Here is a 72,089-nt window from a genome sequence, read left to right as displayed (position 1 = left end):
TATAGTCTAGTCATCACTGCTCTAATTATAAAATATTTTTAGGAAAGCTGGGTTGTTTTCGGGAATCACGTTCATTTCTTTTATGAAATGTGGTTCCCTCTATCAGAAATCAATATTCAACGTATATCATCAATGGTATTATGATGGTTTACACACTTATACTCCATAAACTATTATATTAACACAATTGATCGCAGATATACTCTTTGTATTGTGATGGTGTAGCGACTTATACCCTTTAAACTGTTTTATTTGGATTTATATCCACGAATTTCAAATGACTTCATCATTTTGCCATCAAATTAGGGGAAAATAAATTTTTTTACCAGTTAAACCGGGGCAACAGGTAATTTATCTTCACGTATATCCCAATCGACACCTCAATCAATTAGCAGAAACAATATATTCTAGATATAAGTGTTAGTTAAATAATGTAGGTAGTTAATGGCTAAATCCTAAGAATGCAGAAGGTGTACCTACTATTGAACAAGAAAGTTTGCGTTTTGCTAACCATTGGTCAAAGAGCAATGGGATGGACAATAAGGAGGGAGATAAAGAGGGGTATATGTGAAAAAAGAGAATAAGCAGGAAACATAGGGCCATACTCACACTTTCTCCTCTCTCTCTCTCTATCTTCTTAACCATTGCCCCTAAGGCTACAGTTATCAATATTAATATATATATATATATATTAAGAAGCAACAGCCAAGAGGAAATAGGATTTTGTTTCAGGATTCAATAGTGAAAGGGCCTTTTTCAATTGTTTCTCGAGAAATTTTTGAAATCAATCATTTTGAGAGTTTAATCAGCAAAAACGACATTCTCACTTAAAAATGAGCAAAATCGACCGTTTTTAGCCATCGCGGGCAGAAAACGGTCGATTTTACTGAAGGGTTTTTTTAATTGCACGGGGTTACTATTCCCGTGTAATTAGGGCATGCTAATCCATCATTAGCCATGCCAAGGAAATGAAAAATGGACAGGATTACTAGTCCCGTATAATTTGGTCTCTTAATTAAGGCTTTAAATTACACGGGAGTCGGGACTAGTAGTCCCGTGTATCGCAGAAATTGCATTTTAGCAAAACCGACCGTTCTCTCACGACGTGCGGTCGATTTTGCTAATTTTTTCCTAATTAGATCGATTTTGCTGATTAAATTCTCAAAATGGTTGATTTCAAAAATTTATCCTAATTATATGCATCAAGTGGGCTCCTACATCATGTAGTCCATGATTGTATTTGGAGCCCACCCCACACTCATCCATCATTACAGCCCACCAAGAGCACCATAGTGAGGCAATAAGTGATTTAAGTTCACAAAAAGGGGCGGAAGAATTCTTTAGTGCCCACATGCTGGCTGTTAACACTTCAAAGATATATTAGATTGCCCCCTACGATAATATATTTCAATAATCTTTCTTTTTCCGCCCCCATAAGTCTTAAAAGGGCAACATATGTTAACTTTTTTATGTAGTGTCAATCCAAATCACGCAACATATATGCCCCCTTCTGGTAATCCAACAAAAAGTTCTCAACCGTGTTCAACAGGAACAATATATAACTTCAAGTCTCAGAAGCGCGTAATTAATACAAGATAAGTTCGTGTCGACGTGGAGGTGATTTGCTCAAACATGATTATTTTCAATTTGTAATTTTTTTTCCCAGCAAAGAGAGAAATTGATAGATATAAAGAAGATGTAATGTCTGCTTCATAGGTTATCTACCCTCAAAATAATACTAATAATTATATACACTATGATATATTGAAACTGAGAAAGGATACATAAGCTTAGAATAGCCCTCCATTAATTGAAATTACACTATAATTAACAAGGTTACTGATTAATCTTTAATTCTTCCATCCTTATGCCCTCCAAATTAGACGTACGCAATAACATGCTCAAAGACAGCATGCTGCCATGATGACTAATTAGTAACTAATTAATCACACTTCTATACGATCATGATCATGATCATGATGATAATGACATCTTTTTTTTTTCTTATTCACCATCATCACCACCATCATCATCAACCCCCGAAGGAAAAACCTCCAATATCTTCACCAGCAGCATCGCGCGCATCGTTGACGTCGTCTAGGTTCCAAAGGTTCCCCCAAGCCATCTCAGGTCCGTCCTCGGGCGATCCCTCTTCGCTCGTCGAGCCGACATTAAGATGCTCTCCGATATTCTGAAACATGTTATACGGCGCTGGAAACATGTACGCCGCCATCTCTTGAATTTCTTGCGCCATTGCCGCCGTGTGCTGGAGCTGAAGCTGTTGCTGTGGCTGTTGCGGCTGGAGATCTTGGTGCTGCAAATGTTGGTTTTGTTGCTCCTGCTGATGTCTGATGAAACGCGAGCGCGCGCGCGTTTTATCGCTGTTCCTGCAGGTGGGCTTGCCCTTCTTGAAGTGTGTCCTCCAGTAGTTCTTGATTTCGTTATCTGTTCTTCCCGGGAGGCTTCTCGCAATTGTCGACCATCTGTAGACGACATGTTAATTAATTAAAATTCACTTAATTAATTAAACCTTTTCAATGGATAGTTAATGTACGTTGAGGAAATTAATCAAGTAGATAATCGTGCGTACCATAATTTTTCAATGGATATAGTTTCTTGGTTATCTTCATCATAGTCAGTAATAAAGGTGTACGTTGTTAACATTTTTCACAAAAAAACAAAACTAATTAATTTGTTGAACTAAATTAAAGATACATACAAGCACTTGGATGGTGCGCACTTGTACATATTTTATTATGTTTTGAATTGAGTCATAACAATCGTATGTTGATATGTGGATAATAATAATGGTCACTCCAGCTAATGGTTCACCGAAAATATAATATGCTATATATGAAAAAACAATAATAATATTATTTCATGTTAATCAATGAAAGAGATGGCCATTGGCCATGACATAAAACTTGGATATATATAAATATATAAATGGGAAAAAGGATCTCAACAAGCTAGAGCTAGCCTCACCTATTGCCCCATCTAGCATGCAGCTCTAAAATGATGGTTTCCTCATGAGGAGTAATCTTGCCCCTCTTGAGGTCAGGCCTCAAGTAGTTCACCCACCTCAGCCTGCAACTCTTCCCACTCCTCTTCAATCCTGCACACCCCGGCCCCAAAGAACAAATAACAACATCAAAACCATTAACGACTCTAATTACACTGTTAATAAATCAAAGTAGTAATTAATTACCGGTGAGCCTTGAGACAGAGTTCCATCTCCCTTCGCCGTGGAGGTTGACATGCTCGACGAGGAGCTTATCCTCCTGAGGAGTCCACGGCCCTTTCCTCCACCCGTCATCAAACCTTGAGCTCCATCCAAATTGCACGGCCGACTCCATTACTGTCGACGCTGATCGATTGATTTCCCCCAAAAACAAAAAAAATGTTGCAGTAAGAGAGGCAACTATTTAGAATTTAGGAGGAGCTTGAGTTCGATGGTTTTGTCTATTAGCTCCTCTCTCTAGCTAGTTACTAGTGAGCTGTTTTTTTTTTGTCACCCTGTGTATGAGACAATTGAGGTGAAGTGTGGCTTCTTATTTATACCGTTGATCTATATATATATGATCTCGCATACTATACATGTCTCTATCATAAGCACCTCACTCCCACTAAACCTCTAGCATCATTAGCTCATAATATTTTCTGTTTTGCCATCACCTTTCTATTTTATATATATGGTGTACTCAATTTGTTTACATAAACGACAAAGGTCATAACCCCATATGTATAGTACGTGACATGTGTATAGTATTGTGTAATTATACATACGTACGTACACATACGTCTACGTTCGTGCATAGCACGCGTCACGTGTACGCGTTAATTAATTAGCCTTTGGTCCACTCCACGTGTCCGTGCATATATACACACAAGAATACATTTACATGACTACTCTTACAACCTAGGCACAAGATGTATACATATAAGAATCAAATCATCACACAATGTGTTTAATTTTGCCTTGTGTTAGCTAGATGACATACAAGTCCGAGATTTTTTTTCCAATCTTTTGATCTCATTATTAAATTGATGATCACCTTTCATCCTTTGGCCCATTTAAAATTATGTACGGACGCATTAACTTGCATCCACGTACCTCCCAAGCTTAGACCTTTAAGGACACCCACTAAACATATTATTTACACGACAAAGCGTTAAATGGAGATAAAAAAAAAATTAAAAGCCCTAATGAGGAATGCCTCTCAAATCGCTAACAAAGTAGTAGTGGGTGGTGGTTTGTTCCCTACGAAAGGGCCCACATGACGAATGGTTTATAACCACATCTTAGCCCTTGTTTGGCCTTCACAACGCATGCCTTTGTGGTCTAATTCTTTTTTTTTTCTTTCTTTTTTTATTTTTTGGTCCCTGGGTTTAAATTTCTTTGTTTGTTGGCTTTGATGCGGCCTGTGGGCTTGCCATTTGGGGCAAGAATCGTGCGAGATTTAACATATTATATTAGTTACGCATGGGGCGACGACCTTGACGTGTCATAAGGGCGACACCTGTTCGTTTCTGATGTTTACGATTAAGACGGGGTTAATTAGAACAGCTAATCCCCCATTGCAAAAAAAATATCTTAATTAAGGGCTCGGTCGGTTACGAGTTAGGAGAGGATTACTGTTTGAGAAATCCCACCTTTTGTTTCCACTGAAAAAAAAAATCTCCTCTATTTTTTTTTTTATTTTTTTTTTGAGTAAGGAGCCAATTGCTTGATGATAAGTCTCTTGTTAATATGAGTTAGCACTATTACTTGGAAGTTACAAAGGACGTCGAGTGTCCGGATGTCCTTAATAAAATTTATGCGGAATCCTTCCAACCTAATTAGGCGATCTTGACCTGGAAACTTTGCATCATGACACGTGAACTCGCGTAAAAGCAGATTCTTTTATTATTATTATTATTATAAAAGTATATAAATTTGTGTGTTTATGTAATAAATTTACGTATTCAACGATTACATAAATACTTATAGACGTGTTGCTGCAGGTTGACCCAATGAGTACCCTTGTTCCATTTTCCCCCGAACTCCTTGATCATGAAGTGCTATCCTAGCTTAATCAATCAACCGAGATCTAACTTAATTTAGTGTGACATAAGAGGCCGCTTACCATATAAGGATAGGCTATGCCATATTCTGTACGTTAAGACTAAGTCCGAATATTCTTAAAGATAGGAGAGGATGTTACTAAATTTAAGGCTGATTCTTGAATTAGACATCTTGTAAATAAAAATACTTGTGTTGCCGATACAAAAAATACTCCATTTATGTTGTTTCACAGTTGAATGAAATTTTGTTTCAAGAAGAACAAATGTGGAAACAAAGGTCTAAAGCACATTGGCTAAAGGAGGGTGATAATAATACTACATATTTTCATAAGATTGCAAATGGCAGGAAAAGGAACAATTTGATAGCATCTGTTTTTGTTAATGATGTTGAGGTTACTTCTGAAGAGGGTATTGCCCAAACTTTTTCTAATCATTACAGTCAGATTTTTGGGCAAAAGGAGTCTCATAGATGTCAACTTGATTGGAATAAACTCTTCCCTTTGGGGGAATGGGGGTCAAGTGAAATAGAACAACCTTTTTCTGAAGAAGAGGTTCATAAAGCTATTTTTGATATGAAAGAAGATAAATCTCCTGGTCCTGATGGTTTTTCGGCTGTTTTCTTTCAGGAATTTTGGGAAACGGTTAAATTAGATATTATGAGACTTTTTGAAGAATTTTATGAAGGTAGATTGGAGATTAATAGACTTAATTATGCTCATATAGTTCTTATTCCTAAAAAAAATGAGGCTTCAACAGTTAATGATTACAGACCTATTAGTTTACTTAATGTGATTTACAAAATTATCACAAAAGTTTTGACTAATAGATTAACTCCTAAGCTTGAATGTCTTATTGACCCTGTCCAGTCAGGTTTTATAAAAAACAGATTTTTGATTGATGGGGTTGCAGCTGCTCAGGAGATTATTGATGACTGCTTTCAGAATAATAGAAAGGGAGGAATTCTTTTGAAATTGGATTTTGCCAAAGCTTATGATATGCTAGATTGGGATTTCATTATGGAAGTTTTGAAGGCTAAAAAATTTGGAAGTAAGTGGATTAATTGGGTGAATTTGTGCTTAAAAGGAGGTCTTTCTGCCATTAACATAAATGGAAAAACTGGTAGTTGGATTATGTCTAAAAGAGGAGTTCGTCAAGGTGATCCTCTTTCTCCACTTTTGTTTGTTTTGGCAGCTGATACATTTTCTAAAATGTTGAATTTAGCAGCTGAAAATTCTCTTATTGAAGGGTTGGGTCCTTCTAATATGGATCAGAAAGTTTGTTGCCTTCAATATGCTGATGATACTCTTGTTTTTTGTAAAAACAAAAGAGAACAGTTAACAATTTTGAAAATGATTTTATACTGTTTTGAATCAGCTTCTGGACTAAAAATAAATTTTAACAAGAGTTTGCTTATTGCTCTTGAAGATAATGAGATTTTACAACATAATTTGGCTTACATGTTAAATTGTAAGAGTGGAAGCTTTCCTATTACTTATCTGGGAATTCCTTTGAGACATGGAAAATTAAAAAAAGAAGATTGGTCTCCTTTAATTGAGAAGTTTGAGAGAAGATTAGCCTTATGGAAAGGAAAGTCTTTATCAAGAGGAGGGAGATTGGTTCTAGTTAATGCTGTTCTTTCTTCCATGCCTATTTTCTGGATGTCTTTTTTTTCTCTTCCTGGGTGGCTTGTTGATAAAGTTGATAAGATGAGGAGACGGTTTTTGTGGACTGGATCTTTGGAACATAAGAATTCTTCTAATTTGGTTAAATGGGAGGAAGTGTGCAAACCCAAAAAGCTGGGTGGATTGGGAATTATAAATTTAAGAGTTATGAATAAAGCTTTGTTGGGGAAATGGATTTGGAAGTGGTTTGATAATAAAATGGAGTTTTGGAAACAGATAAGTTTTTACAAATATTTTGAGAACAGAAACTGGACAGAATATTTTTATTCTGGCAAGAGACTTTTATCTCATTTCTGGAAATTTTTTTTTAATAATGTTGAAAGTTTCTTGTGTAGTACTTGTGTTAAAGTGGGGAATGGAAATCAAACTCTTTTTTGGTTTGATAAATGGTCAAGTACAAATACTCTGGCTTCTTTGTTTCCTGCGCTTTTTCATATTGCAGAGTTTCCTTATGCTTCTATTAGCAGTTTGAGGAAAAAAATTAATAATGAATGGGTTTGGGATATCAAGTTTCAAAGACAGCTGACTGGAAATTTGGTTTTTCAATATTTTGATATGTTGGAGAGTATTATGTCTGTTAACTTTGTTCACAGGGAGGATAAAAGAATGTGGAACTGGGAAGCAAAAGGCAAGTTCACTGTTAAATCATATTATCATTTTCTTACTGATGGAGGAGTAAGGTATGCATATATCAATCTTTGGAAACTCCCTGTTCCTTTAAAAGTGAAATTTTTGGTTTGGTTGGCTTTAAGAAGTGGTTTAAACACAAAAAAAAAATTTGGAGAAGAAAGGTATTCATACAGATATGATGTGCAGTTTTTGTTCTAAGGAAGAGGAAAATCATTTTCATATTTTTGTTAAATGTGAGTTTGTATACTCAATTTGGAGATCTATTCAACACAAAATGAATATTAGAAAAGATTTTACTGTATACTCCTTAAAAGAAATCTGGAAGAGTTGGAAGGATGAGGAACAAGTTAGTGGGAATATAGAAAGAGAAGTGATTATTTGTTCTCTTATTTGGTGTATTTGGCAGGAAAGAAATGATAGAATTTTTACAAATAAGAGGAGAAGATCATTAGAACTTTTGAATAAAATTTTGACTTTTGCAAAATTTTGGATAGGGTCACAGATTTCTGATCGTGCAACTAGATTACAAGAGAGGAGGAGAAAGAAGGCTGCTGCAAATGTTGAGAGGGCTTCGGTTCCTGTGGTGGGGGTGATAGACTTGCTGGAATGATAGTTAAGCTGGAAGTTTTTTGTGATATATTTTGTGGTTTAAAATTGAAAAACTTGTATATCAGTTGGTATTGGGTTATAGTTTCTGATATTTTGTTGCTAGATATCAGTAGGAGAGAAAGACTTGGTGAAGTTTCTTACTTTGTAAAACTGTGATGATTTAGGGTACTCATTCTTGGTTGGGGATGAGTGCCTTTTTTTGTACCAACCTTTTTAATTTAGCTGGCTGGATTACTACTTTGGTAATCCATCCTTTCTCTCAAAAAAAAACTTTTGGTTTCAATTTATGAATTGCTCTTGCGCTAAAATAATAATAATGCTAATTCGCTATGCTACAAATATTTGGCGAAAAATATATAAAACTTCACGGGACTTCAAGTCCCGTGAAGTTTAAGCCCCCGTTAATCAAGTCGATTAGGGGGCCCAAAACTTCACAGGACTTGAAGTCCCGTGAAGTCTTGTACTTCACCAACTTCACAGGACTTCAAGTCCTGTGAAGTCTTGTACTTCGCCAACTTCACGGGACTTCAAGTCTCGTGAAGTTTTAGGCTACTTTTCCAGAGAGCATCGCTCTCTGGAAATTCTGCCTGCAACTCCACGGGACTTGAAAGTCCAGTGGAGTTGGTGCAAGGGCTATTTAAGGCCCACCCACGCACGCGATTTCCCATTGCGTTGAAGTCTCGTATACAGTGCTCTCTCTCCCCTTCACTACCAAACCCTAGACCCTTACTCCTATCGCCCCCCGTCGTCCCTAGCTACCGTCACCGTCTTAGCCAACCATCACCACCGGTGATCGATCCCGCCGTCGTCACCGTCGGAGTTCACCGTAAATTAGGACATCGATAAATTTTAGGTAAAATCTTTAAAAAAATTCTCCTAATTTTTTAATATATTCTCACTATTCATGCTAATAACTTATTTAAATTTAGATTTTGAAATATTTATGAATTTTGTGAAAAAATTAAAGAAATTTGTGTATGAAGTTAGATGGGAAATTATTAAAAATTGTAAAAGTTAGTGTATTATAAAGGTTTGACGTTTGGTTAAAATTATGGATGTCTAAAATTGATATTAGAGGATTTAATCGTAAATAATATTTTTTGTGTTTTTCGTGTAATATTGATATTGGATTTTTTTTACTATTTAGAGGTAACGATGAACGATCAAATCGTAATTCTTTGTTCATATGATAGAAAGATTAACTATCTCGAGAATAATATGTCTGTATATGAATGAGGTGTGACGAAGCCGTTATTTATATCAAAATCATGTACTTTCGATGAATTAGTTAATGACTTACACAAACTTACATTAACTAATTCACGTGAGTATCACGTCAATATTATTTGAAATTATCCTGTTACGGGGAACAGAACAGGTGGCATCTAAATCTCAAGTGACTACGATATGGGTCTTATTGGAATATTGCATGACAGGAAGCGTTCGGTGAAATTATTTATTGAAAAGCATCATAGAAATTTGGGTAAATCGGTGAATCACGACAGAGTATACTCTCGCATGTTGGAGGACCTTGAAGTTGACTCCGTCGGTTTCTTATCTCCGTAACAAGATGTAGGATGGACACAGTCACAATACTTGAGCGGTCCTTCGCTTGTCAGCACTTCAAATGCCTTCGATGATAGCGCTCCCCATCAAGATATAATGCTTTCCACATGAGTAACGATAGAAGATGATAATACAAGTGTCAAATCCGAGTGATGATGAAGAGGATGACTTACAAATAAATAGCATGACGTGTTTGATAGATCGTGATGAAGGGGGCAATCAATATATTGACGGATGTTACTCTAACAATGAGTATGTCGTCTTAGAGGATCCACCACCCGATGAACTTCATGGAGAAGAATGTATTGATAACTCCATGATGGAAAGTATTACTATCAGTACTAATATAGTTGATGATACACAAGGCGATGACTTCTCATTCAAAAAGGATGATCTATTTGAAAGCAATGAGAAATTAATTCATGCGCTTCGTTTGTGGGCCATCTAAAAAAATGTCAAGTTTAGACAGACAAAAAGTAATGCAACGAGCTATAATGTAGTTTGGTTTTACCGTAAAGATGGCAAAGAAGAATATAGTGGTGGGCACCGTGACAGCAATGTAAAATGTCCTTGGAAGCTTAATTCACGATTGAGTGTAAGAGTAGACGGGCAATTTAAAATTACACTCTACAACGGACTCTACATATGTAGCAATCCTCGATTAGAGATGAATCATAAGCATAATCAATCGATATGTGAATTAAGCGACCAATTTGGATGTATCATACAACAAGTGTTGGAATGCTCGGAGGAAGGTGGAGATAAAAATATTTTGAGATTGTGACAAATCTTATGAGATCTTACCACATTATCTTGAAGCACTCAAAAAAAATATGGGACAATGTATGAAGTATCATCAGACCTTATTGATGGCAGAGATAGAAGATTCACAGGTATATTTTGGGCATTTAGGCCTTGAATTGAGGGATTCAGATATTGTCGTTCTCTTCTTAGCATTAACGGTACTCACTTGTATGATAAATATAAAGGCATTTTGCTTGTTGCAATCGAAGTAGACGCAGATACAGTTTATTTCCTTTGGCGTTTGCAGTGGTTGATGTTGAAAACATGGAAAATTAGGCATGGTTTTTTGCATGCATTAGATATCATATCCCTAGTGTGCGAACGCGGTCGATTACATTCATATCTGATAGGATGAATAGAATTCCAATAGCACTCTAATGATATTTTCCGTCGCTACATCAACATCGTTATTGCTTGCGATATATTAGGGACATCTTCAAGAGGAAGCATGGATACATGTAGCTTCAAGATCTTTTTTGGCAAGCTGGCTGTACAACAAAAAAAAAGTTTATGAGCAACTATAGGAGAGGATTAAGTTTATTTTACAAGCTGCACATGATTAGATCGAGACTAGTTTGGATCCGAACAATATTGATAAGTGGGCTTTATATGAAGATGGCGAAAAATGGTTTTGTATGATGACCACTAATGCTTCTGATAGTTTCAATGGTGTGCTTAGAGGAGCACATGGTATGCCAATACAGTCACTAGTTGCAAAAACATTTTACAGACTTAATAAATTCTATCTCAGACGATGCACACTTGGTGCAAATATCCCGTCAGAGCTGACACCGAAGGTTGAAGGTATATTAGCGGATCGGATTGTGCAAGCTCGATCATTTCATATCGTAAGATACAGTTTTAATGAATGGGAGGTCATTAAGGGAATATCACATAGAGAAAGACGCTCTTACAAAGTTTAATATGCTAGTGGATCACACTTGTACATGCACTTACAATATACCGTAATTACAATGGCTTCCATGTTCCCATGTCATCATGGCTTGCTCGGATCTATAGGGTGGTGTAAGGATTTCACATTATACATTCACTACATGTTGGTATTCAACTTATAACTATCAACAAATGTACAAAGAGTGTTTTCGTCCACCATATGATAGTCAACATTGGACACAAGGCGGGCCACGGATATTACCTCCTTTGTATAAAAGACCAGTTGGGTGACTTCATTCCATACAAATTAGAAATAATATGGATCACGCTCGAAAAGGAATTAGGAGGAAAAATAAGTGTAGTACATGCGATCAACTGGGCCACAACAAAAACAGTTGTCCAACTAGGATTAGGCATTGATTATCCGGACAATTGTATGGAATATATCACTTATGGTTTTGTAATATATAACCTTTTAATTTTAATCATTGTTCCCATGTGACAATCATTTTTGTAATATATAACCTTTTAATTTTAATCATTGTTCCCATGTGACAATCGTTTTTATAATATATAACATTTTTCTTTGAATCTTGAATCTTGAATATGTAAAATACATATGATTAAATCATTCAACTAAAAAATCTAACATATTTATTTTAATCTCAGAGATATCCATTATGGATCCAGGACCGATGCAGCTCGACGTTTTATACCTTCAGACAGATCATCGTTCACACAAGATTAGCTTGGGACAAATATAAAATGGTGTATATATATTCCTTATTTTCGCGCTAGTTTTATTTTTCTTAATATATTTTATCAATTTTGACTAATGTGTAGCCCGTACCAGAAATCAGCATAGTGGACTATTCACAGAATCACTCAGGTTAGGAGATGGAGAATGAAAGAGTACTACAGTTGATAGCTCAAGCTGGGTTTTGGGAGTGTTCAACGATGAGGTATATTAGGCTTGACTGGGCCCTTATCAGTATACTGATTGCAAGGTGAAGACCGGAGACCAACACATTTCATATGCATATAGGGGAATGTACCATTACACATCAGGACGTAGCCATCATACTTGGGCTCTACATCGATGGCTCGGTTGTTACGAGCACTGATGACCATAATTGGGCTGAAGTATGTGAAAGGCTTCTTGGGCAGGTTCCAGACTTGGGGAGTGGTGCGATGAAACTATTGTGGCATCGATCGACATTTATGGGAGATATACCAGCTGATGCCACGGAAGAGACTATTCAGTAGCACGCTCGTGCTTATATATTACACATGATAGGGTGTATGTTATTTCCTGAAGTGAGCAAGAATCTTGTACATGCACGATGGTTGCTACTGCTAGAGAATTTTGATGTATGTGGTGTTGGATATCATGTTCCCATGATATAATTTTGATGATAACAATTTATTCATAACATGAATCACTATGTGTATTATTGTGCACTAACATTTCGGTACAGATTTTAATATGAACAAGTGCAAGATGAGTTCAAGGCATAATGAAGTAAAGAAGATGAAGAGCTTATGTATCAATGTAATTTTTACATTTTCTTTACTTAGAAATATTGTACAAGCCTTGATCACTCACATACACACACATAGAGATTAGAACACATTAACACAGGCTTAATGTGTTGGTTAACAATAGAAATCTCTTATGTTAATCATTAGAGTTTTTAGTTAATCATTGAGTCAAAATATATTTCATACATAATTTTTTCATCCCTTAGTAGTCGACTAATTAGTTTTGTAGTCGACTACTAAAGTCTAAGATCAAAACATAAGTTTCTGTAAAATTACAGAGTAGTCAACTACTCATGATTATAGTCGACTACTCAGGTTTGAATTTTGATTTACAAAACTTAAGTTTTACATAGTAGTCGACTACAACTAACTATAGTCGACTACCGAGCTTTAAAATTTACTTTACAGAACATCTATTATACAGAGTAGTTGACTACTCAGGATTATAGTCGACTACTCAGCTTCAATTTTTGATTTACAGACTTTCTGTTTTACAGAGTAGTCGACTATTGAACATTATAGTCGACTACTAAGACAGTTTTTTCTGAACATTTCAAGTTTGAATTTGAAATAGTTTTTAGCCATTTATATCCGTTTAATGAGTTTAAAAATGTGTCTATTCAAGGGATATAAATAGGTTAGAAGTTCAGAATTTTGTATCACGAAAATATACATATAAGATTGAATTTGTATGAAACTCAAGTGATAGAAAATCTGATTTTTACTTGAGTATTGAGAAAAACAAAATTCTACAACAACTATTATTCATCTTTATTTTACAAGATTTTGAAAAGAATTCAGAGAACAAAAGATTCTATAAGCCACTGTTGCACATCACAAACTTATCAAGGCTTATAGGAGATTTGTACATTGATTCAAGGAAAGAATTCTCTCAAGTGTGAGAGGTGTAATCTCTTGGTGAAGAGATTGGTTGCAATTTGCATGGTGTTGCAAATTGGTCAGGTTTGAGTTTTGATTTTGTAAGTTTATTTAAAATCATAGTGGAAACTCTCAAGCGGGATTTGCTTGGGGACTGGATGTACACCTGGAAGGTGGAACTAATATAAATCATTGTGTTTGTATTTTTAATTTTCTATGTTTGTCATTTCTTCTTTGTAATTTATTATCTACTTTGCATAAAATTTTATAAAACACTATTCACCCCCCCCTCCCCTCCTAGTATTTTTAGTGTGATTAGATCAGATCCTACATTTCAAAAAGAATCTCAAAAGACAAAAGGTTTGGGTTTTCATGTTAATAATAATAATTCTAAGAAAACTATTTTTGTAAACCAAATTTGTAATTTACATGAACATAATGTTAAAAATAATGTTTTATATGAAAAGAAATTAAAATATTTATCTATTTGGATTCCTAAGGAATTATCTCCTTTAAAGAAAAAGTGTTATATTTCTAACTTTATTAAAGATGTTTGTTTATCAAATAATTTTATAGGCAAATCAAACTCTTCATGGGATTGGTTTTTTAAAGACTAATTTTATGGACCCAGCATAGCATTGGTACCAAATTTGTAAATGTTTATCATTTCGGGTACCTAAGAAAAATATGTGGATTTTAGATAACGGTTGCTCTAAACATATGATCGGTAATATACAATTATTGTCATCTTGTCAAAATAAGGATGGTGATACCGTCACTTTTGGAGATAACAACAAAAAGAAGATCATCGGTATTGGAATTGTCGGTAATCCAAATAAACCTATTATTGATAATGTTTTGTTAGTTGATAGTCTTAAACATAATTTGCTTAGTATAAATTAACTTTGTGATAAAGGTTTTAAAATTATTTTTGAAAAAGAATCTTGCTTAATTTATGATATTGATATGATTACTATATTATTTAAAGGTCATAGAAAAAATAATATTTATGTTTTATCTATGAATAATATTTCTAATGAACACTGTCTTCTTGCATCTTCTAATAATTCTATTTTATGGCATAAACATTTTGGTCATGTCAATTTTAAACATATTTCTAAAATTTCTAAGAATGATTATGTTAAAGGTTTACCTAAGCTTTCTTATAAAAATAACTTTTGTGATGCATGTCAACAAGGTAAAAAACATAAATCATCTTTCTAATCTAAAGATGTAGTTTCTACAAGTAAACTACTAGAATTAATTCATATTGACCTTTTTTGTCCTTCTAGAGTAGCTTCATTAAATGGAAGTAGGTATGCATTTGTTCTTGTTGATGATTTTTTAAGATTTACATGGGTAATATTTCTTAAACATAAAAATAATGCTTTTAATGAATTTTCTATCTTTTGTAAAAGAATCCAAAAACAAAAGTCTCTTTCTATTATTACTATTCGTAGTGATCATGGAGGAGAATTTGAAAATGAACTTTTTGTAATTTTTTGTGATAAAAATGGTATTTCTCATACTTTTTCTTTCCCTCGTGCGGCTCCACAAAATGGAGTTGTAGAAAAGAAGAATAGAACTTTACAAGAATGTGCTAGAATAATGTTATGTGATAGTAATTTACCAAAATATTTTTGGGCAGAAGCTGTATCTACAGCATGTTATGTTCAAAATAGAATTTTATTAAGACCTATTCTAAAGAAAACTCCTTATGAATTATTTTATGATAAAATTCCTAAAGTTTCTTATTTTAAAATTTTTGGTTGTAAATATTTTATTTTAAATACAAAAGATAATTTGGATCAATTTGATTCAAAATCTGATGAAGGAATTTTTGTTGGATATTCAAATCATAGTAAAGCATATAGAATATATAACAAAAGAACCTTAGTCGTTGAAGAATCTATGCATGTTTCTTTTGATGAAAATTTTACAAAACCACCCGTTATTTTAAATAATGATGATGATATCATTGATACTATTCATGATACTCCAATGTTAGATATTTTAAAAGATGATAATTTACAAAATGATTTACCTAAAGATTTTGTAGAAGTTAAAAATCATCCACATGATTTAGTTATTGGAATAAAGTTACTACTAGATCTCATTTTAATTTAATTTCTCGTTTAGTTTTTATATATATAATTGAACCTAAAAATATAAAAGAAGCATTAATTGATGATTTTTGGATAATTGCAATGCAAGATGAATTAAACCAATTTACAAGAAATGATGTTTGGGATCTGGTTCCAAGACCAAAAGATAAGTCCATTATTAGAACTAAATGGATTTTTAGAAATAAATTGGATGAATCTCGACAAGTTATTAGAAATAAAGCTAGATTAGTTGCACAATGTTATAATCAAGAAGAAGGCATTGATTATGATGAAACATATGCACCTGTAGCATGTTTAGAATCTATAAGAATTTTACTTGCATTTGCATGTTTTATGAATTTTAAATTATATCAAATGGATGTTAAAAATACTTTTTTAAATGGGTTTATTAAAGAAGAAGTTTTTGTAGAACAACCTCGAGGTTTTGAAAATGAAAGTTTTCCAAACCATGTTTTTAAACTTAAAAAGGCTTTGTATGGTTTAAAACAAGCACCACGTGCTTGGTATGATAAATTAAAAAGTTTTCTTATAACTTCTGGTTTTATAATAGGAAAAGTTGATTCTACACTTTTTATATAGAAAATAAATAAAGATTTATTATTAATTCAAATATATGTAGATGATATAATTTTTAGTTCTACTGATGATAATCTTTGTTAGGAGTTTGCAAAGAATATGCAGGATGAAATTGAAATGAGTCACATGAGTGAACTCAATTTCTTTCTTGGACTTAAAATCAAACAATTAAAGGAAGGAAACATCAACCAAGGCAAGTATGCTAAAGAATTACTCAAACGCTTTGGAATGAAAAATACAACAAGCAAACCAACTCCAATAAGTACAACCACATCACTTGACAAAGATGAAAATGGTAAGAATGTTGACCAAAAGTTATATCGAGGTATGATTGGATCACTTTTTTACATTACAGCAAGTAGACCTGATATTATATTTAGTGTATGTTTATGTGCTAGATTTCAGTCTAATCCTAAAGAATCACATCTTAAAGCTGTAAAAAGAATTTTTAGATATTTAAAAAATACTATAGATTATGGTTTATTTTATCCTAAGAATAGCATATTTGATTTAATATCATATAGTGATGCAGATTTTGCAGGATGTAAATCTGATAGAAAAAGTACAAGTGGTGCATGTCATTTTCTTAGACATTCACTTGTATCTTGGTTTAGTAAAAAATAAAATTCGGTATCATTATCAACCACTGAAGAATAATATATTACTGCTAGTCTTGCATGTGCACAAGTTCTTTGGATGAAACAAACGTTATCTGATTATGGTATCGTTTGTCCCACATCATCAATCATGTGTGATAATACAAGTGCAATTAATTTATCTAAAAATCCTATTCAACCCACATCATCAATCATGTGTGATAATACAAGTGCAATTAATTTATCTAAAAATCCTATTCAACATTCACGTACAAAACATATTGACAAGTGCAATTAATTTATCTAAAAATCCTATTCAACATTCACGTACAAAACATATTGATATAAGACACTATTTTCTACGTGATAATATACTAAAAGATGTTATTTCTTTAGATTTTATTTTAACAAATAAACAGATTGCTAATATATTAATAAAACCTTTAAAAGAAGAAACATATGTTAAACTAAGAAGAGAATTATGTATATGTTCTTTGGAAGATTTAAATTAAGTTATAAAATCAATATATATATATATATATATATATATATACCATTTCAGTCTGAGTAGTCTGTAGGCGTCAAAAAATGCTGAAAGATATCCAAATACAGCTGAAGAGAAGATCATCCAAAAAAATCAACAAAAGGACACAAGTATAGACTGTCTCGCCCGCGAGACAGACTTTGCTGTCTCGCCGTGCGAGACAGACTTTGCTGTCTCGCCGTGCGAGACAGACTTCGCTGTCTCACCATGCGGGACAGAGTTGACTGTCTCGCACGCAAGACAGTTTTCAAACATTCAGAAACCGTTTCATAAACCGCCGACACGTGGCCACCAACTGTTCAAGAACATGGGGAATGTCGTGGGCGAGAATCACGTTGATAACCACCAGAATAACGGAGTTTAAAATGTGGGAAGGCAGTTACAGCGAGAAACTGTAAAGAATATTCGCTTTCCGAGATAGTATTTACTGTCTTGCTGGGCGAGACAGCAAATTTACTGTCTCGCTGGGCGAGATAGCAAACACTGTCTCGGCCAGCGAGACAGCAAATACTGTCTCGCCCCCCGAGACAGCAAATGCTATCTCGCGAGCACTGTTCATCAACGGGCTATAAATACCCCCAAGGTGATTTCTTTAGGGGGGGCTTCCAGCAGAGATCCAAGGCTGATCAGAGAGCATCCATAGGCTGATTCCAGAGCAGAGAGGGCAGAGTAGATAAACGAAGTCAGAATCATAAACCCCTCACGATTCGATCAGAATCTGTGATTTGGTGGTCCACGGGCTAACGCACCCCCGGCACAGGCAAAGATCCCACGCAAGCAGTGATCCAAACAACGATCCTGCGTTTGTTTCCCAAGAGTTGTAATTTTTATTTTGTTGTGTAAAAGAAGTCTTATAAAAAGGCTATCTCTTTTTGAATTTATTGTAATCGACTGAAGATATAATGAATTCCATGACAAAACTAACTTTTGACGCAAACAAGCTGGCGACCACAGTGGGAGCCAACGGTCTCGCTGCCGAGACCGTCGTGTCGCAGCCGATCAAGATTCCAGTTCAATCAATGGTCGAATACGAATTCGACCAAACCAAGTTTGAGGAATATCTCTCATCATCCTCTTCAAGATCTTTATTGTCTCGCAAGTACAAGAGGATCTCACAATTGAGGAAGACTTACATGCCAAAGAAGGCACAAAATGATAAGAGGATCTCACAATTGAGGAAGACTTACATGCCAAAGAAGGCACAAAATGAAGACTCTCGCTTGATTATTGCTGAGGATTTCACTCGCAACACCTCTGCTCACAATGGCTCTTATCAAGTTAAAGAGTCATCGAATCAAAGCCCGCCGGCATTGACGAAAAGAGCTCGTCAGAGACAACGCCAACGCTGCGCTCGCCAAATGGCTAAGGTCTTAGAACAAACCGACGGGGTTCGTTATCACGCGGACCTAGAGTCGAGGAGACATCGAGTGGTTCAGTTGTCTCAACAACCAATCACTCGTATCTCTGCTAAAATAACGACGGATGAATGGACTTTTGTCAAGAGGGCTCGCTCGACCCTCAAAGAACGTATACAAAAGCATCGTGCAAACGCTGCTTCTTATTGGTGCTCTCTCACAACAAAGACGAGAAAGGAGGAAGGAAACGATGACCAAAGAAACACCGAAACTTTGCCAAGTTTGGATTCCAAAATCTGGACTTATGCAAAGTCAGCATTCGGAGCCCGTTAAGACCCTATACCCGCAAATGGGTGGTTTTAGACGTGCGACTCCCAACATAACCTTGGATCGCTCAAAGACAAAAATAAATTGTCCTGGGAATGCCAACAAGGTTTTACACCCCCAGAAGAAGACGCATTCACCAAATGATATCGTCATACCTGGGAGGTCATGCCAACAGACGATACGATTTTTTGGCAATCATACCGATGAATCGTATTATCAAGTTGGGGTTGTGAATAATTTTCGAAAGAGAGTTATTCGAGAGATAAACTCTCGTTGTTCCTGTACGCGACTCGTTAAAGCAGCATTATCAGAATGTGACTGTTTTAAACGAGAAGCCATCCCACGAAGAGTCTTTGTATTGTCGAAGCCTAAGCCGAGACATTTCCGCAAGAGAAAATCAGCTGCCCAAGATGATGAATTCCCTGAAGTCACCATTAACGTGGCTGATAAAAGAAAGTCTAAGCGGCATTCAAGCGACCCAAATCCCGACTTTTCTCCGAGAGGAAAAGTCAATCCAAGAATTGCTCAAAGGATGTCTCGACTCTAATTAGGAGCCATCAGACGCAGAGATTACAAGAGAATGCAAGAAGGAATATCCTCGGAGGATGAATTCTCGGACACTTATTCTGCAATCGCTTCTGATGATACAATGTCTAGCACAGGACAAACCAGAGAAGTACTCACGATCACCTCTGATCAATTTGCTCAAATACTTCAAGAAGCTCTAGCCAAACAACGTGAAGAAATTAGAGCTGAAGTGAAGACAGAAATGAAGTTGGCTATCCAACAAATGAGAGAACTGTTAACTCAACAGCCTCAACCTCCTGAGTCCAATCAGCGATTTGAATCCAGCCACCACACTCGGAATGTTGTAGATGACAGTAATCCAGAAGTGGATGAAGTCATTTTGGCTGATACACATCCCAATAGCAATAACGCTGGGGGTGGTTTAACGGATCCTCCCAATAACGATATTGGGGGTGGTTCAATAGCACCTCTCACTGGGGGTGGTCCAATTATCTTTACTCGACATCATTCAGAAAGAAATGAAGACGATGACGGGAAAATACAAAAACTTGAAGACAAAATCAATGCTTTGATGACGGCTCAAGAAGTTAAGAAGACGGGTATTCCATGTCCTTATCCGAGGGAATGGGATTCAATACCATACCCGACCAAATTCAATCTGATTAACTTCACACCGTTTGAAGGGAAGAGTTCGCCGATTCAACACTTGATTTATTTCAAGTCTCATGGGAAGAGTTCGCCGATTCAGCACTTGATTTATTTCAAGTCTCATTTGGACATGATCTCTGGAAATGAGGCTTTAATGGTCCGGTCATTCGTTGGCACCCTTCGTGGGCCCGCCTTCGATTGATACCGACGGCTCAAGCCAGGGAGCATCAATTGCTGGGATGACATGGAAAGTTTGTTCCTCAGCAATTTCTTCGATAATGATACCGAAGTGTCAATTGGAACCCTTTTGGATGAGAAGCAAAAAGACGGATAGTCAGTTGACAATTTTGTCAAACGTTTCCGTAACAAAGCAATGAATTGCAGAGATCCTATTACAGAGGAGTTCATCCTGCAAACATGCAACAATAACCTCTCCATCGATGTCCTGGAAGCTCTGGGGGTCGTACCATCCACAACTTGGAAGGAGTTAAAATCTCGAGGTGAACAAGCTGAGCACTTTCTTAAAAGAAAGAAAGTTGAGAGAGGTCAACCAATGACATCTGCAATCGTTGAGAATGCGACTCTCGATCCGAGGTTTCAAAAGGAATAATGAAGCTCCAGCCATATTAGAATACCTCCTCGCCAATGACAAAATCGAGCTACCGCCTATTAAAGATCAGGAGGGTGCTAAGATGATTACAGATCCAAACTACTGTGCATATCACAGAAGGATTCTTCATCCCACCGAAATTTGCTTCGAACTCAAAAACAAAATCTAAGCCTTAATTGACTCCGGCGTCATAACGGCGAAAGAAGTCGAGTAAAGACGACCATATTACTCCATTGGGTACACGAGTATAAACTATTTTTCCTGACTCCGATGAGTATATGAGTATAAACTGCTTCTCCATCTCACTCCGAAAAGTATACGAGTATAAACTGCTCCTTAATACTCTAACATGTATATGAGTCTAAACTATTTCCCACTCTTGACGGGAAGTTCCTGGAGAATTTTTACATGTAATATTCTTAAGGATAACCCGGTCATGTAAATCAGTATGATGTTAGACCCAGTTTCGCGAAGGAAGCTGGGGGTGGTTGGTTCATGTAACGGGAAGTTTTCGAAAGAATGTTATATATAATTTTCTTAGGGATAACCCGATAAACACTACATCCCCACGGTAATTTCCGAATACTCTTGTTGAGATGAGATTCGATCACTTCTTTAGATCAATCTTCCCTCACAAAACTCACATTTGGTCAAACCTTTAAACAGTTAGGACCAAAGTCAAAATCCCCTCTCGATTTGTTCCATGAACGAGAGGTCCACAAATTGAACGATCAAACCTTTAAACAGTTAGGATCGTCTCAAATCCCCATCTTGGTCAAACCTTTAAACAGTTAGGACCAAAGCCAAAATCCCCTCTCGATTCGTTGCATGAACGAGAGGTTCACAAATCGAGCGATCAAACCTTTAAACAGTTAGGATCGTCTCAAAACTCCCACTTGGTCAAACCTTACTACAGTTAGGACCAAAGCCAAAATCCCCTCTCGATTCGTTCCATGAACGAGAGGTCCACAAATTGAACGATCAAACCTTTAAACAGTTAGGATCGTCTCAAATTCCCATCTTGGTCAAACCTTTAAACAGTTAGGACCAAAGCCAAAATCCCCTCTCGATTCGTTCCATGAACGAGAGGTCCACAAATTGAACGATCAAACCTTTAAACAGTTAGGATCGTCTCAAATTCCCATCTTGGTCAAACCTTTAAACAGTTAGGACCAAAGCCAAAATCCCCTCTCGATTCGTTCCATGAACGAGAGGTCCACAAATTGAACGATCAAACCTTTAAACAGTTAGGATCGTCTCAAAACTCCAACTTGGTCAAACCTTACTACAGTTAGGACCACAACCAAAATCCCCTTTCGATTCATTTCATGAACGAGAGGTCCACAAATTGAACGATCAAACCTTTAAACTGTTAGGATCGTCTCAAAACTCCCACTTGGTCAAACCTTACTACAGTTAGGACCACAACCAAAATCCTCTCTCAATTCCTTCCATGAACGAGAGGTCTACTTTTGAATTGAATAATCAAACCTTATGACAGTCAGGATTATTCAAACCAATCCAGATTCTCTAAGTGGAGATCCTACTTGGAGTTTTCCTTTGCACCAGGAGATAGAATATAAAATTCTTCCTCTCCGATCATCGGGTTCATCTCTACCAACAAAAAAGAGACCAGGAGATAGGATATAAAACTCTTCATCTCCAATTTCGGGTTTATCTCTACCAACAAACAAGAGACCAGGAGATAGGATATAAAATTCTTCCTCTCCGATTCTGGGTTCATCTCTACCAACAAACAAGAGGCCAGGAGATAGGATATAAAATTCTTCCTCTCCGATTCCGGTTTCATCTCTACCAACAAACAAGAGACCAGGAGATAGGATATAAAATTCTTCCTCTCCGATTCCGGGTTTATCTCTACCAACAAACAAGAGACCAGGAGATAGAATATAAAATTCTTCCTCTCCGATTCTGGGTTCATCTCTACCAACAAACAAGAGACCAGGAGATAGAATATGAAATTCTTCCTCTCCATCATCGGGTTCATCTCTACCAACAAAAAAGAGACCATATTACTCCAATGGGTACACGAGTTTAAACTGTATTCCTACCCTCAACAGGAAGTTTCTGGAGAATATCACTCAGAATATTCTTAAGAATAACCTGAATACTCCAATAGGTACACGAGTCTAAACTATTTCCCTACCATCAACAGGAAGTTTCTGGAGAATATTACTTAGAATATTCTTAAGAATAACCTGATTACCTCTCAACAGCAGTTCTAATTCAAGACTTCGACGACGGTCACGCGATAAACGCAGCACCGGAGGAATTTTGTCTATTCTACAAAGCACTGGATAGACCAAAAGATGAAGAGGTCAAGAGTTGAAGCCATGTACGGGTCCTTCCGTACGATCTACTCAATCAAGTATTGAAGGGATTGCAAATAAGGCCTATCTTATCCAAAGTGCCCCAGACTCCTCTATAAAATAATACGTCTGGAACACTTTGGAGGGGGTATCTGTAGGCGTCAAAAAATACTGAAAGATATCCAAATACAGCTGAAGAGAAGATCATCCAAAAAAATCAACAAAAGGACACAAGTATAGACTGTCTCGCCCGCGAGACAGACTTTGCTGTCTTGCCGTGCGAGACAGACTATGCTGTCTCGCCGTGTGAGACAGATTTTGCTGTCTCGCCGTGCGAGACAGACTTTGCTGTCTCGCCGTGCGAGACAGACTTTGCTGTCTCGCCATGCAGGATAGAGTTAACTGTCTCGCACGTAAGACAGTTTTCAAACATTCAGAAACCATTTCATAAACCGCCGACACGTGGCCACCAACAGTTCAAGAACGTGGGGAATATCGTGGGCGAGAATCATGTTGATAACCACCAGAATAACGGAGTTTAAAACGTGGGAAGGCAGTTACAGCGAGAAACTGTCAAGAATATTCGCTTTCCGAGACAGTATTTACTGTCTCGCTGGGCGAGACAGCAAATTTACTGTCTCACTGGGCGAGACAGCAAACACTGTCTCGCCATGTTAATTCTGTCTTTTGTTGAGTTTTGTTAGTTATGAACCCCAGAGGCTATAAATACCCCCCTAGGGTCATTTCTGACGGAGGCTGATCGGAGAGCATCCACAGGCTGATTTCAGAGCAGAGAGGGCAGAGTACTCGAGCTTCTGTAACTCCTTGATATTCAGGCTTTGACTTGATTTCAAGAAGAACGACTATCTTACCTTGATAAGATATCGTTTCAAGTTCTCACTTCGATAAACGAAGTCAGAATCATAAACCCCTCACGATTCGATCAAAATCTGTGATTTGGTGGTCCACGGGCTAACGCACCCCCGGCACAGGCAAAGATCCCACGCAAGCAGTGATCCAAACAATGATCCTGCGTTTGTTTCCCAAGAATTGTAATTTTCATTTTGTTGTGTAAAAGAAGTCTTATAAAAAGGCTATCTCTTTTTAAATTTATTATAATCGACTGAAGATATAATGAATTCCATGACAAAACCAACTTTTAACGCAAACATAGTCGACTAATCAACTTTGTAGTTGACTACATGCACAAGCACTGCATTTAAATCATTCTGTTGATTACAGTGTAGTCGACTAATTTGCTTTGTAGTCGACTAATCTGAGTTTAAACTGAAATCCAGAGTTCTGTTAATTACAGTGTAGTCGACTATTCTTCTTAGTAGTCGACTACATCCACATATTTTTCTAAACTTATTTTTTTAGCATATTAGATTTTAACCCATTATACCCAGAACCCAATACCCGTTTTACTTAAGTAAAATTCATCTCAACCACTTATTTTGAACCCTATCAATCTTAGCCACATATTTAAGAGCGAATCTTCACCATTCATGTGTTTCTTAATTTAATCTTAACCATACAAATTATATTTTTCTCTAAAGAAAAATCATAAAAACTAAACACACTTTCTTCTTCTCATAACCGAACCCTTTCCTTCCCAACTTCTGAACCCAGCAAATCTAGGTTAGGGCATCTTCGTTTTCCTTCTTCTTTCCAAAAATTTTCATCAAATTTTTGTTATGCTTGAGTTTGTCAAGTTCTGTAGTCGACTATAACAGATTCTAGTCGATTATTCCTAGAGTTGTCTGCTGTTTGGTAAGTTTCTCAATCTGTCTTTTTCTTAGCTTTTTGTTCTTTTGTGATTTATCATGTCTAGAGCTAAGAAGGCTAAGCAAGTTCATACCAATGTTAATGATGAAATCATTATCTACTTAAAAAATCCTGATTTGCTTGAAGAATTTGACAATATATGTATATTTAAAGTTCTTCCAGGACGCTTTGTGAAATTTGATGATTTCATCCCTTGGAACTTTAGTTCTTACTTTGAAAATGTGGGGTTGCTTGAATTATTCTCTGCTGAAAACAGAAAACCCACATATCTATTTCTAGTTCAACTATTCTATACAAACATAGATCGTGTAGGAACTATAAGTGGAACTAAAAAATTAAAAACACTTGTTAAAGGAATGGAAATTGAATTGACTTCTAAGTCAATTGGAAAAATATTTAACATTCTTTTCAGAGATGTTTCTCTTAGGTCAATCAGAATGAATGATGCAAATTTACTATCAAATCATATTTTTCTTCCAGGTTATGGTAAACTATTAAATAATTCAAACAAGCTTCGTCCAATTCCTTGTTTCATCGCCAGAATATTAGCCTATAACTTGTTTCTAAAAACTGGGAGTTTCCATTTTATTTCCCTGGATTTAGCAAAAGCATTATATACTTTAATGGGGAATATCCAAGTTAATTAGGCTGAAGTTTATTTTGACAATCTTCTGTCAATACCAAAAGGATTTCTTCCTTATGGTGCCTTTTTAACGAAAATCTTTGATAAATTTTATGTTGATCTTGAGTCTGAAAAGTATGTCGTTCGTTCCATTGAGTTCTTTGATTCTAATACCTAACTAGGATGAAGTTAACTAATTTTGAAATTCACCAAGATGAACCTCAACCTCAACCAGAACAACAACCCCAACATATACCACAAACCACTGATGAAGTTGGTGCTGTCAAAACGGGAATATAATAATATAAACAAATTAAGGAGTTAGAAAATTCAGGCCTGATTGGGAGCAGTCGTGATATCACTGCCCTAGAAGATTAAGGACCCGCCTATCGCCCTGGCGCAGTTTGTCCTCTCTCCCCTAGCGGTAAAAACCCCCGGAATCGGCCGGCCTCTGCACTCGGGCGTGAGACACAGAGCTTATGCTCAGACGAAAACAGTTGCCCAGAAAATAGAATATGTAAATATGTAGCCGAAATCTTTTCTTGGAGGTATAAGAGTAGAGAAGAGAAGAGAGTGGTAAAAACCCCCAGAATCGGCCGGCCTCTGCACTCGGGCGTGAGACACAGAGCTTATGCTCAGACGGAAACAGTTGCCCAGAAAATAGAATATGTAAATATGTAGCCGAAATCTTTTATTGGAGGTATAAGAGTAGAGAGAAGAGAGTGTAGAGATTTTCCTCTTCGTTGGTGTGTTTCTGAATGAGCTCTAAGCCTCCTTTTATAGGTGATGAAAGGTGTAACCCCCGCTGAATCCAAGGAACCGTTACGCACGGTTATTGCTTCCGTTACCCGCATGCAACCGTTACAAAATGTGTAAAACGTGCAAAAATGAAGGCTTGAGAAGCAAAAGGTGTGCGAGTGCGGCTGCGGCGTGGCGTGCGGGCGAGGCGAGGCGCGGCGTGGCGTGCGGGCGGGCGAGGCGCGGCGTGGCGTGCGTGCGCGCGCGCGCGCCTAACCAGCTGTATCATAGGAGCATCGTCATCATAGAGAAGGGGTAGTAGCTCACACTACATAATGATATATGAATATATATATGGGTCGATGCTCCACCCGAGTATCACTAGTCCAGCTTGTTTCTACCACATTGAACCGACATTGGGACAACGTCTCCAAATAAGGGTTGGGTTCCCACTGTCAGTGACCTCTTTAATGGACTTAACCCCATCTCCCTCGATGAATCCAGGACTACACTCCTGGATAATCCCTTAGTCAAAGGGTCAGCAATATTTTTCTCAGACTTTACAAAATCCAAGATCACAACTTTGCCTAACAGGCGTTGTACAGACTTATATCTTATTTGAATATGTCTGTTGAGTTTTTTATTTACATGTACTTGCTTTAGAAGCTCTATGGTAGATCTAGAATCAGAATGAATGGAAATTGGAGGAAAAGGTTTAGGGACCAAAGGAAGTTCAGAGATAAGATCTTTTAACCATTCGGCTTCTGAGCAAGTAGTATCAAGTGCAATCAATTCAGATTCCATGGTGCTCCTGGCAATTACTGTTTGCTTACATGATTTCCAGGATACAGCAGCACCACCAAAAAGAAATACATACCCAGATGTTGACTTTACACTGTTGGAATCTGTGACCCAATTGGCGTCACTATACCCTTCAATGGCATCAGGGTATCCAGTGTAAGTTAAGCAATAGTCAACTGTCCCTTTTAAGTATTTAAATACTCTTTCTAAGGCAGACCAATGATCTGGGTTAGGGTTACTGGTATACCGACTCAATCTCCCTACAGCATAAGCTATATCGGGTCTAGTCCGGTTTGATATGTATAAAAGGGATCCAATCATTTGGGAATATTTCAATTGAGAGACAGGTTCACCTTCATTTTTCTTCAAAGGTATAGAAGAATCATATGGTGTGGAAACAGATTTAAAGTTATGAAAGTTGAATTTGATCAGCATTTTCTCAATACTGTGAGAAAGACTCAAGGATATTCCTCTAGTGTCTCTAGTGATTTTCATTCCAAGTATCATATCGGCAAGACCTAAGTCTTTCATGTCAAAATTTTTGGAGAGATAATCCTTAACTTTTAAGATTAGTTCAAGAGTAGTTCCAAAGATAAGGATATCATCAACATAGAGACATAGGATAACATAGTCATTGTTTATCACTTTTGAATAAACACATTTGTCGTGTTCATTCACCGTGAATCCATATTGTGCAATGACTTTGTTAAATTTCTGGTGCCATTGTTTAGGAGCTTGTTTAAGACCATACAGAGATTTAACAAGTTTACAGACTTTGTTTTCCTGACCCTTGGTAATGAAGCCTTCAGGTTGGTGCATATAAATTTCTTCATCTAGATCACCATTCAGGAAAGCAGTCTTGACATCCATCTGATGTATGATCAGTTTGTGGATAGCAGCAAAGGCTAAAAGAATTCTGATAGTAGAAATTCGGGCTACAGGAGAATAGGTATCAAAGTAATCAATGCCCTTTTTCTGAGTATAGCCTTTAGCTACTAATCTAGCTTTAAATTTATCTATGGAACCATCAGCTCTAAGTTTCTTTTTGAATATCCACTTACAGCCAACAGGATTACAGCCTGGAGGTAGGTCAGTGAGTATCCAAGTATGGTTTTCCATGATAGATTTAATCTCATTATCAATGGCTTCTTTCCAGAAAGGAGATTCAGGTGAATCCATTGCTTCTTGAAATGAGCTTGGATCACCTTCAACAAGAAAGGTAAAGAAGTCTTCTCCAAAATCCTTTTGAATTCTACCTCTTTTGCTTCTTCGAGGCTCAATGTCAAAAGGTTGGGAAGAACTAGATGATGGAAGATCAGAAGGAATAGATGTTCTAGAATTTTCTGAGATTTTGGATTTGAAAGGAAAGATATTTTCAAAGAAGACTGCATCTCTAGCTTCAATGATAGTGTTGTTGGATATGTCACTGATTTCAGAGTTAATGACTAGAAATCTATTAACATTGCTATCTAGTGCATATCCAATGAAAGCAGCATCAATAGTTTTGGAACCAATTTTCCTCTTCTTAGGTTCGGGAATAGCTACCTTAGCCAAGCAACCCCAAACTCGGAAGAAGTTTAGATTAGGAGATCTCCCCTTCCAATATTCATAAGGAGTTGTATTGGAATTTCTTTGGGGAATCCTATTGAGAATAAAACAAGCAGAGAGAAGAGCTTCACCCCAGAGATTTTCAGGTGCTCCTGAACTGAGTAACATACAGTTTACCATGTCCATTAGGGTTCTGTTTTTTCGTTCAGCTACCCCGTTAGACTGTGGTGTATAGGGAGCAGTAACCTCATGAATAATACCGTGTTCTTGGCAAAATTCAGTCATATAATTTGAGGTATACTCCCCCCCACGATCAGATCTTAGGATCTTGATCTTCCTGTCTAATTGGTTCTCAGACTCAGCTTTATAGACCTTAAACCTATCTAGGACTTCATCTTTAGTCCTGAGAAGATATGTGAAACAATATCTGGAGTGATCGTCTATAAAGGTCACAAAATATCTCCTACCCCCTCGGGTGAGAACTCGATTCGAGTCACACACATCACTATGAATTAATTCGAGGGGCTCAGAGTTTCTAGTTATAGACTTGAAGGGTTTTTTTGTGTGTTTCCCTTGAACACAAATCTCACACTTGGATGAGAGGTCAATAGATGATTTAGGAATAAGATTCAAATTGATCATTTTCTGTAAAGTTTGAAAATTGACATGTCCAAGTCGTCCATGCCAGACATCACAAGATTCAACAATTTGAATAACAGGAGACTTAGAATTTTCATTAGAACTGGAATTGATTACATTGAGTTTGAAAAGGCCATTACAGATAAAACCTTTTCCTATAAAATTATTACTCTTTGTAATCACAAATCTGTTGGATTCTTTTACAATCCTATAACCAGTTCTAAGAAGAAGAGATTCACTAATCAAATTTCGACGGAGAGAAGGAACAAGGTAGACGCCTTGCAGATGTAGGGCTTTCCCAGAAGTCATAGTGAGCTTTATACTTCCACTTCCTATTATTGGTTTAGTGGAGTCATCTGCTAAGCTTATGCTTCCTCCACGTGATTCCTGATAATTTGAAAACCAAGAGCGATCATTACAGACGTGTATATTTGCTCCGGAATCCAGATACCAATCAGTGGAAGAAGTTAGAGAATTTACAAGATGAGGTGATGGGGCTAACCTGAAGGAGGTTGGATTCTCTTCAATCATATTAACTTTATTTGATCCATTTCCTTTAGAGGCAGGTTTAGCCGGTTCCTTCTTCCGAAAGAAACAGTTGGAAGAAATGTGGTTGGTTCTACCACAGACAAAGCAGAACTTTCCATCAGACTTATGGCTGGAAGAATTGGAATTGGAAGAATTTGTTTTGAAGGAAGATTTATTGAAAGATTGTTGGTTTTTCTTGAATTTCTTCCATTTGGGTTTGAAATTTCTAGATTTAGGCTTTTCCTCTACCAAGTTTACTTTAGCTTTTGATTCATTCTTGGTTTTGGAATTCAGCCTATGCTGGTCTTCAATACGAATGGCCTTGAGGGCCTCAGTTAAGGTTAGATCTCCTTGCTTGTGTCGGAGATCTCCAGCAAATCTAGACCAGGAGGGAGGAAGTTTATCAATCAAACAGGAAACTTTATAATCGTCAGTAAAAGTGTTTCCTTTTGATTGGAGATGACGGAGGAAATCTAGGAATTCATGAATTTGTTCATTAATGGGCTTGTCATCTACCATCATGAACTTATTGAAGGACGAAGAGGTGAAACGCAGAATTCCGGCATCATCATAGCCATATTCTGCTTCAAGAGCTTGCCATAGGTCTTTTGCACTTTTGAACTCATAGTATATGTCATAAAGGTTGTCTGCAAGTGCACTAAGAATTCTATGACAACAATGATAATTAATATCTTCTGGTTTCATAGAGCTAGAAAGAGAGCTAGCACCTGAACCAGAAGTGGAAGGAACAGACTGTTCAGGATCAGGAGTCAAAGGTTGAGTACCACTAGTAGAAGACTCAGGAAAGTCAATGGCTGATAAGAGACCTAAGGTAGTGAGCCAGTATCTCATCTGATTAGCCCACCGTTTATAGTTGATACCGGTGAACTTCTCAGGTTTGACACTTTTTGAATGATCAGGAATTGCCATAAGTCCAATTTAAGTTTACTAGTCTAGGTAGATGTAATCTGATATAAAAAAGGATTTTGTCAATATTACTAGACCAGAAACTTAATTAAACCTGCTCTTAACCAAAAACTCTAAAAGTGAAAAGATTAAAGTTTTACTCGGGTAGTTTGGCCAGGTAAGGATAGTACTAGAGGTTGATCAATGATCGATTAAGTACCTCGTTTCTTGCAGAGCGCTTTACGCAACCCTTAAACCTTTCCTTAGACACCAACTAATCCAAGAAAACTTGAACCGGTTCACTTAAAGATTTTTTGTTTATGACAGATACTGAATTTGAGCACAGAAGCAACAAAGAAATAAATTTTTTTTAACTAATTTAGATGCAACAAGTTAAAACAATTAACTAATACAACAAGTAATTAAAATATATGAAATTCGGGTGAACAGTAATCCCGATGAACAGTGATTTTTTTTATTTTTTTTAAATTTTAAAACTAATTATCTTAACAGCAAGAATATATTTAATCTTCTAGAATGCTGTCAAAACGGGAATATAAACAAATTAAGGAGTTAGAAAATTCAGGCCTGATTGGGAGCAGTCGTGATATCACTGCCCTAGAAGATTAAGGACCCGCCTATCGCCCTGGCGCAGTTTGTCCTCTCTCCCCTAGCGGTAAAAACCCCCAGAATCGGCCGGCCTCTGCACTCGGGCGTGAGACACAGAGCTTATGCTCAGACGAAAACAGTTGCCCAGAAAATAGAATATGTAAATATGTAGCCGAAATCTTTTATTGGAGGTATAAGAGTAGAGAGAAGAGAGTGTAGAGATTTTCCTCTTCGTTGGTATGTTTCTGAATGAGCTCTAAGCCTCCTTTTATAGGTGAATTCAGGCCTGATTGGGAGCAGTCGTGATATCACTGCCCTAGAAGATTAAGGACCCGCCTATCGCCCTAGCGCAGTTTTTCCTCTCTCCCCTAGCGGTAAAAACCCCCAGAATCGGCCGGCCTCTGCACTCGGGCGTGAGACACAGAGCTGCTGCGGCGTGGCGTGCGGGCGAGGCACGGCGTGCGTGCGCGCGCGCGCGCGTGTGTGGTAGAACCGCAAAGCCCACAAAACCCAAAACACTATTCAAAGCCCAATAAGGAGAGAACCATTATATACTCTTTACTATTCATCTCATTTTCCGATGTGAGACTATTCACAAAGGCAAAATTGCCTTTTCATGAACAAAACTTCCAACAGCTGGACCCTCCTCTTCTCATATTCCACCACCAATATCACCAATGCATGAATCTTCTTGTTTCTCTGATGCACAATACAATACAGTGTCCGCTAGAATACTTAATTTGGAAGCGGGTCAAAAAGCCTTGTATAATCAAAATGTGCTTATGCTGAAAAGTCAAGAAGCTTTAACCAACAAATTTGATATTCTGGAAATGAAGTTTGACACAATGAATATGAAGATTGATACCTTGGACATGAAGCTCAGTGCCTACTTCCAAGGAAATCAACCTCCTCCAGGACCTTCATATTAGAAAAACATGCATCATGTAGTGTTTGGTTTTAGTGTTTGGTTTTAGTTTCATGTTTATGTTAAAAACAATGTGTTAACTTGGTTTGTTTTAAGTTTATGTGAGAAAAACTATGAGTTAGTTATTTGCTTTAAGACTTATGTAATATGTTGTTGTTGATATTATGTTTATGTGGCTTATGACTATGTATGAATTTATGTGTTAGTTTATATTTTCTGTTCATGAGATACTTTTATTACAAACAGATTGTGAAGATGAAAATTGTCGAAATATTGATATTTATGGGAAGTCTTTTCCTACCCATATGGATGGGTGAAGTGATGGACTATGTTCACAATTTGGAAGATCTTTTTGAAGTATTAGCTCATGAAGAGGAAATTATGACATGTTTAGGATAGATGTATTTTTCTTTTTGTTAATGACAAAGAGGGAGAATGATTATGTTATTATGTTATATAAACTCAAAAATATGAATTGTAGACTCTAATATGCTTTTATGCAGGGGGAGTAAGTATATTTGTTTATTAATGTCTATTTTTTAAAAATATACTTACATATGCATAAATTGTTTGTCATCATAAAAAAAGGGGAGAATGTTGGATATCATGTTCCCATGATATAATTTTGATGATAACAATTTATTCATAACATGAATCACTATGTGTATTATTGTGCACTAACATTTCAGTACATATTTCAATTTGAACAAGTGCAAGATGAGTTCAAAGCATAATGAAGTAAAGAAGATGAAGAGCTTATGTATCAATGTAATTTTTATATTTTCTTTACTTAGAAATATTGTACAAGCCTTGATCACTCACATACACATACATAGAGATTAGAACACATTAATACATGCTTAATGTGTTGGTTAACAATAGAAATCCCCTATGTTAACCATTAGAGTTTTTAGTTAATCATTGAGTCAAAATATATTTCATACATAATTTTTTCATCCCTTAGTAGTCGACTAATTAGTTTTGTAGTCTACTACTGAAGTCTAAGATCAAAACATAAGTTTTTGTAAAATTACAGAGTAGTCGACTACTCAGGATTATAGTCGACTACTCAGCTTTGAATTTTGATTTACATGTAAAATTACAGAGTAGTCGACTACTCAGGATTATAGTCGACTACTCAGCTTTGAATTTTGATTTACAGAACTTAAGTTTTACAGAGTAGTCGACTACAACTAACTATAGTCGACTTCTGAGCTTTGAAATTTACTTTACAGAACATCTGTTTTACAGAGTAGTCGACTACTCAGGATTATAGTTGACTACTCAGCTTTAATTTTTGATTTACAGACTTTTTGTTTTACAGAGTAGTCGACTATCAAACATTATAGTCGACTACTAAGATAGTTTTTTCTGAACATTTTAAGTTTGAATTTGGAACAGTTTTTAGCCATTTATATCCGTTTAATGAGTTTAAAATGTGTCTTTTTAAGGGATATAAATATGTTAGAAGTTCAGAATTTTGTATCACGAAAATATACATATAAGATTGAATTTGTATGAAACTCAAGTGATAGAAAATCTAATTTTTACTTGAGTATTGAGAAAAACAAAATTCTGCAACAACTATTGTTCATCTTCATTTTACAAGATTTTGAAAAGAATTCAGAGAACAAAAGATTCTATAAGCCACTGTTGCACATCACAAACTTATCAAGGCTTATAGGAGATTTGTACATTGATTCAAGGAAAGGATTCTCTCAAGTGTGAGAGGTGTAATCTCTTGGTGAAGAGATTGGTTACAATTTGCATGGTGTTGCAAATTGGTCAGGTTTGAGTTTTAATTTTGTAAGTTTATTCAAAATCATAGTAGAAACTCTCAAGCGGGATTTGCCTGGGGACTGGATGTACACCTGGAACGTGGAACCAGTATAAATCATTGTGTTTGTATTGTTGATTTTCCGTGTTTGTCATTTCTTCTTTGCAATTTATTATCTATTTTGCATAAATTTGTATAAAATACTATTCACCCCCCTCTAGTGTTTTTAGTGTGATTAGATCAGATCTTACATATGACACTCTATCATGGGGTAGTGCAGTCCTAGCATACCTTTATAGAGAACTAGGTAGGGTCTCCTTGATGCAAAATAAAGAATTCAATAGATGCATGACATTAATACATGTTTGGTCATGAGAACGCATCCATATTGGACGACCTACTTTGCTTGTGCACCGCGATCTACAGGGCCAATTTTCTTTAGGATGCAGGTATAATTATACATAAATTTTATTCATATCGAATTTGTTCTCATATATTCTTTATGCCTAATAGGTATAACGTAAGGTACTCTAAGTACAAAATAGCGATTAGACATATAGAGTTTTACCAAAATAAGCTTGATGACCTCCAACACCAACAGGTAAATATAAAACTTAATTCATTATGACATTTCAATTTTGTTGTAGATACTGATAAAAGTTTTTTAAAATTTCAGTTCAAGTGGACGCCCTATTATCCGCCAGATCTCGATATGCATACTCTTGCACCTATCTGTCGAGATAACACTGCTTTGTGGAGAGTCAGAGTCCCGTCAATATGTTGGGAGATTATAGAGATGCATGTCTCATATCATGCGTTATGAAAATTTCTTCTCTCAGCATGTGTCAGATCCTATTAAGCAAAGCAATCGTAGGTGACGGATGACATCACATCGTACGAACTGGGCCGTATTCCGTGTGGCCTACATAGACAGGTGGAATAATATATGGAATTTCATACAGGATGAGAGAATTCCAGCTGATGATTATTACCGGTATATGCGTTGATATTGGAATATCATACGCAGATGGATAGGATGCGAGCCATAGCCAGCAGTTGGATACGTGCCACGCTCATCGATAGATAGTTACATCCCTAGTGCCATGATCGAGAGAGATTATGTAAGTTTTTAAACTAAATTAAAATGATAATTTTTTTATTAAGATATTATTTGCTAAGTTGTGTATATATTCATTAATTTGCAGATCAATGCTTTTGATGCGATTGAGGCTGATATGAATGAGCATATCAATGACATTCAGGATCCGACGGTGTTAGGGATATTTAATAGGATCAGACAGAGAATAGCAAGCGTGTTTCATAAAAATCATGTCGACGAGTTTGCAGGCCGTGAGGACAGGTCACTCTAATTTGGTCAATTGTACACGCGACGACGTAGGACAGGTCAAAGGGTGGCGCGTGACAATAGAGCCGACACTTCTCATGTCACGATGCATGCTGATGGAGCCGACACTTCTCAGCCTCATACAAAACTAGATACTCAGATCATCGAGCCTCATCAGCATGGACAGAGGGGGCGGGAACCGGTGGGGGGGAGTGAGGGGAAGGGATAAGAGAGGGAGAGGAAGGAGAGGAGGACTTTGGGATGTATGTGAATTTTTTTTGTTCAATTTTGTTACTTTTGTGAATTTCAAGAACGATATGGTTAGATTGTTCAAATTTGTTACTTTTGTGGATCGATTATTGTTTATATATGTGATTTTCGTGAGTATTGTTTGATTCATGGCTGAATTTTATGAATATTGTTGTAATTCACTATATATGTGATTTTCGTGTGTATTGTTTGATTCATGTATATTGTTGTGAATGAGGCGGAAATTTCATGTATATTGTTGTGAAATTATTTTCATGTATATTGTTGGGAAATATGTGTGTATATTGTTGGAATTTTGTGTGTATTTTACGAAATTGTTTTCATGTATATCAAAAACATGCACAGAACATGTGCATGTTTTTTAAAACATGCAACTTCACGAGACTTCAAGTCCCGTGAAGTTGGCGAAATACAAAATTTCATGGGACTTTAAGTCCCGTGAAGTTTTGGACCCCCTAATCAACTTGATTAACCGGGGCTTAAACTTCACGGGACTTGAAGTCCCGTGAAGTTTTGTAATTTTTTTACCAAATTCGACACAGTTTCAGCCAGTTGGTTAAAACTTAGTCGAATTTGGTAATTAATTTGGAAATATGCCGATTTTTTCAATTAAATTTCTAAACAGGTTGGTTTTAAAAATTTGTCCAATATTATACTACTTGTGTGTTACAAGAAACAATATGCAGTTAATAACCCATAAATTTTTTTTAGCAATTCCAGATGAAAGACCTCACATTTTTTCTTCTTAATAGTAAAAATAGTTTTGATTCATACTCTAGTTAATACATTCAAAAATGCTGATTCGTACTGTAGTTAGCACTACTACTTTCTTTAAAAAAAATTGCAAAATTACCTTTTATTCAACTTTTATTTTTTAAGCACAAGTTAGTGCTGGGAATCTAATTTGAGGGATGTGATTATAGGGCCATGTGCAAAGATGACCTAGGGGCCTTTACAAAGAGATGTAATAATTTTATTTTACTAAATACATCCAACTCATAGCACTGATCTTGCTAAAACAATAGTGGGTTATTTTAATAAGATAACAAGTACCATGGTAATCATAGTTCTAGTTGGATACGCTACATATAAAAAGATCCCAAAGAGGAAAGGAGCTTTTTAGAGGAACCAATCCTTTTTTAAAATCAAGCAATTAATTTAGGAGGATAGGTGTAAAGTTGTGCTTGCATCTCAATTTGCTTCTCTCTTCTAGAACAAGGAAGCGCGAGCAAAACAAAGATCCTCTCTAATCCTCATGTTTCAAGGAATCAATCCATAATCTCTGCGTCATTAGCCTTCAATTAATATCGAAAGTTTTAATTAAACTTTTGATCGAGATGCGTTGTTTACATGAGGCCAGCGCAGCTGTTGCCCTCCTTAATTAATTACGAGCTTAATTAGGATGTTAATGTTGTTACAGGTGTCGCGGTTAGTTCGACTAATGATGCACTTGTGGTCCAGTTCAGTCTTGGGTCGGATGTTTGGATTTGGATTAAGAAGGATCTTTGATTACTTCACTCGGGTTGCGGATTACGACGCAGAGATTGTGAAGGATTTGGATGATAGATTCTCTTTTGACTAGCTAACAACAAAACATAGAGGGTCACTTATTTTAATTTTATTATTATTATTATTTTATCTCTAAGGGGCATATACTATTTTTGCTGTAGACAGTAAGTGACGTTGCGCCCTCGTTCGCATCACCATGACATCACGGCGGCCACCTTCAAAGCTGATTCCAATGTGGAATTCTATTCTTTTCGAAAATGACATGATTTTTTATGGGTAAATTTCACAAAACTCCCCTAAACTTTGGCGGTTTCCTACAAAATATCGCGAAAATTTTTCCCTTTTCTCACCAAGCCCGGCCTCTGACTTTGGAGTGCCTCACAAAGCCTTCTTAAACAATCAAAACTTCAATGGAACTCCCTGATGGTGTGAAGAAATCAACAATCGCTTATTTTCAATATTAGATTTTATGCACGTGTAATGCATGTGGTTAAATACCATGATTAAATATTTTTTATTTATTTTCTTACTAAAATTTGTTTCCCGGTTATACCTTGATAGTTTTTGCTCACTTATGAACTTTAACACTGTAATTATTTATTTCTTTGATGTTTGTTAGAACAGGCTACACCCAATTTAAATTTTCATGTTGATGATTGAATTGCCAGGAAATAAATATAGTATGAAGCCAATTTGAATTTTATGTCACTTGGACCAACATGAAATCAAGCTTGACCTGAGAAAGTATAGCGCTACAAAAGCGAAAACACTTAAAAAATTAACATTATAAGATGAATAATAAAGCCAATAAGCCAAGATAATTGATTTGAAATGGGCTAAAATGATAGAAAAGAGTTTATGAAAAATCATAAACTAAAGATTAATGCTAACTCTTTTTATATGATAACAGCATCCACATAAGCATATAAAAGCACTAAACAGAGTTTATGAAAACCCCTTCTGAAGACTCTTAATTTTACTTAAAAAAATTAAACTATTCTATAGTAATTCAGAAAATTAACATTGTCTTTTATTCATTCTATTTTATTTTTTTTATTGAGCCGAGATCAATCATTCTTTATATTTATCTTTTTTCTGGGCAATTCTATAGTACTATCTTCATCGTCTACATCAATTGTGATATAACGATAGAGCTGAATTTCCTATGCTGTTATCTTTCTCTGGGCTCATTAATCTTTTGTCTTCTCGTCTAACTTCACAAAGAAGTTGAATATATTTCTGATGTTCAACACACACTTATGAAAATATGAACTTTGATTTTTTTCCTGTTTCAATGACAAATGTTAATTTCATATATATGAAATTTTTTGTGATTCTAGTTTATTACTTAAATAAGGTCAGGAGTTACCTCTTTTTTCTCTGTAATAAATTCTTCTGTTGTCCATCCAATAAGAGTTTCTGTTATGTTAGTAATGTTACTTTTGTTATATCATTGACATTTTCCACAAGGATCTGAACTAAATACCTGTATTTTTCATTACCAATTTGCTTTAGATTATAATATTAATATTTAAATTTGATATATTCATTGTATGAAGAAGGGATATTACTTAACATTGATTGGTACTACATTATTAGAGATTTTACAACATTTATCATTTGGACACCCATTATTAACATATCTATCCACCTTCTTGTTGTAGCCTTTGCAAATGTAGAACCACAACTTAGCTCTGTTATAAATTAGAGTTATCTTTACCTTAAATGCATAATGGCATGTCTGTATATTGGTAAATTAATGTTAGGTTTAATTGAATGAATTTTAGAGTAGGTTTTTTAAGATCATACCCCTTTTAAATGTTGTGATAGTTGTATATATCAGTAATTTAAATTTCTTTTGTATTTATAAAGAGCCTTGATGAGGATGCTTTTGTCTTGGCATTTGTCTTGGCAATTTGCTCTGAAAGAGCCCTGTATATTAGCTTTAAAATATAATATTTTTTTATTGTGTTATATGGATGTTTGTTTGGTTTACTTACTATTCTCTTGTTTCTTCAGTAAGTTAAATCTTTGGGTTGATATATATTATTGACACAATTTACGATGACATACATATCTCCTCTATAATTTTGAGACAGATATATAGTGAATTTTATATTTAGTGACCTTTAATAAGAATTTTAGTAATAAATAATGCTACTTTCACATTTAGAGATCTTAAAATATAATAGTGTCATTACATCATTATCTTTGATTGTGTCTTCAAGAATTGACCCTTTATTAGCAATCATATCCCTAAATAAAGTCACACGCATGGTCATGACACTGTATAGAAAAAAGAAAAAGGGTAATTTTATAATTTTTGCTTACGCAAAGTCATGACATACTAATTTTTTTTATATCTTTGATGAAGAATGTTTCTTTGATTGAGACAAAGTTATTCAATATATTCTTCAAAGAGAATTTAGTCGGTGCTTCTTTAATAGATGTGACTTATGTTAATGTCAATTAAAGTGATTCATTATTGCTTCCCAATTTTAAATTTATTTCCTTCACTTTTCCATCGGAAATGAAAACTGCTTGATTCTTTTGATGAATATCTTTAAATTTTTTTTATAGTTCTTCATACATGAATCTTTATATTTTTTAACCTTATAATTACCATCAGAGATTGATATTTATAAATTATAATAAATTAATGCTAAACTATTATATTATAGTCTTTTATCAGTTTTATGTGATTTAGTCTTCAGACGATTAACGTATTTATGTATTTTTGTTGCTCTAAGTTATTATTAAAACTATATATAGTTACTGTAATTTATACAATGACATTATTTTTTAGTCTATCATATATTTTTTAAATTTTAATTCCTTAAGTGGATATTTTTAATAAATTGTTATTGCTAGTTGACTACTTTTAGATGCTGAAAAGGGATAATAGACCTTAAAATAGAAGTTAAATTTATATATCTTAATGAAAGAATATTAAATAATTACTTTTTAAGTTTTGAAAATTTAGCTTTTTCGTGATTTTTAACTTTTCAGGGTGTGTTTTGCAGTTTTTAAAACTTGGGGAGCGCTTTTTAAATATTTTAAGTTTTAAGTTGAGTTCTTGTAATTTTTATTTTTTATATGTTGGTGGTGAGTTTTTGAATATCAATATATTTCTTATAACTCTGAAATTTTGACGGTGTTTTTTTAAATTATTGAAAATTTGGGTTGTTTTTTACAAAATTTAAAATTTTAGCGATCTGTTAATAATTTTCAGATTTGATGTGTATTGGTAATAAGTTTTAAAATTTTAGGATTTTTTTTCAATTGTTAAACTTTTGAGGGAGTTTTTTATAATTTATGTAACTTTGAGGTTATTTTTACCAATTTTAAATTTTCAAGTGCTTGATGGTATTCCTTTAAATTCATCAATGCTATTTGCAAGTTTTAAAATTTCATAGTTTTAGAGATTTTTTTTATAATTTAAACTTTTGAGGGTATTTCTTTAAGTTTTGAAACATTAAGATTGTTAATGTCATCACTTTAGTTTCAATTGCAATATTATTTGTATGTACTTTTAAAATAAGTCTATAATTCGTTTAGGATTTGAAGAATAATGTATAAAAATTTATAAATATAAACTAATTTTTATTGTATCATCCATGGAGAATATTTCTTCAACATATCCTTAAAGGGGAACTCTGTTGGTGCTTCTTTGATAGATGTGACTTATGCTAATGCCAATTCAAGTGATTCGTTAACGTTTTTGAATTTTAGGTTTATTTCATTCACTTTTCCATTTGAAATAAAAATAGCTTGATTTCTTTGAAGAATATCTTTGAACTTTCTAATAGTTTCTCCATACATAACTGCTTATTACCCTATAAATATTGTTAACATCAGAGATCAATATTTGTAAATTATAATCAATTAATGCTAAGCCATTATATTACAGTCTTTTATTAGTTTTATATAATTTAGTTTTCTATCAATTAATGGTACTTATATATTTTTACTGCTCCAACTTATTAATAAAATTACATGTAGTTATTTTAATTTATACAACAACGTTAATTTTTAATCTATCATATATTTTTAAATTTGTATTCCTTGACTGGATATTTTAATCTATTGTTATTGCTATATATTACCGGCATCAACTTAGACTACTTTTAAATTCTGAAAAGGGATAATAAATCTTAAATTATAATTTATATTTATATATCTTAATGAAAGAATATCAAACAATTACCATTTTCCTTGCCAATTTAAGCTTTTTATTTTTGTGATTTTCAACTCTTGAGTGTGTATTTTATAATTTTTAAAACTTGGGGAGCATTTTAAAAAATTTTAATTTTAAGTTGGGTGCTTGTAATTTTATATTTCACATTGTTGGTAAGTTTTCAAATGTCGGTATATTTCTTATAACTCTGAAATTTTGAGGATACTTTTTCATTTATTAAAACTTTGGATTATTTTTTTACAAAATTTAAATCTTCAGCAGTCTGCTAATAATTTTCGGATTTGATGTGTACTGGTTGTGATTTTTAACTTTTTAGGGAGTTTTTTGTAATTTTTATAACTTTGATGTTATTTTATATAAATTTTAAATTTTTAGGTGCCTGACGGTAATCCTTTGAATTTCATCTATGTTGTTTGCAAATTTTAAAATTTTACAGTTTTAGAGTGTTTTTTATAATTTAAACTTTTGAGGGCATTTCTACAATTCTTGAAACGTTGAGAATGTTAATAAAAAATTTTAAATTCTTCGGAGGTTATAATTAATTTTTAAATTTCATGTTTGTTATTTTAAGTTTTAAAATGCCTGGGTGTTTTATGTAATTTTAAACTTTTGAGGGAATTTTGTGCAATTGTAAATTTTTTAAATTTTTTTTGTAATACTTCATGTATTATAGTATGTTAGCCATGTATAATTTCTTTACCTTAACAAACTAATGCCATGGAGCTATTTCATGTATTTTATTAATCTTTTTTTTTTTAAAAATTGTTGAGCTATAGCTAGTTTACATGATATTATGATACAATATAAGTATGATTAGGATAGATTAAAATATAAATAAAATATTTAAAATAGTTAAGAGTAATTTTGACCATGAAAAGCTTTTTCGAACTCACGCTTTTAAAGAGGGTATGATATGATAATCAAAACAATGGGAATTCAAAACTTGGCCTCTGCTTCTGTCAAAAATTTTAAAGGTTTTATGAATTTAAAGGTTTTATTTCATAAAACCCAAAGTTTTACCCATTTCATTTTTATTCACCCACTTCTAAAGTTTTTCTTTACCTATTAACCCAAAGCTTTACGACATTAATTTTTGAACCCACGTAATACCAGAATTTTACTAGATGTTTTGTCTATAAACCCAAAATTTTACCTCAATTTGTTTTCAAGCACACCCACTTTTAAATGGCCCTTTGCCTATAAACAAAGTTTTATCCCTATTTATTTTCAAATGTGCCGACTTTCGAAAAGGGCATTCTCTCTATGAACCCAAAGTTCTATCCCCAGTTTTTTTTAAACTCACGCACATCCAAATTACTCTTACACTTGAAACGCTTTATAAAATTAATTTTGAACATACTTAGTGTTTTAGTAGTTTAATATACTATATAAGTTACTTTATTGTTATATAACTTGATTTTTTTTATACGTGATGACATATGCAGTATTTTAAACACAACGCTTAAACTATTATTTTGTTTGATTTTTTCACACTAATATCGCGTCATCTCAAATTATAGATGAACTTTATTTGCTTATAAGCTCAAAATTTTATTCCATTTATTTTACCTATTTCCAAAAAAAAATTATTTGTCCATAGACTAAACATTTAGCCTTATTTAGATTTAAACTCACTTACTTCCAAAATCACTCTTAGACCTAAATATTTAAACAAATTAATATTAAATTCATGTTTTATTTGAGCAATTTGATAGGCAGTGCATGTTGATATATTTTTGCTGTGACCTATCATGCTTTCTCCAAATAATTAGTTATATAATGTATTTTCAAATCAAATGCTTCAACTAATGCCGCGGCATTACGCGGGTCAATTTTGCTTGTTTATCTGTGAGGAACATACACTATACGCAGTAGCCAGTAAGTGAGAGTTGCACCCTTGTTCACATTACCATGACATCAAAGGCTGCCACTTTGGAAGCTAATTCAGACGTAGAATTTTATTCTTTGTGAAATTAGCAACATATTTTATCAGTAAATTTCACAAAACTCCCCTGAAAAATGGGGGTTCCCCACGAAATATCCCTAAACTTTTCCTTCTCCCACCAAACCCTCTGGACTTTGGAACAAAACCCTCTTAAACAATCAAACTCCAACGGGGGAACTCCCTAAACGGTGTTAAGAAATCAACAAGCACTTATTTCCCATGTAGTCAAAATAACGGTCGGCACCATTAACACCATTATTAGGATTTGTTGGGAAAATTTGAAAGTTTAGGGCCGCAATCACTAGTGTCCTTGCTTTGCTATCCTCTCTTTTTCCTTTTTTTAATGTAAAGACAACTCATTTCTCGTCCTGTTGTTGATGTCCCAAACCTCATCCACCACGATGCATTTCTATCATTTTGGTTCATGATGTCACGGCAATCTAGAACAAAATCTTGCTTCAAATTTATGAACCATAAAATTCCAAACAATATTATTTTGTCCTAGAATTCTATTCTCCTTCCCGTGACCAACACCAACCCTCAAATCTCATCACCATGATGAATAATCAATTCTGAGCAACAAATTTGATCAAAGATGAATCATATGAACGATCACTCAAAAGAAATCACCCCCTCAATTCGAAATCTACACACAACTTAATCCGTCTCTAAAGCCTCGCCAGCTTCTATCTCCTCCTCGTCACCGATGTACAAATACTGATTCCTCTCCGCGGGCCTAAAATTAAAAAAAACACGTCCACATGAAACATCAAATTTGCACTCTCCTCCGTCACGGCCACCAGCCACAGATACCCGTAACTTATCAAATCCTCTCATCTCTGACGCGATGTTCCCTGTAAAATATAAATAACCTTCAAGTACAAGATAGAACTGCTTGAAAAGAGTGAGTTTCGGGCTGCCTTTCCATCGGTCTTTGATGCCTCGCGAAGGCTTGGTATTGACCAAAGTAAAGGCACGAAGACGAGGCAGAAGCACACAAGATCAACGAGACTGAAGAGCTGAATCCATGTCAACCAATTATCCAACACAGTTCCCCCTTCGCCGATAATGGCTCTGGCGATATTCACTACCGCTTGAAATGAGATTATCACCATCAGGATGCTCTTGTCTCTCTCCTGCAATACAAAATTCATGAGAACCCAGTTTTCGTTGAAACCTTTATTTTATAAGTGTCAATTGCAGATACACCCACTGCAATAAGATCCATCTGTCTAGATATCATCATATTCATCACCCAGTTGTAGCCCTTGTAGTTGTATTGTTGCAGATAGACCCCTGAGTGATTTTCTCCCCTTTTTACCTTCAAGTAAATATTTTCACTCGGGGAGTCTATCTGCAACAATAGAGAACTATATAGGGTCTATCTGCAATTGGACAATAGTAAGGGAGGCCTATCTACAACTTATTGAAGAGTAAAGGAGTTTGTGTACCTGAAGCCTGAAGGTACGGTTTCAACAAAGACCATCCTGTTTCAATAAGAGCAATGACAGTGAAAAACAGCACGCCTTTGAAGAACTCAAAGACATAGAAAGCAACATCCCAACCATGAGGCATCCCCGTGCTCTGCACGTGCCACAGGTCCTCGGCCGCACATACCATCTTCAGTCCCTTGAACAAGAGCAATGCAGCCATCACCATATGGATTTTTTTTGCTATCGTCCTCTCCTTGTAGCAGACGAACACCACACATGACCCCTAAGAACTAAGAATACACAGTAGATTGTAAAGAAGTTTAAAAGGAGATTACGATGTTTTGTGCTCTTTTTCTATCCAAAACTTACCAAATATAGATGCAGACAACATTTGTGTGGACCAGAGAGAAAATGGTTGAATTTATGATTTTAGGCACATGACTATATATGGAAATACTAATCTTTGCATAATCGTACTTGTTGGGCGTAGAGTCACGCCCTCACGCCGCGGAAGTTATATAACCTGAGAGAAAGTCATGGCTTTTGTTTTCACAAAAGCTCAAGTCAACCTCTATATTCTCGTTTCACAAAGGAAACAAGAACAGAAGTGAAATATCTCAACAAAGTGAGATATACACTCTTCCTCTCAGCAGTTCTAGGACTGAATGTTGAGGGAACCTACAAGCAATAGCCAACTCTTGTTCCAGCTCAACCTCTCATCAGTTCTAGGACTGACTTGTCGAGGGAACCTACAAGCAAAACTAACTCACGGTTAAGACACAAGATTTACGTGGTTCGGCAAACTTGCCTACGTCCACGGGAGGGGGTTTTCACTATGAGGAGAATACCAAACTTATATAACTTACAAGTTCTCTCTTTTCTTTTACTTCTCACTCACTCTCTTTTCCTCCACACTAAAAATCTCTCTTCATCCACTCTATTTATAGGGAGAAAGGAGAGACAACATCCTCCGAAATGTGCTCCATGTTTTGGGGAATGCCCCCCTTGAAACATGAAGACATGCTCCATGTTTTAGGGAATGTCCCCCTTGAAACATGGAGACATGCTCTATGTTTTAGGGAGGGAGTTCATAATTTTTCACCTCATACATCATTTGATAAAGCTTGTGACAGACAAACCCCCGAAACCCTAAGAAAACGCAATACGTAACAAAGAATACAATATACACCAGAGGCAACCATTTTCGCCCAATTGGTAAGTATTGTCTCCTTCCATAGCTATCGACATTGTACACTCTCATTGTGACTTCCACTGAATTTGACAAACAGTTGGCAAAAAAGAGGTTGTATTTATCAGGGTCAGAAATGAGAAGTGTTGTTGGCTGTGGAATTGCGAAGATCTTGGAATGTGAGTAAAATGAGGGAGAAGCTGGTGGGAAGGGGACAGAAGTTGTTGCTGTGATCAGATTCATTGGATAGCTGAAGTCAGAAGAGTCGGAAAGGAGGTAGAAACCAAGGGAGAAGAGGGAGAAATTTTGCGTTTGTGAAGCCCAAGAGACAGAGTTGAGGGAGACAGAGGCAATACCGTTTGAAGAGAAGCCAAATTCTTCGAAGAGAATGCTTGAACAAGCATCAGAAATTATGTTGGTGGTTTTGATTTCAGAGAGAGCAGAGGGAAGGAGAATAGAGAAGACAATAACCAAAAGGGTTGGCCTCAATTCCATGATTGTCAAAAGAAAGTTGACAAGAAATTTTGCAACAGGGAGGCAAAGAAAGCAAAGGGAACAAAACAATACTTTCAGACCGTTTTGAATGGCGAAGGATGGGGAGGGTAGATTAGGATAATTTATCCCCTTCACTTCTGTATCAGAAACTTACCAAATATAGCTATATTGTGGTTCATCCTTACCCAAAATAGCAACATTTGCATGAACAAAAGAAAATGATAATAAAGACATTAAACAAACTGTGTTTCATTGTTCAGTTTATGGTTTCGGATACACGACCTGATACAACTGTCATAATAAGTATATAGCAATAGAACAACATTTGTAATTCCAGATGCTTGTCAAAATATATCACATTCATTATCCAAATTACATGTGTATCCTTACATTTATAGTTGGCTTGAGTATAGATGAAAAAAGAAGTGCAACGAAGTTGAGCAAGTCTGTTGCAAAGATCAAGAATCTTGACTTATTTGATATCACTCTTTGATAATTTGTAAAGGAAAGGTAACAGATAACTTTTCCTAATGTCAAAAAATAACATCTACCATAATAAATTATCCAATATAGATTTACTTGTGGAAGTTGCTCTGTGGCAGAGAGCTCTTCAAGTACTGAGAATCTTTGTAACCTGCATACATTGGAAGATCTAGAGCTTTCTCTGCTATCTTGCCATCCTTATGAATTCTTTCTATCAAGCTATCAAGGGAAGGAAAGTTTGCCTGCAGAAAGGAAGCAGAAGAAAAAGTCACAAGGATTGCACATCTTACGAATCAAATTTCAGTTCTGATATTGGCCATCACCTCTGGTCTTATATAGCCAACAATTACAAGACGCAATTCCTCTCCATAAAAGTCATCTTCAAATTCATGAAGAAGCCATGGTTCCTGTCAAAAGAAAAAAAATGACAAGAGATGTGAAGTGCTTATTTAGGCTGAAAACGCTCCAAAAGAAAAAGAATTTAAGAATAGAGAACTACAATTGTCTTCTCAGTATTATCAAAATAAGGATTCCATCCTATGCTCATGACCATCTTGTATATCCCACGTGTTGAGAGGCCAGCCCAACCAAAGTAGACTCCAGATGTGTGCTCAGAGAGCACATCAGAAAAGTTTTCCGCAGATAAATTAGCTAGATAAAAGTCACAAACAATAGTGTTAATGATGGCAGCAAATATGGGCGGAAATGCTGACAGCAATTTAAAATGGAAAAGGTGGATACCCACTACCCCGAATGTTGTCGGAGGCATGTTTGGAACTGTAACCTTAAAAATATGAAGGCCACTACCTGCTCCGCTTTAGTTTCTCGGTAATATTATCAAAGTTCCCAGTATCAGAAAGCAAAGAACAATTAAAACAAAGATAAGAAAGACAGCCTCGCTGATATAGTTTGCCAGAAGTTTCCTTTGTATTGCTTAACCATCATTACGTATAAGCTATAAATAACCCTCTGAAGTTTCTGATACAAAATAAAGGGGGAGAGAACTTGTCCTTCGCATCGAACTTTCATGCCAAACTTATGTTGGACTCTTCTATAAGTGGGGTATGTATTGATAGTTAAGCTGGACGAAGCAAAATTTTCAAATGTCCTTAAAGATCTCCTTAATCATCATTCTTATCAAATAGCATCACTGCTGCTGCAACAGACTTCTTTAAGGCATGATTTCATATAACTTATGTCAATATAAATATTGGTCATTTATGTGGTTATGCGAATGTGATCCAGATGATCTTGTCATCTTCTAAGTAGGACATGATCTTCCAGTTGGAAGCTTTTGCAGAATTCTAAGGTCAACCGTTAATTAGCCTATACATCTTTGCATTTTCATTTTAATTCGAAGGTGAATTCATTCAATTGAATACAGTAAAGGAACTTGGAAACTTTGAAACCAATCTCAACTATATATTTTGCTTCTCTGAAGGTAAAAACAAGTAAAGAAAAAGGAGGGATGACTGTTAATGAACACTACAAGTGCTTCACTGATTTTAATCCCATTCAAGCATTATTGTTAAAGATTCAGGTCATCACACACTCGGTACATATAAATGATCAAAACAAGCTGCTATTTTGGTGTTAAACATGACAGCAAAAACTATGGGCTAAATAACAGGCTCCATTCACTAGTTAAGGCCCAAACATAACCAACTAAAGCTACACCTTTGCCCCGAAACATTAAATGAAACTTATGCTCATCCTTATATAAGAACGTAAATGTTTCAGGCAATCCTCTGTAGAGCACACAAGTTGTGAAATTCAAAATGGTAGAACTTGTGCTAAATGCAATGACAATGGTTAAAATTGAATAGAAGCTGTGTCTTTTTTCTAAATGCAATGTCTAGAGTCATTAAACTTTGAGATACCTGTTGGTATCCCAAGTACTTTTGAGCCGCGACCAAATCCCTTGATCACAGGTCCCCCAATATACCAGGGCTCAATCGGTAATGTACCTTCAACCCCTGCCATTGAACAACGGTAGTTTCATAAAAATGAGGCAATTGAGAGGATCTCATGTGAACTTATTAATCAGTTGTTGAGGAGCATACAATCTTCAAATGGAGGCAAACCCCAATTTTCAGGGTGCAAATCAAGCAAGGAATTTATAACATCATCTGCTGAACTGTAGAGTCCAGCCTGCTTTGGAAGAGATGGCACCGCAACCCGTAACACCTGGCCTGATATGGTTAGAACAAATCTGAATTAGACTTAACTACTAGCTAAACTGGAGATTAGAGCAGAAACAGAGAGGGAGGTGGTGGACTCTGTTCATCTTCACAGAAGCATTAGGAACAAAGAACTGATGAGAGGGTGTTCTATAAACATGTTACTAGAAGCCCAAAAATGAGAATGAAAAACAGGGACCAACCCTTGGAAGAGGTGAAACAAGATTTGGTTATTTTGGTTGAGAAGAGAATGCTGGTGTGTATCGTGAAGTGGTTTAAAATGTATTTAAACGTCTAGCGAGTGAAGCATTTCAAATGGTTGGATATGGTCTCGAAAAGCACCTCCTATGTATGCCCGTACCTGCGTATTCTTGTATTTGCTTTTTACACAGTTTTAGCAATTCTGTGCTTTTAATCTGCCAAGAACCTTGTGCTATAGCCTATAGATAACTATATGCACAATTAATTGATAATTATACATAATTTTATGTTATGAGGTACGATAGATACATGGTAGGATATGAATCACAAATTCACAATGCAATATATGCTTTGCTTGTAAATCCAAGACATGCCCAGGGAATAGACAATTAATAGTTGGTTTACTTGATTGGCTTATTCTCTGAAAAATGCAATGTAATGGACATAAATGATCTATGGCTTATTCTACCTTGATCAAAAGAACCTGTCTTAATTTCCTCAACCTCGTTCATTAACCCTCTTTTGCTATATATTATAAACAAATGCAAAACTTGAAGCCAATTATTTTTTAGTATTTTCATCATACACTTGTAAAGGTACTTGTACCAACAAGTGATAGCTCGTGTATTTATTTATTTATTTTATATATGGGCTACGTCCATCGCTATAAAGAATAACAGTTTACACCATTCGATTGGAGAACATTCCAATTATAAATTGGAATATTGTTAGACATGGCAGTTGAAACACATTTTTTAATTACAACCCTTCACTCTTCAATTACTCTGAGAAGGAACATAAGTTACGCTAAATCTGCTGCAATAGCATATTATTTGGAGCTTAGAAAGTAACCGCTATAATTTTCTAAGAAGTAAAAAACTCGCTATTAAGAGATGTAGTAGGAGAGAGAAACATACAGCGACTTCGCAGCAGTAAAAAATTTAATGGATAAATGTCAGAAAGAGAAAGAGCCCACATATTAATATTGTCTGGTTAATAAAAATTTAAAGAAGCAGGATCCTTTTAATGGTGCAAAACACAGTAATACTAGATGCATTAAAACTTACACTGAATCCTCAATTACTAGGCAGTTCGAAGGATCAGTCTTCATCCTTTTAGCAGCTTCAAGGAATCTTCAAAAACAAAGACTGGCGTATTTAAACAAATGATAACAGGAACTTCCTCAGAAAGCTTAAATTACAAAACAAACCACATTAACTTATATGCCACTCTCACATTTCAGGAGATGGTTTTCCATTTTGCACTTCATCACCACCAATGATAGCTGAAAAGGATTCTTTCCAATCTGCACAAATTGAGCAGATAGAGAAGCTCCATGAGCACATAAATAGGGGGGAAACAATCATTCCAGAAACTTAATCAGTTATTCCTTTCCATAAACTAACATAATAATTCCAATCTTACCATGATGGTAGGATATTTTTGCTTCAATATTTGATTTAGGAGAGTTTGAAGCCAAAGCCATTGGCACACCATTACTCCTCAGATGATTAATTAATCGATTTGCACCTGGGAGAGGTTTAATATTGCACCATCTGCAATGGCCAGATGCATGGAAACTTTTTACCAGAGGCAAGTGTAATTTGTAACATAAAAGAAGCATTAACAGTGTACTTGCTAATGACGAGATTTGATAAGGTCGATTATATTCTCTCTTTGATTTTTTCTGATTATGTGAGAGATCTGCTGTGTGTGGGTGGGTCGGTGGGGGGCGGGTAGGTGAGGGGTTTGGGACCTTGGGTGATGACCAGAGGTACGCTACTTGTCAGAGATGTGAGGGGTTTGGGACCTTGGGTGATGACCAGAGGTACGCTACTTGTCAGAGACCAGATTATTGATATATGAACCTCACATGAACGTTCACAATAAGTAGAATATGTACAGTTCAATTAGATAAAAAGACAGTGAAATATCCTAATCAGAGTAGATCCACAGTACAACAGTCTGACTGACCCGCGAGAACTTCTTCTTTTTATGGGGTAAAGGATGTCTATGGTGCAAGTGAATTTCGTTACTGTAATAAGACCGAGCCAAACAACATTAGCAAATGTAAGAAGCTCAATTTCAAGTTTATTTTCAAAATTATTGCAACATCATAAGGAATCTACCAGGATCTTCTACTTTTTCCCCTTCTCCCGGTTTTTTTCCCCTGGTGTGTGCACAGTTGAGTGCTCGCGTGCAGGGATATATGATATGCACTTTGTCTAACGTACGCGAATAGAACAAAAAATAATAAATAAACATGTTAGGAATTAAAATTTGAGATAGGAAATTACTGGTCATCAAACATAGGTGTAATTGTAGAAACAAACTCCTCTATCTTACAAGGGAGCTCATAATCTTCCACAATAGCAGTCACAGCTTCCATGGGTGTCTTCCCTACTATTCTCTGAGCTCTTCTCTTATCCCATTTCTTTCCATACTTTACTAGCACAACTTTCATTATTTCATTGACGATGCCATCTGTAATCATAAACCATAGACATAGGAAGGTAGGGAGCAAAAAGCGATAAATGACAAATAGGCATAAAAATGGCGATACCAATTTTAAAGTGAGTTGGAAATATAAAGAGATTCCGAAAAAGTCAAGTACAAGAAAGAATGGTCGCACCTGTATTTAGAAGTGTACCATCCAAATCTAGAATAACATGTGAGACCATTCTACCCAAAGGCTTGGATGCAGCCATAGATAAGGTCAAGTGAACTTTACTGCAGAAATAACTGTGCTACCAATAAAGATCATTAAAACCAAGAAGAAATCACATAAGAAACTATGTCTGCAAGGAAATTTAACTTCAGTTACTTTACATAATAAATAGATGAAGCAGTAAAATCCTTGTTCACCTACAATTTACAGAGATAAACTTCTCAACTCTTCAGTAAATTCTAAAGCAGTAATCAGATTTTGGGAAAGCTCACATGGTCGGCTAAATAAAAAGATTAATGAAAAGGTAAACCGTAAAAGAGTCCTTCAAGATACTATTAGAAATTAACCAAATTTTCATGAAGGGGGATTTCAAATTTTCCAACTTATAATGATCAAAAGTTCCAAATTTGTTACAAGGAACAGAAATTGAGTCGCTTCATATGACTGAAGTATAGCAGCTTCAACCCAGCAACGAGAAATTTTGTGAGAAAAAGTCTCAGAAAACACATACATGGGAAAACTTCCAAAATTTTTCAACTTTATCAACAACCCAGTTATAAAATATACGAATATAGCTAAATCACTTATTCAAAGAATAGAAATTTCGAGCAATGTTCGTTCAGTCATTTTATCAAACACTTGGGAGGACTTCCAAAAATCAGAGTAATAGGCGGAGGTTACAAAGAGAAAGAGAACCGGTAGAGTTGGACTCCCCACCTCCAACAACAACAACCTTTAATAAATAATTAAATAATTAAGAATTGTATTCATCAAATAAATAAATCTTGAACTAGTGCGAAAGATTCTTGTACAAAGTATTTTCTTTTAATATTATATAATGAAAATTGTAAGCAATGCATGTAGAATAGTTTTATGCAATTGATTAGATTTGGATTCAAGTTCCCCATCTTGTGTTATTTAGTTGCGAAGAGAATTGCAAAAGGGAAATTAGGAAAACTTGATGGAGACGTAAAACCCTATAACGTTTATTATGGTGGAAGTTTATCCATCGTTATTGCCACCATCGAAAAAACTTGTAGTCATTTTCCCTGGATTTCGATAATTAATAATTCTTTGAGAAGATAAGTAGTTACAATTTTATGTTGTCTTGGGTCTTACAAACCCTCGTTGATGTTTGTGAAGAGAAAAATAGAAAGAGACATAAGGTTTTCACAAAGCTGTAGCTTAATGGGTTGATGGCACGCATCAACCCAACTTTGGCTGAATGTTTGATGGTGCATTATGTATATGCCGCCATTCTTGTGTTGTGCACTTACTTAAATGTTCCATAATTATGCATGTGTGTCGTACACTTAGCTTGATAAAAGATCCTAACTCAATTGCAAATTAGATGTAAATTCTGAAACCCCCAAAAGATCCTAACTCAATTGCAAATTAGATGTAAATTCTGAAACCCCCAAAAGAAACCCTAAAAGTTGAAAAACAAAAAAATTACTCACTAATTACTGATAATTGTCTTCTCAAGTGCTTCTCCAGCTCTTGTAGGAATCCGAAGAAGTCCAGCGGGTTCAAACACCTTTTGTTTTTTAACCCGATAAGCTATTTACTTCCATTTCTGGGCCTTATCGGGTGACAAGGGAAAATGGGGTTTTTTTCAGTTTCTACCCGTATCCGCCACGATTCTCCAGTGTCGGTCGCGGACTCGTTCCCCACTTTTGCGGAATTACCAGGTTCCATGTACGGATGTACCCGTGTACGTGTCCACACTACGTACCTTGCAACATACACCCAAATTGCTCGCCCTCAGTTATGTCTCTTCGACTTGGACCCCTTTTTTTTCACGCTCAATTGCTCTTTTTTGTCTGATGATGTGATGTACCTCAAGAAATTGCACGGCGGTTGTACGATTATACGCCTCAAAAAGATACTGTGAACAGTGCCGGGGACACCATTTTGGTATCTCGGGTGAACAGTGATAGCGTGTTTCCAGATCCGTTTTGGACCTATTTCGGATCTGTTTTCTTGATATAAATAGGAACATCGTTCTAGGGTTTCTGTAGAGGGTATGCCGGCTGCTAGAGAAGAAAAGACATAGATTTTTTCAGATCTAAAGGTGAGATCTTAAGAAGAGAAAAAGAGAGAGAACTTGAAGGGATTGTACAAGAAAGTGATCATCTTTCTTTGGTAAAATCGAAGTCCCATCTCTTTGGAACGAGTTTGTGGGTTGTACAAGTCGTCGGTGTTCTACATCATAGTGGAATCTCCCTTCACCCCCTCTCGTGGACGTAGATAAGTTTGTCGAACCACGTAAATCTCGTGTTTTCTTTATTGTTTTTTCGTGTATTGGCTACTACTTGTGTTGGTTGGTTTCCTCGATATTCAGATCTAGATCTGATATTGGAAAGAATGTATATCTCACCTCACTGAGGTATTTCACTTTTGTTCTTGTTTCATAGTCAAACAGGAACATCGAGGTTGGCTTTGAGTTTTGTGAAAACAAAAGCCAGGGCTTTCTTTCGAAGTGATTCGCTTCCGCGGTGAGTAGGCGTGTCGGCTCCCAAACAATTGGTATCAGAGCTCTTGTTCAAATTGGGGGTGGTAGAGCTTCTGATTTGAGATGGTGCTTGGTTATTGTGTAGTGCACACAAGATGTTTGTTGAAATTCCTAAGAGAAGCGGATTTACTAAAGCAAGTGGAGAATGACGTCTACCAGTAAAACAGTTAAAGTTAAAAAGTATGAGATTGAAAAGTTCTATGAGAAGAATGATTTTTCTTATTGGAGGATGCAGATGACAAATTCGTTGATTTCACAGAAATTACACAAGGCTTTGGTAGGAAAAGAAAAAAAGCACAAAGATATATCAGATGAGGATTGTGAAGGGTTAGATCCCGAAGCACAAGTCGTTGATTATCCTATGCTTTAAGAGGGATGTCGCTTTCTTAGTGGATGGAGAGGCAACGGCAGCGGATGTGTGGTCAAAGTTAGAGGGTACCTTCATGACGAAGAGTCTAACAAATCGGATCTACTTAAAATCTAAATTATATACTTGCAAGATGGAGGAAGGCTCATCAATCCGGGAGTATATCAACAAGTTCGATAGGATCATATCGGATTTGAAGGACATTGATGTAAAAAATAGAAGATGAGGATCAAGCACTTCTGCTACTTCTTTCTTTATCGAAGTCTTATGAGAACCTAGTACAAACATTGATGTTTGTAGGTGACAATTTAAAGATGGATGAGACTAGAACGACGCTTTTAGTGGATGATCTTTAGAAAATTATAACTAGTGACATGACTACTAGTGGTAACAAGGAGCAGACACATGAACTGTTTGTAAGAGGAAGGAGCAATAAGCGAGGAAAAGGCAAGGAAGGAAAGTCTAGATCGAAATCGAGACTTCTTGCAGGAAGACCATGTTTTAAATGCAGTGAGCTTAGATATTTCAAAGTGTCCTAACAAGAGAGTAGGTGGAAAGAAGAACAACAATAAAACCGAGAGAAGAGAAGGCAAGGAAGAGGCGAGTTATGTCTCGGAAGAAGGGAACGAAAAAAGAATGCTATACTGTTACGTGTGGTGAAGATATCTTCGATAAGTGGATTCTTGATTCGGGTTGCTCTTACTATATGTGTCCAAATAAAAAGTGGTTTACTGCCTATAGGAACATTAATGGTGGCAACATTAATGGTGGAACCGTATTGATGTGGAATAACCATGCTTGTAAAACGGTGGGGTTTGGTGATATCAAAATCAAAATGCATGATAGAGTGGTCAGAATCCTGACGAATGTGAGGCATGTTTCCGACTTGCGAAAGAATCTTATCTCAGTTGGTGCTTTGGACTCTGATGGATGCAAGATAGTTACAGAGAACGGAGTGAAGAAGGCTGTTCGAGGTTCCCTAGTAGTGATGAAGGACATTCGACACGGTAACCTATATACTCTCTCGGGTACTATAGTGACAGTAGATACAGCAGTTGGAACTAATGGAAGTGGTAAATACCCATGTGAGCACACTCGGTTATGACATTCGAGACTTGGGCACATGTCAGAGAAGGGTCTAGATCTGCTTGGTAAGAAAGATTTGCTGAAGAACATGAAGAAACTTTGTATGAATTTTTATGATGATTGTGTGTACGAAAAGGCGCATAGGGTCTAGTTCTTGAAAAGCAAGCACAAGAACATATGTATATTAGACTATGTGCATATAGATATTTAGGGTCCGACTCCGACAACTTCCAATAGCAGTTCCAGGTATTTTATCTCGTTTATAGATGATCATTCCAGGTATGCTTGAGTTTATTTTCTTAAGCATAAGAATGAGGTATTCGAGACGCTCAAGAAGTAAAAAAGCAATGGTTAAGAACAGAATAGGCAGAAAATTAAAGATACTGAGATCTGATAACGGTACAAAGCATACAGCTGGTGCTTTCAAGAAGTTCTATGATCAGGAGCGTATTACTCGACACTGGACAATCAGGTCTACACCACAGTAGAATAGAGTTACAGAGAGACTGAACCGTACATTACGAGAGAAAATAATGAGTATGCGATCATATGCTAGTTTGGACAAAGAATGGTGGGTAGAAGCGCTTACTATAGCTTGTTACATAGTGAATCGTTCTTCACATTCGATATTGGATGGTGATGTACCCTATCGGGTATAGTCAGGGGAGCATGCATATTACGATAGGCTTAGGATTTTCGAATGTACAGCCTACTATCACGTTAACGAGGGAAAGTTTGACGTGAGGGCCAAGAAGGTAATATTCTTGGGGTATGTACAGGGCGTAAAAGGCTATCGCCTTTGGTGTACAGAAGATTTCAAGTTCGTGATCAGCAGAGATGTTACCTTTGATAAAAAATTCATGATAGCTTTATCAAAAGCTAGGGCACCCGAGGATGATGGTGTTGAGACTATTGGGACTTCAAAATCCTAGGTGATTGACATAGAATCTAAGAACTAACCAGGTTCTAGTCGTGTTCAAAAGGAGGATCATGGAGACACTCGGGAAACGAGTGATGACGAGTTTGAATAGAAGGAGGTTCGGCAAGAAAATGTACATGCACTATAATAACAGCAGCTAGAAGACAGTTTAGCTTCCACTAGGCCAAGGCGAGCATACAAGCAGATTCAGAAGCTGGGGTCAGATCAGCCTCTGAAGCATTATGAACAGGTAAATTTGGTTGAGTACGCACTCTTGGTGGAGGATGATGAGTCGGTCACCTTCAAAGAAGCTATTCGGGATAGGAATAGTGAGAGTTGGTTGGTTGCGATGGAGGAAGATATAGAATCTCTCCGAAAAAACCAAACATGGAAGGTGGTCTCATTGCCCTTAGGGAGGAAAGCTATTGGTTGTAAGTGGATGTACAAGAGAAAGGAGGATCTTCCGAGCTCAGTGTTACAAGGTATAATGTTAGACTAGTGGTTAAGGGGTTTGCACAAAGAGAGGGTATGGATTACGATGATATTTTTTCTCTAGTGGTGAAACACACTTCTATTCTGGTGCTATTGAGTATTGTTGCTCATGGTGATTTTGAGCTGGAACAACTTGATGTCAAAATGGCTTTCTTGCACGGAGACTTGGAGGAGGAAATCTATATGCATCAACCTGAGGGTTATAAGGTTGAGGATAATGAGCATCAGGTATGTCGCTTGAAGAAATCACTTTATGGATTGAAATAATCTCCTCGACAATGGTACAAGCGATTTGACTCCTTCATACTAAAGCATGGGTTTTTCAGAAGCGATTATGACTGTTGTGTCCATATTCGGAAGCTTTGTAGAGGTGATTATATCTTCTTCTTTCTTTTGTATGTGGATGACATGCTTATTGCTTCGAGAAGCAAGGTGGAGATAGATAGACTAAAATCTCAACTTGGTAAAGAGTTCGAGATGAAGGACATGGGCGCTACTAAAAAAATATTGGGTATGAAGATTAGAAGAGAACGAGTAAATCAGTGATTATTCTTGAGTTAGAAGGGTTGCATTGAGCGGGTTATCGCAAGGCTTGGGATGCAAAGTGTTAAGTCGGTGGTGATTCTATTGGCTCTACATTTCAGGCTCTCATGTAAATAATCTCCCACTATAGTAGAAAAGAAGGCACACATGAAGCGTGTACCTTATGCTAGTGTACTTGGCAGTTTGACGTACGCAATGGTGTATACACGTCCAGATATTTCACATGCGGTCAGTATTGTCAATGGGTTCATGGCGAATCCGAGAAAGACACATTAAGAAGTAGTGAAATGGGTCTGAGGTACTTGAAGGGTACCGTTGATACGAGTCTATGTTTTGGTGGAGATATGTGGCATATTGATGGGTTTGTAGATATAGATTACGCGAGCGATCTAGATAGACGACAATCTACTATTGGTTATGTGTTCAGAATACATGATGCTCCAGTTAGTTGGCAATCGATATTATAGGCTACAGTGGCACTTTCTGCTACAGAGGCTGAGTATATGATCATGGCAGAGTGAGTAAAGGAAGCATTATGGTTGTGGGGTCTTCTAGATGATTTGGGGATTAAGTAGGATTGCGTGAACTTGTGGGGTGATAGACAAAGTGCGATTCATTTCGCTAAGAATCAAGTTCATCATGCTCGTACTAAACATAAGGACATCAAGTATCATTTTGTGCGGGATGTTATAGAGGAAGGTGATATTTTTCTCATGAAGGTGCACACAAATGAGAATCCTACATAACTGACCTCCTATCCAAAATAGCTTCAGGTTCATCAACAATTTCAGCCACATAGTTAGGAAAATCAACCTGAATAGTAATGTCAGTTCCAATTCTTTTCTTCAATTGGGACACATGGAAAAATGGGTGGATTTTTGCTTGATCAGGTAAACCCAATCTATAGGCAACTTCTCCAATCTTCTCTAAAACCTGGTAATGCCCATAAAATTTAGGAGAAAGCTTTTGAGTTCTGTATGAAGACACACTGATTTGTCGATATGGTTGAAGTTTAAGGAAGACCCAGTCTCCCACCTCAAAACTCCTATAGTTCCTATGTTTGTCAGCAAATTTCTTCATTTGAGCAGTTGCAATCTTCAAGTTGTCTTTAATGAATTGTAGGGTTATATCTCTTGAAAAGAGAATTTCATCCACTGCCTCCACTTTACAACTCTTGGGAACATATGAAAGCAAAGAAGGGGGAGGTCTACCATATAGTACTTCAAAGGGAGTAGAATGTGTAGAGATTTTCCATGTAGTATTATACCAAAATTCAGCTAGAGACAGCCACTTACTCCATTCCTTAGGTTTGTGACAACAAAAGCATCTTAAGTAACTCTCCAGATTTTTGTTAGTGACCTCAGTTTTCCCATCAGTTTGTGGGTGCTAAGCTGAACTAAATTTCAGTTGGCTTCCTTGTAGTTTAAACAATTCTCTCCAAAATAAACTTGTAAACAAGGAATCCCTATCACTGACTATGGATTTAGGCATCTCATGCAACTTGAATACCCCTTCAAAGAAAACCTGGGCTATTGACTGAGCAGTGTAGGGGTGTGACATTGGAAAGAAATGAGCATATTTGGATAATCTGTCAACAACTACAAAGATAACAGATTTGTCTCCACTCTTTGGAAGATGGGTAATAAAATCCATGGATAGATCCTCCCAAATATAATCTGGAATAGGGAGTGGTTGTAATAGTCCAGGGGATGCTATATTCTCCCCTTTTGCCCTTTGACAAACGTCACAAGCATGTACATACTTTTGAACATCTCTCTTCATTCCTCCCCAATAGAAAGATCTTCTCAATTTGTGCAAAGTCCTGATAATCCCAGAATGGCCTCCTGTAGGACTGTCATGGTGTTCTTTGAGCAATGATATTTTAACATTCTGAGCAGTAGGACTAATTAGTAGCTTGTCTTTGTAGTAAAACATTCCCTCCTTCTTGTGATATATGTTAGCCTCCAATTGTCCCCTTTGTAATTTGGTATTAAGCTCTGTAAATACTCATCTGTGGAGCACATATGCCTGATTTTATCCAACCACTCACTGTTGATAGTAGTAATTGCTGAAGCTTCAATTTCCTGTGGTAGGGTACCTTCTTCCACTTCATATAGTCTGGATAAACCATCTGCAGCCTTGTTTAGTCTCTCTGGCTTATAGTCCACTCTATAGTCATAACCATGGAGCTTTGCAAGCCATTTATTCTGGATCCTTGTGTGAATTCTCTGTTCAAGTAAATACTTGAGGCTTTGATGGTCAGTTCTAATCACAAAATTCCTTCCCAATAAGTACTGCTGTCATCTCTTGTTAGATAGAGTGAGGGCTAGAAGCTCCTTTTCATAAGTTGACAGTGTGGTATTCCTTCCCTTCAATGAAAAGCTAAAATAGGATATAGGCCTCTCATTTTGCATTAGCACAGCACCAATCCCTGATCCAGAAACATCACATTCAATGATAAATATTAGACTAAAATCTGGCATTGCTAGAACTGGGGGCTGGGTTAGAGCAATCTTCAAATCTTCAAAAGCTTTTTCAGCATTTTCTCCCCAACTAAAGGCTCCTTTCTTTAATAACTGTGTTAATGGCTGGACTATAACTCCAAAATTCTTGATGAATTTCCTGTAATACCCTGCTAAGCCTGGGAAGCCCCTCAACCCTTTCAATGTTTTTGGTTTTGGCCATTCAACGATAGCTTGAATCTTCTTTGGATCAACCCCAACACCCTCCTGAGACACAACATGTCCCAAATACTCTACTTGTGTTTGTCCAAAGCTGTATTTAGACAATTTGACCACCAGTTGTAATGACCGTAAATTTCTAATACTGGTTTAAATAAATTTCTGGTATTTAAATATTAAATATTATTTTTCTAAAATAGTATTTGTATTTTTCCAATTTCTCTAGAATTTTCTACGATTTAAAAGTACGGTATTATATTATTTTAATAGTTTTGCTAATTGTAAATTTAATTGTTTCGGTAAAATTTTAATTAATAGTTAATTAGTCATTATTGTTATTGTTACTATTATTTTGATCATAAATTTTTAATATTTATTTGAATAAATTTTCTGATATTTTAAATTATTTAAAAGGGTATTTTGCTGTGTTTTCCCTACGGTATTTCACTTTGTATCTCTCTTATTCTCATACACTCTCTTACTTACCCCACTTCCCCAATCCACTCCCTAATTCACGCAACTGCCCACCTCGTAATTCCCCCACTCCTCAAATCCCGCTCCCCACTCCCCCATGTCCTCTCCCTGATTCCTCCCTTATTTTATTCCCCATCACCTCTTTCTCTCTATCACCTCCGCGAGCTCCGCCTCCGGCCAGCACCACCAGCGCCACCTCCTCTTCCTTTGCTCGCCACCAGCAGCGACAGTAGCTGCCCTCCTCTTTCCCCCACATCTCCGACGAGTTCCGAGCTCCGTCCAAGCCCCGATCTCGACCTCCTTCCCTTCAGCCCTGTTCGCCGCCCTGTCCTCCTATAGCCCCCTCTTCGCCACCAGCGAGCTCCGCCTCGCCCAGCTCACTCACCCCCTGCAGCCCTCGTCGCTAAGCTCGGAGCCGAGACATCCCAACGAACCCCAAGGCAAGATCCCGATACTCCTTTGACTTATCATCCAATTCTTAGACCGCTCTGAATTAATCAGCTGCTTGCAAGATCCTACTTGCTCAGATCTGAATTTTTATATTTATTATAAATTATCGGTAATTTTATATCTGTTAATAATTATCTGTGTGAGATTGTTTGATGAATAATATTAGATAAATCATAATTATGTGATAATTAGTTTTTTTAGAATAATTATGATAAATTAAAAGAATTTATTTTGGTAGCAAAACCATTTTTGGACAATTATATTAATTAAAAAGAATTTATTTGAGAATGAAATCATTTTAGGAAAATTATAATAATTTAAAAGGATTTATTTTGGAAAAAGAATTATTTTAGAATAATAATAATTTTTTTTAGAAATTATCTTATGGAAGAAATTATTTTAGAATAAAAAAAAGAAATTATTTTAGAAAAATAGACTATTTTGAACTAATGAGAATTTATCCTATGAAAAGATTATTTTTGAATTTATGAATTTTATTATTTAAAAGAATATTTTTAGAATGATTATAATGAGAAAAGAATTTATTTAAAAAAAGAATTAATTTGAAGTAAATAAATTATTATTTTAGAAGATTATTTTAGAACAATTTTATGATTCAAAAAAAGAATTAATTTGAAGTAAATAAATTATTATTTTAGAAGATTATTTTAGAACAATTTTATGATTCAAATTCTTAATCTTGATTACCTGATATGCTATGATATTATTGCACATGATTAGTTGCATTGATTGTTCTTGGTTGTGTTGAGAACCCTTAGTAGTTCATGACTTAGTGGCCTCGTGCGTCATGAACAGACCTAGTGACATGTGTGGGTGTGTTGACTGAGTTTAGGTGGTGAACCCGAGTTTCAATGTGGATTATGTTTGACTTAGAAAATACAAGAGAGTTGGGATGGGGAAGTGATAAGACTGTTGATGTATCTTCCAGGCTCGCTCCCGTGGTTGGTGTCGCCACCGGGGTTGGTTTGTAGGGCTAAAGTGAAGTGTGTACATCACTTTAGTCAGTGAAATCGTTTCGTCACTCGGGTTCTGTTTGAAGTTCGAACCAGGCAGAAAACGGTTTACGTGTAGTCCTCTAGGCCGCATGTGTAGCGGGATTGGATGCACGTAGGGGATTTGTGAACAGTCAATTATCCGGTAATATGAGCGTTGGCTCTGTGTGAGATATGACCAGTGACCTGTTATAGAATGACTTGTTACCAGTGGATCGGTGTCGCCACTGTGGTTGGTTTGTTGAGTCAAGGTGAATCGGTATCGTCATTTTGGTTAGGATTTATGGATTCTTGTGAGATATAGGCCAGTTGTGTTTCTTTTCATACATAGATCGGGATTAATATTTAATTATCTACAATTTGAGAAATATGGTATATACATGAGGGTTTCCTTGTTTGGAATATTTCGCTCGACGTACTACGTCTCGAGTTGTAGATTTTTAAGTATTAATTCCATCTAGTTGTATGACATTGATTCTTGGATGATTTCTGATCGCTAGATGTATGATCGACTTGTTACTTGATTGATTTTGTGGAGATGCGCCAGAGCCGAGTATTCTCAGCAGGAGTGTCTTGTAGATGAAGCAGAAGAAGAGTTGAAGCTCAGTTATTCTTTTCAGTTTATTTTCGTAGCACTTCCTTTTCTACCTGATCATTGTATTTTATATTCTCCAGTATTTCATTCAGATAGTTTGTATAAGGGCATGTTTGGCCCGAATATTATGTCTAGATGATCATTTCAGTTGTGATATGTATTTTTTGGTTCTGAGTTGTTTATTATATTCTCATTACTGTGATCGGGGACCTGTGCCTTCGTTTGTATTTCTTGACGCTTAGCGTATTAGATTGAGAAGACGGGGTCTAGCACTTATCTCTTCTCAGTCTAATACGTCGTGGGCTTGCTCGCGTCCCGATTCCCTGGTATTTTGGGAAGCGGGGCGTGACAAGTTTTAGTGGTGGCCCATGCAGGTCACGGTCTCGATCACGGTCCCGAGTCCTTACTAGTGAGAATATATTGGACAATTTAGATACATATCATGATTTCATCCGTAAGACTATTCTTGAGCCCTTATCCTATTTCTTGATAGATATCGTTTCGTCCATATCTTACCATTCTTTGACTCCGGAGTGTTCCACGGTTTTTGTCTCATCGCTTCGTGATTATCCTCTCTTTGTATAACCTCTCTTTCCCCGTGCCGGTCATTATTTTATATGTTATTATATTCTCTTTGATTTTGACTTATATATCGTTTGGTTGTATTGATTTCTGTATTATTTATTATATTATTTTATGTATCATACACAGTGTTATATTGTATGTTTTTTATATATATCATTAATTATATATTTTAATTATTCAAACCATGTCATCAAGTGTTTCACATTGTTCTAGATTTCACATATACATTGCATATCATATCTGATATTTAGATTTTTTTTATTTAATTATACTTTTGTATATCTATATTGTGTATGAGTACGTTTCTCTATCATATCATCTATTATTTACTTACATTTAGATTATTGTATATTGTTCGTGTTTTGTGATATACTTTAATAAGTTCATGATTTTAATATTCTACGTATGCACTATATTCTTATCCTTTACATTTTTAGTATATAGTTTTTATCAGTTAGTTTTGTCTTGTTAGATTGTTTTAGTATGTTCACATTGGTTCCGTTATTTTTAAGAGTAATGTATTTCTATTTTTATATTCAAGTATTTATTCATATTATTAGGTTTGGAGTTGAGTAACTAATTATATAGTTAATTTGTTACATTACCTCGTACTATTAGTTATTATTCTTTTTAAACTAATATAAAGATAATTTTAAATAGCGTTTGTAAGTATGTATAGTTTTTATTCATGGTTTGTTTATAGTGTATTTGCATATTTGTTGTTGTTTGCTTTGTTTTCGATATATATTGTTTTGTCATTGAAACAAAATATGTATACGCGTGTTATTTTTAGTATTTATTTTATGATATTTTTAGATATTACGTCTTTTATTGTGTTATTAGTTGTTGTTCATTCTCTATTCATTATTTTCGCTTACTTGTGTTGTGCTTTACTTTTATTCTTTTATAGTTACTATTCTCTTTTTATTATAGTGTATTCACGTAGATTAATATATTTATGATGTATACTTTTTATTAATTTATAGTCATTCATCATTTCTAGTATCAATTGTGTTTAATCGTGTTCTGTTTTATATTTTATCAGTGTTTATGTTCACATGTTCATCAATCATCCATTGTATGTTTATCTATAGTACATCGGTGTTTTATTATACGAAATTATGCTCTTCTTAAGTTTTTATTTATTTATAAATCTATTTTATCTTCCATAGTCATGTTTTATGTATTATACATCTTTATTTGTTGTATATTATGTTGATTGTATTTATGTGATTTAACTACTATATCATATATTGCTACATCTGAATTAATTTTATACAGTAATAATTATTATTGTTATATCTTGTTTATATATGTTATTTTTCATTATGAATATTACTAATACTTCTGATTTATTATATTGTTTGTCGAATACATATATGGTTATGTCCTTATTACGTCTTATATAATATGCCTATTTTGAATCGCTTGTATACTCTTACGACTATTTTTATCATATGATATTTTGTAACTATTTACAAGTCTCTTATGTTGTCCCTTATACTTATCTAAACTATATGTATGTTTGATTCTTTACTATTTTGTTTTGCTTACATATCCTTCAAATGTTTCTTTTGTTTTTACTTGTATATGATTCATCTGTTATTTGTATTGTGTTTTATATTTTTGTGTTTTATTATGTTTACCATCTGCTTACGTATGAGTGATTTATATTTTGTTGAGATCTTTTTGTCTTTTATCTTCTTTATGCTCTTCTTTTAATTCTTATATTGTTGAGTTGATATGCTTTATCATATATTCTAGTGATTGATAATTATTTGAATTATGTATTTATATTTCATATCATAATTTTCATGCTTTTATATTTGTTATATTTTGCCAATTCTGTGTTATTAATTATATTTTAACACTGTGATGTGTTGTCTTATGATACTATATCAATGATATCGTGTTGATATTATATTTTTCTATAATTGTATATTTATTGTTGACTTCTTGCTATTAACTATGTTGACTAGAACTTATATTTTTGCCTATGCCTAAATGTTGCGTTATATTATAATTTGATACGTATTAACTATTTATTTACAATATACATGCTTCTTTATGTTTGTGCAATCTCTTTCAATTATGTGTTCACTCTCTTTATGTTATGCTTATTCCATTCTTATTATTTATACTACATATCAGACTTTCTTATGACCTTGATTTGCTCTATATATTTGCATTTACTATTCACTTTTAATTCGTTTGAATTATTATCTATTGTGTCTTGTGTAACTTATAATATACACATCCATTTTCTCATTCAACATTTGCTCACACATTTGTCATAACATGCTACGACCTTATTTCCTGTATTCTTATCCTTGGGTTCTTTGTGCATCACTTGTACTTTGAATTTCGAGGACAAAATTTGTTTTAAGGGGGGTATGATGTAATGACCGTAAATTTCTAATACTGGTTTAAATAAATTTCTGGTATTTAAATATTAAATATTATTTTTCTAAAAGAGTATTTGTAATTTTTCCAATTTCTCTAGAATTTTCTACGATTTAAAAATACGGTATTATATTATTTTAATAGTTTTGCTAATTGTAAATTTAATTGTTTCGGTAAAATTTTAATTAATAGTTAATTAGTCATTATTGTTATTGTTACTATTATTTTGATCATAAATTTTTAATATTTATTTGAATAAATTTTCTGATATTTTAAATTATTTAAAAGGGTATTTTGCTGTGTTTTCCCTACGGTATTTCACTTTGTATCTCTCTTATTCTCATACACTCTCTTCCTTACCCCACTTCCCCAATCCACTCCCTAATTCACGCAACTGCCCACCTCGTAATTCCCCCACTCCTCAAATCCCGCTCCCCACTCCCCCATGTCCTCTCCCTGATTCCTCCCTTATTTTATTCCCCATCACCTCTTTCTCTCTATCACACAGCAACGTCCCCTCACTCACACTCTCTCTCTCTCTCTCCAATCAACTCATCCCCATCTCTCCTCTGTCTTCTATTATTCTTCTCCAGTTCCCTCTCTCTTCCTCTCTCTACATCACAAACACCACGAACTCCCCTGACCTCCGAACCCATCAACCACCATCACCACCGCACCCATCACAACACCGCCCACCAGCGCCACCTCCTCTTCCTTTGCTCGCCACCAGCAGCGACAGTAGCTGCCCTCCTCTTTCCCCCACATCTCCGACGAGCTCCGAGCTCCGTCCAAGCCCCGAGCTCGACCTCCTTCCCTTCAGCCCTGTTCGCCACCCTATCCTCCTACAACCCCCTCTTCGCCACCAGCGTGCTCCGCCTCGCCCAGCTCACTCACCCCCTGCAGCCCTCGTCGCTAAGCTCGGAGCCGGGACATCCCAACGAACCCCAAGGCAAGATCCCGATACTCCTTTGACTTATCATCCAATTCTTAGACCGCTCTGAATTAATCAGCTGCTTGCAAGATCCTACTTGCTCAGATCTGAATTTTTATATTTATTATAAATTATCGGTAATTTTATATCTGTTAATAATTATCTGTGTGGGATTGTTTGATGAATAATATTAGATAAATCATAATTATGTGATAATTAGTTTTTTTAGAATAATTATGATAAATTAAAAGAATTTATTTTGGTAGCAAAACCATTTTTGGACAATTATATTAATTAAAAAGAATTTATTTGAGAATGAAATCATTTTAGGAAAATTATAATAATTTAAAAGGAATTATTTTGGAAAAAGAATTATTTTAGAATAATAATAATAATTTTTTAGAAATTATCTTGTGGAAGAAATTATTTTAGAATAAAAAAAAGAAATTATTTTAGAAAAATAGACTATTTTGAACTAATGAGAATTTATCCTATAAAAAGATTATTTTTGAATTTATGAATTTTATTATTTAAAAGAGTATTTTTAGAATGATTATAATGAGAAAAGAATTTATTTAAAAAAAAGAATTAATTTGAAGTAAATAAATTATTATTTTAGAAGATTATTTTAGAACAATTTTATGATTCAAATTCTTAATCTTGATTACCTGATATGCTATGATATTATTGCACATGATTAGTTGCATTGATTGTTCTTGGTTGTGTTGAGAACCCTTAGTAGTTCATGACTTAGTGGCCTCGTGCGTCATGAACAGACCTAGTGACATGTGTGGGTGTGTTGACTGAGTTTAGGTGGTGAACCCGAGTTTCAATGTGGATTATGTTTGACTTAGAAAATACAAGAGAGTTGGGATGGGGAAGTTAATGTTCATGTGGTCGGATAAGACTGTTGATGTATCTTCCAGGCTCGCTCCCGTGGTTGGTGTCGCCACCGGGGTTGGTTTGTAGGGCTAAAGTGAAGTGTGTACATCACTTTAGTCAGTGAAATCGTTTCGTCACTCGGGTTCTGTTTGAAGTTCGAACCAGGCAGAAAACGGTTTACGTGTAGTCCTCTAGGCCGCATGTGTAGCGGGATTGGATGCACGTAGGGGATTTGTGAACAGTCATTATTTCGCTCGACGTACTACGTCTCTTGTTGTAGATTTTTAAGTATTAATTCCATCTAGTATGATCTTGTTACTTGGATGATTAATCTGATCGCTAGTTGCATGATCGACTTGTTACTTGGTTGAATTTCTTGGATTTATTATGATTATTCTATTCTAGTAGTAAATTATATTTAGATTATTAGTATTTCAGTTGCATGTTTCCATTGTTATTACCATCATTTGCATTGGTCGCACGATCGTTCTATTCTTCCTTTTGGGATCTTGCCGTGTGCCCTGCATCCTGACGTACACCTGTTTTCTCTGATGTACGTCAGACTTAGAAGAAGAACAGGTTCAGCTTGGAGATGCGCCAGAGCCGAGTATTCTCAGCAGGAGTGTCTTGTAGACGAAGCAGAAGAAGAGTTGAAGCTCAGTTATTCCTTTCAGTTTATTTTCGTAGCACTTCCTTTTCTGCCTGATCATTGTATTTTATATTCTCCAGTATTTCATTCAGATAGTTTGTATAAGGGCATGTTTGGCCCGAATATTATGTCTAGATGATCATTTCAGTTGTGATATGTATTTTTTGGTTCTGAGTTGTTTATTATATTCTCATTACTGTGATCGGGGACCTGTGCCTTCGTTTGTATTTCTTGACGCTTAGCGTATTAGATTGAGAAGACGGGGTCTAGCACTTATCTCTTCTCAGTCTAATACGTCACGGGCTTGCTCGCGTCCCGATTCCCTGGTATTTTGGGAAGCGGGGCGTGACACCAGTTGATGATGGCTTATTATCTGAAATACCTGTCTCAGATGGTTCAAGTGATCCTGCCATCATTTACTATATACTAATATGTCATCAAAGAAAACCAAAATAAATTTCCTGAGGAAATCTTTAAAAATGGTGTTCATAAGAGCTTGGAAGGTTGAAGGAGCATTTGTAAGTCCAAAGGGCATGGCCATGAACTCAAAGTGGCCACTGTGTGTCCTGCAAGCAGTTTTAGGAATATCCTGCTCACACATCCTTATTTGATGGTAACCAGACTTTAAATCCAGTTTACTAAAGTATTTTGTTCCATGTAATTCATCCAATAACTCATCTATAACAGGGATGGGGAATTTATCTTTGATTGTAGCCTGATTTAATGATCTATAATCTATGCACATTCTCCAACTTCCATCAGATTTTTGACCATGACTACAGGTGAAGAAAAAGGGCTGTTACTGGGTCTAATAATTCCCTTCTTAAGCATCTCTTCCACTTGTTTTTCAATCTCATCTTTTAAAAGTGTGCATGCCTATATGGTCTAATACAAATTGGTTTGGTTCCCTTCTCAAGTGGAATTTTGTGATCTATACTTCTACTTGGAGGAAGGTGAGGTAGCTCTTGGAAAACAAGTTGGAATTCCTTTACCAAATTTAACATGTCTGTAGGCATCTCTTCATGAATTTCCTCTGTGGTGCATGTTTGTAGGTCTATATTACATAACTGAATTAAAAACCCCTGCTCTTGTTCCCTGAATGTCTTGGGAATGGCCTTGCTGTCAGCCAGCTGCAATTCTCCTGGAAGTACCCCCTACAGTGTTCTCTTGATCCCATCACTCACAAATGTTACCTGCAATTTCTTAAAACTCATAGTAATATCTTCAAGAGTTTTCATCCAATCAGCTCCTAAAACAAACTGGCTTCCCCCATGGGCATTACTAACAAATTAACCTGGATCTTTACCCCTTGACATTCGAAGGATACTTCTTGGCACACTCCTCCACATTTGATCAATTCTCCACTGGCTACTAAGACATCAAAATTATTAGATTCAGTTACTATTAGTCCCAATTTCTTTACCAGTTTAGAATTCACAAAGTTGTGGGTTGATCCAGAATCTATTAGGATGCTAACAGCTTGATTCTTGTAGTAGTCCACCACCCTAATGGTGTGAGAGGCATTAATACCACCGAGTGCTTGAACTGATATAGAGGGTGCTCCCTCTACCAAACTCTCAACCAACTCTATGGCTATATTTTCCTCTCCTTCTTCACCATCATCAACTTCATTCTCCTCTGAATTCCCCTGTAAAAATCCTTCTAAGAGAAACAGTTGCTTCCCTTGCACTGATGTCCTCTAAACCACTTTTCATCACAAGTAAAGCATAGGTTCTGGCTTCTCCTCTTTTGTATTTCTTCAGGAGTTAGCTTCTTGAATTGAAAAGGGGGTTTGGGGTTCTCTCTCACAGGAAGATATGGAGATGAACTAGTTGGTTGTATTCCTGTATTTGAGGTATTCCAATTTCCTCTTGGTTTTCTTTCATTTTTAAGTTTCTCCTCAAACAATTTTGCTAAGGATATTTCTCCTTTCAATGAGGAAGGTCTGAAAGCTGTTACTTCATACCTTAATTCCTCTTTAAGACCCCCTATGAATTTTTCCAAGATATGTCTCCTAGAGGGTTGATCATCTAATAGACTCAAAGTTTGTTCAAATCTTCCTAGATAATCCCTGACTGTGGTAGATTGTCTCAAGGTTGAAAAAGCATCATAGGGTCTTGAGAGCTCACTTGGCCCAAATCTGGTAATAATTTCCTCTTTAAAAACTTCCCACTGACAGAAATCTTCAAGATTCCTAGCAAGCCACCTATACCATTGCAATGCCTCTTCTCTCAAATAGAAAGAACAGACCTTAACCTATTCATCACTCTTAATGTCATAATACTCAAAAATCTGTTCAGTTTGCTCTAACCAGGCTATGATATTTTCATTACCAGAGAAAGAAGGAAAATCCAAACGTAGAGACTTAGGTTGAACCAACTTTTGATTACTAAAAAAAGAATTCTTATGGGAGTTATTATCAAGATGAAAAGTTGGTTAGAGTTCACCATTGGAATCTACTCCTCTGGATGATGGAAGAGGTCTTGGTGTCTGGTCTGGACCCTGTCTGCTCATTCCCCTGGTGCCTGGTCCCAAAAGACCTGTGTCATTCCTTGGATCTGAGCTCAACACTCTTCGTTCATCTCTAACTCCTGATCTTGGAATTTCTTGACTTTGCTCCTTTGATTTCTTGAATTCTTGGGCAAGATTTTGGAACTGAGAAGATATTTGAGATGATAACTGAGAAGTTAATTGAGAAGACAATTCAGCAGTCAATTGAGAAGATAATCCTTCTATCTTTACTGATAGTTGTTTAGCAACGAAACTTTGTTGAATAATTGTCCTCAGGATCGCTCATGGCGTCGTTGGCGATAGCTTCAGACTCCTGCAAGATTTGCTCTGATACCAATTGAGAGGATCGTGTTCCTCTATTGAACTTTCTAGCCATATTCTTGCTGTGAAGAACCTGTAAAGAACAGAGAAAGGAAGGAAAGCGGAGAGAAATTGGGGAAGAGAGAGAATAAGATTGAGTTGAGGAGAAGAAATCAATATTTTCATTCATGATCTCATTCAGTGTTACAACTTCTCCTTTTATACAGCTCTCGTCAAAATTAAGGAGAAACAGAAACGTGCACCAAAACGTGCACACCTGTAACAACTCACAACAAAAACAGTTAATACTGTTCTCAACTAACTAACAGCATTTTATTACAAACTAAAGCATTGCATAACAGCTCCAGGTCTTGTGCAGTACTTCAACTCTCGTTTCCATGTTCTCCAGCTTCCACCCTCTCATCACTCTACAGGTTCAACTTCCTGTTTCCTGTTTTCAGCTTCGATGGCCAAGTCTTCAGCTTCCTAAGTCTCAGCGTCCTTCTTTATTAAGTAGTTCACTTCCTGTTGACTTCCAGCACCTGACAAGGGCGGAGGTCGAAGTCGAAGGCCTGGAGACGGCTGA

General features: G+C 35.8%; 3 protein-coding genes across 3 annotated transcripts; all 3 read right to left on the bottom strand.

Annotated features, from left to right (window-relative positions):
* LOC109839711 (transcription factor MYB24-like) lies at positions 1,807 to 3,504 on the bottom strand. The gene is made up of 3 exons (XM_020408223.1): positions 3,209 to 3,504; positions 2,986 to 3,115; positions 1,807 to 2,483 (listed from the first exon to the last, which is right to left on the bottom strand). Exons 1-3 carry the CDS (start codon positions 3,354 to 3,356, stop codon positions 2,033 to 2,035), a joined length of 729 nt encoding a protein of 242 aa, XP_020263812.1. The 5' UTR covers positions 3,357 to 3,504; the 3' UTR covers positions 1,807 to 2,032.
* LOC109838108 (protein GPR107-like) lies at positions 43,900 to 46,660 on the bottom strand. Its single transcript, XM_020406579.1, is given in 6 exon segments — positions 43,900 to 44,214; positions 44,217 to 44,285; positions 44,287 to 44,366; positions 44,369 to 44,594; positions 44,917 to 45,174; positions 45,994 to 46,660. Coding segments are annotated over 6 exon segments (1,314 nt in total). The 5' UTR covers positions 46,576 to 46,660; the 3' UTR covers positions 43,900 to 44,115.
* LOC109836442 (bifunctional riboflavin kinase/FMN phosphatase) lies at positions 46,880 to 53,625 on the bottom strand. Its single transcript, XM_020404339.1, has 12 exons — positions 53,568 to 53,625; positions 52,072 to 52,181; positions 51,737 to 51,923; positions 50,865 to 50,995; positions 50,676 to 50,745; positions 50,507 to 50,572; positions 50,203 to 50,211; positions 49,122 to 49,270; positions 48,939 to 49,034; positions 47,558 to 47,709; positions 47,382 to 47,465; positions 46,880 to 47,300 (listed from the first exon to the last, which is right to left on the bottom strand). Exons 2-12 carry the CDS (start codon positions 52,145 to 52,147, stop codon positions 47,151 to 47,153), a joined length of 1,170 nt encoding a protein of 389 aa, XP_020259928.1. The 5' UTR covers positions 52,148 to 52,181; positions 53,568 to 53,625; the 3' UTR covers positions 46,880 to 47,150.

The sequence above is a fragment of the Asparagus officinalis genome, chromosome 4, assembly GCF_001876935.1.
Source record: "Asparagus officinalis chromosome 4, Aspof.V1, whole genome shotgun sequence".
Taxonomy (NCBI): domain Eukaryota; kingdom Viridiplantae; phylum Streptophyta; class Magnoliopsida; order Asparagales; family Asparagaceae; genus Asparagus; species Asparagus officinalis.
This window is presented reverse-complemented; position numbering and strand designations above follow the sequence as displayed.

What these genes read in the sequence shown, in the direction of transcription:
- LOC109839711 (XM_020408223.1), bottom strand. Translation starts at nt 3,356, where the DNA reads ATGGAGTCGGCCGTGCAATTTGGATGGAGCTCAAGGTTTGATGACGGG. An exon ending in CTCTGTCTCAAGGCTCACCG is followed by an intron (nt 3,116 to 3,208) that starts GTAATTAATTAC and finishes CGGGGTGTGCAG; the next exon opens with GATTGAAGAGGAGTGGGAAG. An exon ending in CATGCTAGATGGGGCAATAG is followed by an intron (nt 2,484 to 2,985) that starts GTGAGGCTAGCT and finishes TGTCGTCTACAG; the next exon opens with ATGGTCGACAATTGCGAGAA.
- LOC109836442 (XM_020404339.1), bottom strand. Translation starts at nt 52,147, where the DNA reads ATGGCTGCATCCAAGCCTTTGGGTAGAATGGTCTCACATGTTATTCTA. An exon ending in AGTACTTGGGATACCAACAG is followed by an intron (nt 47,710 to 48,938) that starts GTATCTCAAAGT and finishes ACTTTTATCTAG; the next exon opens with CTAATTTATCTGCGGAAAAC. An exon ending in TTGGCTATATAAGACCAGAG is followed by an intron (nt 47,301 to 47,381) that starts GTGATGGCCAAT and finishes TCCTTTCTGCAG; the next exon opens with GCAAACTTTCCTTCCCTTGA.